This window comes from Dama dama, chromosome 11 (assembly GCF_033118175.1).
Source record: "Dama dama isolate Ldn47 chromosome 11, ASM3311817v1, whole genome shotgun sequence".
NCBI lineage: Eukaryota > Metazoa > Chordata > Mammalia > Artiodactyla > Cervidae > Dama > Dama dama.
The window spans coordinates 39,563,836-39,635,924 of NC_083691.1; the positions used below are offsets into that span (position 1 = coordinate 39,563,836).

Sequence of the window (72,089 nt, forward strand, 5' to 3'; positions counted from 1 at the left end):
CCAAACTTTTGAGAAGAGAAATAAAACAAAAGCCCAATGGCTTCTTACTCTAACATCAAATATTCAGTAAATCTTTCAATATCCTCATTAATACATCCTCCCCTCTCAGTACATACCCACAGGCGACATACCTGTGTCTCCAGCCAGAATATCGCAGCAATAGCATTTCAGTCCCACTTCATTCCTTTGCTCATTATATTCTTTCCAATGCCTTGTCTGGTTCTTGGCTTGAATTGTTCTGGTTCAAGGTCTCCCACCAGGTGGCAGTCCAGGCGTCAGCTGATGTATACTGCAGTCATCTCAAGACTTGGCTGGTGTTAAAGAATCCACTTACAAGCTCACTCACATAGCTGTTGTCTACAGTCAAGGCCTCCACTTCTCCCCACATAGGCCTCTCCATAAGCTGCTTGAGTGTCACCACTGCTGACTTCCTCCATGTTGTGAGAGGAGAAAATGGAGATAAGATAAAAGTCACAAGGATGTGAATACCAGAAGAAGTGAAGTTGCTCAGTTGTGTCCGACTCTTTGTGACCCCATGACTGTAGCCTACCAGGTTCTCCGTCCATGAGATTTTCCAGGCAAGAGTACTGGAGTGGGTTGCCATTTCCTTCTCCAGAGGATCTTCCCAACCCAGGGATCAAACCCGGGTCTCCCACATTGTGGGCAGATGCTTTACAGTCTGAGCTACCAGGGAAGTGTACCAGGAGTGAATACCAGGAGTGGCGACTATTGGGAGTCCTCTTCACTTCAGTTCAGTTCAGCCCAGTCGTGTCCGACTCTTTGCAACCCTGGACTGCAGCACGCCAGGCCTCCCTGTCCATCACCAACTCCCGGAGTTTACTCAAACTCATGTCCATTGAGTCGGTGAGTCCTTTTGGAGGCTGGCTACCCTCTAGAGCTGTCACACTTTGAAGCCCAGGCTTGTTACTGAGCCAAATTTAGGTCTGCTGATACTGGATTGTGGTGAAGGAACGTGCAGAATTAATTGCAGGTGTAAAACAAGGAGTCTGGGCTATTAATGCTCAAAAGACCTGAACTCCCTGGTGGCCTTCAGGTAAAGATTTTTAAAGATAGGGTGATGGAGAGGGTTTCAGGGTGCATGATCAGTTTGTAGATATTCTTCTGATTGGTTGGTGGTGAGGTAATCACCAATCAACATCATCAGCCTTCTGGTTCCAACTGGTCTGGAGTCTCTGTGCTTGTGGTCAGATTGCAGTTAACTTCTTCCACTTGGTAGGGGTTTCAGCATCTGAAAAACAGCTCAAAGGATGTGGCTCAGAATATCATCTCTTGAGGAGAAATTGGGGCTTCTCTGGTGGCTTAGATGACAAAGAATTTGCCTGCAATGCAGGAGACCTGGGTTCGATCACTGGGTCAGAAACATCCTTTGGAGAAAGGAATAGCTACTCACCCCAGTATTCTTGCCAGGAGAATATCATGGACAGAGGAGCCTGGTGGGCTACAGTCCTTGGGGTTGCAAAGAGTCAGACATGACTGAGCGACTAACGTGAGGAGAAACTAAAGGTCCTTGACTTTGTATAATGACTAAACCATTATTATTTTGTCTTATTGATTGTTTTCTTTTGTTTCTTTTATCACTTCTCTAATTAAATTTGTTCTTTGGAACATAGAGAAGGCCTAGGAGGCTAAACTTTTTCTACAAAGTTTAGAGGCAGGCAGAAGACATGTGGAGGTGTCTGTTCTGGGAATGTCCTGTCAGATCCTGCTCTGCACAGAGTCCCAGCTTCTCCCAGAAGTTTTCTTTAATCGCTACTCCTTTATGATTTCTCTCTTCTCAAGACACCTTTAGAGCAAGTTCTCTACCATACATGGCTCTTAATAATGCTACTTTTTGAAATTTATTTGTCACATTTTAAATAATTCTCAAAGAGTCAGACACAACTGAAGCTTAGCACACTCAGAACCAAATAATTCTCCCAGTGCAATGAAGTTTCAAGTCCAATAACTAAGACTCAATATATTTTATTTCATAATTCCCATCTCAATTATAGCAACATTGGGTTTAGTAAATATTGGGACAAGACTAATTGAGGATAACTTACTGGTTCTGAGTACTGAATGCTGATTAAAACTGCCTGAGGAGCTTTTAAAAATATTGATGCATAGGTGATAGCCCCAGAAAGATACTGGCATTTATTTAAATGCTTCTCAGGTGATTCCAATGGGCAGTCAGTGGCTTAGGGTACTTCCTGCCTCAGTCATAGATTAAGAGGAGTCTATTCTGAATTATGTTTTTTTTTGTTGTTGTTGTTCACTATCCTATAATTCCACCAAACAAAACATTTGTATTTTTGATTCAGTTCTCTTTGTTAAAAGAACTAGGACATCGATTAAGTATTCAAAACCCTATTAGTGAATATATTTCTTTCATAGATATAGTTTTCACTTCATACTCTGTCAGAAGAAGAAATAGGCATAATTACTTTTCCAGAATGTACAATTTTTGTGTGATCTAACAGAAAGATCAAATCACTAAATATAACTAATAAAAATTGCCTAAGAGTCATGAAAATCAACTGAAATGGCTACAACTACAGGCCATAAAATTACTTTCAATAGACAAAATTAAATTTGATAGTTTAAAGATCGCTATCAATACAGCTCTTTAGGATCTGTCAGGGGAAGAAGCATTATTTCATTTGAAATCTCTTCCCCTCTTTCACATTGTCCATGAGGTTTTTAAATTCCCTACCGGTTCTGCCTCAAAAAATTCCACATTCCCCACTACCCTCCCCCTTTGCCCAACCACATTTTACAATCCTGAAAAAGATGGAGTAAAAAGCCTTTCTGATATAAAAGACTTTTTTAAAGACATGGCTTCTGTGGCTTGAGATGTCACAAGGAAAAGACATTCTTTACTGCCTGGCTAGAAATATCAGCATTTTCCATTGCTTATTTCATGGCGTTAACCTTAGTTCTTTTGCCAGTTGAATTCCTGTCCCCTAATTTTGAGAAATAAGTAGTGAGCTCATTTACCTTTTAAAAATAAGACATTTCTGTGATAGCAAAGTCTCTTTTGAAAAGGTTAACTAATTCAAGTCAGTGGGTAAAGTTTAGGACAATGATTTTCAAACATGATGCACATCCTTTACAGTTCTTTCTTTTTTTTTTCTTGTAAAGTGCTTATCTGGGATTACACCAGACCTAATCAGCATCTTACAGCTTAAAATGTATACTGATGGGCACTGAAAGAGATCAAGAGAGAACTAAGCATGATGAACATCTTGGCACTCAAAGATGTTTCTGGAATTTTTCTCCATGTCCAACATAATTGAATCAGACTAACAAATAAAAAGTTCATGACCATTGAAAGTATGCTGAGGGAAGGTAAAATTAAAACATGTGAAGACAGAAATAAAAATTCTAGTTATCAAAGGTTTTCTTCATTAACAGATAGAAGGAAAGCTATGACAAACCTAGACAGCACATTAAAAAGTAGAGACACTGCTTTGCCAACAAAGGCCGATATAGTTAAAGCTATGGTTTTTCCAGTGGTCATGTATGGATGTAAGAGTTGGACCATAAAGTAGGCTGAGTGCTAAAGAATTGATGCTTTTGAATTGTGGTGTGGGAAAAGACTCTTGATAGTCCCTTAGCCTGCAAGGAGATCAAACCAGTCCATTCTAAAGGAAATCAACCCTGAATATTCATTGGAAGGACTGGTACTGAAGCTGAAGCTCCAATACTTTGGCCACCTGACGTGAAGAGCTGACTCATTGGAAAATACCTGATGCTAGGAGATATTGAAGGCAAAAGGAGAAGAGTGTGGCAGAGGATGAGATGGTTAGATAGTATCACTGACTCAATGGACATGAATTTGAGCAAATGTCGGGAGATACTGAAGGACTGGGGAACCAGGCCTGCTATAGTCCATGGGGCCACAAAGAGTCATACACAACTTAGCGACCGAATAGCAGTGCAGAATTCCTGAACAGAACCAGTGCAGAACAGAGGGCACGTAGTGCTAGTAGCAGCTCAAAGTAGAACGGACCCAGGAGCTTTTCTCCTGCCACTATATAAAAAAGAAATCTAGGAAATCTGCTCCATGCTAAAAGGCTTAAAAGCCAAATTTCTACCCAATGGCTGAAAGTGAATCAGACTTAACAACATACATTTTGTATCCTAACCTTATTCCTGGCTTCATGTCAAACTGGGTCTCATTTTCCTCTTATATTAGGCCAGATGTTTTTGGTTGCAAGTTATAGTAAGTTTAATTTTTAAAGATGGACTTTATATACTTCCTCTAAAATCATAGTTTAACAATTTCATTACTTTTCTTCCCACTAATTTATAAAATAGAACAAAATGCACTAAACTGTTTATTTAATTGTCCAAACTTTTCTGCATAAAATGACAATGCAGTCAAAACAAAACTGTATCTGGAAAGCAGGTCCAGAAAGCAGATGTTTTAATTGTCTATTGAATTGATGAATTGGAGTCTGAGTTGATAGAGTTATAGGAGTACTGATATAAAATATATGAAAGTACAGATTTTAAATCTGCACCCTCCCAAGAGGTCTTTCTGAAAAATAGCTGAAATATAACTGGCTACAATAACATAGCTACCACATTTCCTAAATTTGTCTATTATATATTTTAGGTCTAAACATCTGACTCATTAAGGAAACAATTATAACCTAACTAGTGAGAAGTCAGAGATATAACTGAGAATTTCTTAAACAGGCACAAACAAACAGAAATTCAAATGGAGTTGTGTCTGAAAACTGTTTTTTTCTGAAATATGCTTTAGTAGATTCTGTAAATTGGAATAAGTCAATGGAGATGAGCTCTATAGTATTGAATACAATGTCTCAAATGGCAGCAAAGATGAAGATGACGCTCTAATGTTAGAATTTTCCCATTTTCTTTCTGGAAATCACCTAAAGCAACTCAGAGGAATAGACATTATAACACAAACTTCTTTTTTGCAAAACATGTACTAAAACAATAATAAACTAAAAAAATAAGTATAGGGTTCCCAGAAGAAGGGAGATCAAGCAAGGATGTATGCAAAAGGAACAAGAGAAATAACATTGTAGCTTCAGATCTCAGAGTCAGAAAAACATACTTTGTAAAAAATAAGGACCACTAGCTGAGATGCAAAATCCATATGCCTTGTGTGCAACAATAGAAATAGGATGCATGTGCTGGAGGCAGAAACTCTTCTGGACCTAGATTACTTCTGAAAATCAAAAGGATGACAACAAGCCAGGAATCATAAAAATTAGCTATATTTTTCAGCAAAAGTCTTTCTCAAAGAAAATGAGAGTAGAGATTTGGCATTGTGAAAAACCTCTATATTGACTACCCTCATTGACTTAGGAAAATTAAAAACTAGACAAACTCACATACAAAATTCTGGGTCATCAAGATCATAATTCCAGCAAACCTGGAATAGTGCCATGAACCCTTCTATACACAAACTCCCAAAAATAACCGATCCTGGAGAAACTCATCTGCTTTAAAGATGAGCAGTGAAAAAGGGATGCATCACCAGAGTCACATAAATATACTACAAGGTGGGGGGGGGGAAAGAAACAAGAGGAAACAAGTTAGAATATATTAAAAACAAAGCATATTAGGTGGAAATTTTTCCTACTGTAGCAGACCAGTAGACTGAGACCACTTTTCCAACAGAAATTTAAATAGCACAATCAAGTAATACCCTTTATGAGGAAAGACTTTAAAGATATATTTAAGAACTTAAGGAAGAAATCACAAGATGAGAGGAAGAGAGAAAATGTAAGTTCATGTATGAAGTGAAAGAAAAAAATAACAAAACCATTACAAAAATAAAGGCAAAATAAGAAACACAATAAATAAAAGATTGCAGAAAACAATAAATAAATAGAAGACAGATATAAGAAAAGTAAGAAAGATAAGATTGAAATAAAAAGGTAAAAGAGAATAGAGGAAATTGACTCCAGATTGGCATAGAGTTCTAAAAGAAAAAAAAAAAATGAAAAAGAACAAATAACTTACAATATAGTTCAAGTCTATTTCTCCTAGATTAAACATTTGGATTCAAATAGTGAAAGATCCACTCTGTCAAAGAACTATGTATTCAAAATAATAAGTAAGACATATCTTAGCAAATTTACAGGATTTCAATGAAAATGAAAAATGTTTTTGGTAACCAGGCAAAAAAGTTTTAATGTACAGGGTGTGAGTGGGGGATCAAGCTGGTCTCAGACTTTTCCATAGAAAAAATCAAAGCTACAGATTGCAGAGGAATCCTGTAACACTGGTAAGGAAAGAAAGCTGTGAGGATGAAGAGGACTGTAAGAATTTTATATCTAGCTAAACTATAAAAAAAAAAAAAAAAAGGCAATGCATAAGATCTCAGGAAATACTAAAACAATGAGAACTTTAAAAATATTACTCCCCTGAGTTCATCCTAAGTAATCTACTAGAATAAGAAAAACTATAGGAAGAAAAAAAAAGATTGTTAAGCATTAATTCTATTAACATTGAAGAGTTTAAAAATATGTAGGGTTACAATTACAAAGGAGTATACATACTGCATTCCCTAGCAAAGTAAGTATAATAAAGTTAATAAAAGATGGAAAGGGCAGGAGCAAAGAGAGAAGAAATTTAAATTTTTCAATTTTTTCAAATTTTTCAATTCCCTCCTCTTTAATAGCTACAGATCAAAGCACATCACTAAAAGTTAATAAATATTTAATACAGATATAAATACACATATTTGTTGTTGTTCAGTCACTAAGGCATGTCCCACTCTTTGCAACCTCATGAACTGCAGCACGCCAGGTTTTTCTGTACTCCACTGTCTCCCAAAATTTGCTCAAATTCATGTCCATTGAGTAGGTGATGCTATCTAACCATCTCATCTTCAGCTGCCCCAGTCTTTCCCAGCATCAGGATCTTTCCCAATGAGTCAGCTCTTATCAATTGTTTTAGTTATCTACTGGTGTATACAACACACACCAAAAAATTATTGACTTAAAAACAGTTATCTCTCATGATTCTATGGGTTGATTAGGCTAGGTTAGATCCCTGGGTTGGGACGATCCCCTGGAGGAGGGCATGGCAACCCACTTCAGTTTTCTTGCCTGGAGAATCCCCATGGACAAAGGAGCCTGGCTGGCTCCAGTCCATCGGGTTGCAGAGTCGGACACAACTGAGCGACTAAGCACAGCACAGCATACTCTCTAGAGTAATTCAAAGTCTATATTTTCAATCATTTAATTAGTTAACAATTCTATTATAAGATTCTAATAGTAAATAATGTTTATTTGGAGAAACAGTTTCAATAATGGGTAAAACTTATCTATAGGTCTTTGGAGAATTTTGCTCACATGTTCCCTCTTTAGCATGGTTACCTAAAGAAGAACAATATTTATCTTGTCCTCTTTACCTAACTGATGGATATGTTTCAAACCCATGATCTCTGTGGTTAAGTTTTAGATTAACTTTTTCAGCTTGGTTCACAAAGTACTATTATGACTCACACATTTATAGTTCCTGACACAGTAGAGAAGCAGAAGCTTGATCAGGAGCCCAGCATCAGAGAAATGAAAATGGTATATAGACGGATAACCAGGGTTGACATGGCAGGAAAAATGTAGATGTTCTATGTGTAAACATTCATTGTGAATTTGGGGTCACATTTAAATATTTTCTGAATGTTACATGACACCATTTGAATTGATTATCTGTTGTCATTTAAAGCTTAACTCATGAATTTTAGACCTTTTTCCAGACACATATTATTGTTCCTATGTTATATCCCATAACTTGCTTAAAGTATTTGGCTCTCTTCGATGTGGAATATATCCAACCTGGAACCAAAAATATGAGAGTTATGTGAGATTTCAACAGTACTTTCCAAAAGTAATCCACCATTTTCATCAGCAGTATTCTGCCTTCTCTCAAATATAAATATAAAAACTACATCCAACATTTTAAAAAGAGACAAGTGTGTTTGAAACATTATATAGTTGTCAAGTGTTGAAATAACTATCTTATTTTTTGCTATCTCAGAAAACAAAGGATAGTAAGTCTACAAGGATAAACAACAGAGGGGTGGGCAAGGGTCAACTCAAGAAAAAAATTGTGTTGGTTTTTTGTCTGCACCACATTTCTCCTTTTTGGAAATCACCCTCTTGTCTGTCACATGATTCTGATAAATTTGTCAATTAAGGAGCTACTTCCCTGCCCCAAAGTTTGCATGTGACTAAACAGGGATAACCAGAGCTTCTGTTCAGTGATTGAGATGAAAATTGGGCAGGGCAGGGGGTGAGGGGAGGGGGGAGGGGCTGTCTCTTCCAAGAGGTTGAGATTAAAAGGCATGTAACAGTACAAATGTTACAATCCATTTTTCTCACTATGTAAAGAGAGCTCGGCTGAAGATGAAATCAACAGAGAGGGACACAGAAATAGAGTGACAAACAAATAGACAGACCACAGGACCTCATTTAAACGCTTGGATCAAGCTATTCCTAAAGCATGAGAAGAATAACAGAATTTACATATTAATAAGGTAAAATGGTTGATTTCATTAAACTAATATTCAGCTATTTTGGAAACAAACCTAATGCAGAATACAGCTGTAAACCTAAATTTTGTAACACCACACATCAATAGTCTTTGCACCTCTGTAGCTCAGCCAGGAAAGAATCTGTCTGCAATGCAGGAGATCCCAGTTCAATCAGGGGTTGATCAGGGGTCAGGAAGATCCCCTGGAGAAGGGGTAGGCTACCCACCCCGGTATTCTCACCTGGAGAATTCCATGGACAGAGGAGCTTGGCAGGCTACAGTCCGTGGGGTTGCAAAGTCAGACACAACAAAGCAACTTTCACTTTCACCTTATAAGTGCCTACAGTTCTGTTTTGTTAGCATCACCATACTTATAAAATGGTGTTTGTGCAGTGATTTGGATATTTTAAAATATTGTGCCCATATTTTGGAAAATTGAATAACGAATGTGATAATATTAGTGGGTTTTCCATGGAATTCTCCAGGTAAGAATACTGGAGTGGGTGCTAAGCATGCATGCTAAGTCGCTTCAGTTGTGTTCTACTCTTTGCAACACTATAGACTGTAAGAGTTGCCAGGCTTCTCTGTCTTTGGGATTCTCCTGGGAAGAATACTGGAGTGGGTTGTCATGCCCTCCTCCAGGGAAAATTTCCTGACCCAGGGATCAAACCCATATCTCTTAGGTCTCTTGCATTGCCAGATAGATTATTTAGCACTAGCACCACCTGGGAAACCAACTGGAATGCAGTAGCCATTCCCTTCTCTAGGGGGTCTTGCCCACCCAGGGATCAAACATGCTTCTCCTGCATTGCAGGCAGATTCTTTACCATCTGAGCCACCAGGGAAGTCTGTCAGTGGGTTTAGATAACTCTAAGGCCAACATCCACTGGATCATTGAAAAAGCAAGAGCATTCCAGAAAAACATCTATTTCTGCTTTATTGACTATGCCAAGCCTTCAACTGTGTGGATCACAGTAAACTGTGGAAAATTCTGAAACAAATGGGAATACCAGACCACCTGAGCTGCCTTCTGAGAAACCTGTATGCAGGTCAGGAAGCAACAGTTAGAAATGGACATGCAACAACAGACTGGTTCCAAATAGGGAAAGGAGTACGTCAAGGCTGTATATTGTTACCCTGCTTATTTAACTTATATGCAGAGTACATCATGAGAAATGCTGGGCTGGAAGAAGCACAAGCTGGAATCAAGATTGCCAGGAGAAACATCAATAACCTCAGATATGCAGATGACACCATCCTTATGGCAAAAAGTGAAGAGGAATTAAAAAGCCTCTTGATAAAGTGAAAGAGGAGAGTGAAAAAGTTGGCTTAAAGCTCAACATTCAGAAAACTAAGATCATGGCATCTGGTCCCATCACTTCATGGCAAATAGATGGGGAAACAGTGGAAACAGTGTCATACTTTATTTTTGGGCTCCAAAATCACTGCAGATGGTGATTGCAGCCATGAAATTAAAAGACGCTTACTCCTTGGAAGGAAAGTTATGACCAACCTAGATAGCATATTAAAAAGTAGAGACATTACTTTGCCAATAAAGGTCCGTCTAGTCAAGGCTATGGTGTTTCCAGTGGTCATGTATGGATGTGAGAGTTGGACGGTGAAGAGAGCTGAGCGCTGAAAAATTGATGCTTTTGAAATGTGGTGTTGGAGAAGACTCTTGAGAGTCCCTTGGACTGCAAGGAGATCCAACCAGTCCATCCTAAAGATCAGTCCTGGGTGTTCATTGAATGGACTGATGCTGAAGCTGAAACTCCAATACTTTGGCCACCTCATGCAAAGAGTTGACTCATTGGAAAAGACCCTGATGCTGGGAGGGATTGGGGGCAGGAGGAGAAGGGGATGACAGAGGATGAGATGGTTGGATGGCATCACCGACTTGATGGACATGTGTTTGAGTAAACTCTGGGAGTTGGTGATGGACAGGGAGGCCTGGTGTGCTGCAGTCCATGGGGTTGCAAAGAGCTGGACACGACTGAGCGACTGAACTGAACTGAAAGTTTGAAAACAGAACTTCTTTGCAAGTTGGTTGTTAAATTTTTTGGACTTCAACTTTCACACATATTTCCTAGATGCTTTATAAGGGAAAAAAAAAATTAAGGGTGGTGTTAAGACAATGAATATAATCCTAACAAGATTATATATACCAAATTACAAAAAAAGGACACAATAAAAATTTTTTTCTAACAGCTACAATACCCTGCTATGAATGTCTTGATACGAAAATAAGTTTTATTTACTCACTAAGAAAAAAAAAAAGAAGCCAAATTTGATAACATATTGGAGTTGCTGCGAACAACAGAAGAAGAAAAAAACCTCCGCTGTGAGATAAATAAAAATCTATATATTGAAATGGACTGAATTTGTATAAAGAAGGAATTACATTACATTGAAGCAAACCTGTGACTACTTGGTTCATATCAATAATTGTAAAATCAGTATAGAATTGAAATGAGAGAATAAGCAAATATTAATAAACTAAGCAATAATGAAATAAGTAATAATTTAATTTAAAATGTATTTAAAATGATTAACAATGTCTATATAACCTTTTAGCTTATAATAGACTGATAATGTTTTAAAATTTTAAAGTTTTTTATATATATATATGCTAATTAATTAAAATTATAAGGTACTTTATTCAACAAAAATAGTCCACTGGTCAAAACCAATAATTCTGTACAACAAAGCTTACAGGTCATTGGTATCTCAAATCATGGCAATCAATTATGTGGATATTTCTAACACAAAGCATGTATCTGTAACCAGTGTTTCTGTGGGAATTTACATTTATATCAATATAAAAGCAAAATTATCTTAACAAAAATGATCTTTAAAAGAAAATAATCAACACAATTCCTATAAATGATGGTCATCCATTATGTACTGGTAATATTATTTAATATTAATTTATATAATCTTTCCAGGAACCATCTGTTATATGAAGCTATATAATTAAAACTTTTAATTAAAACTTTGGTATTGAAGTGAATCATTATAATTTCAAAATATATTAGAAATAGTAACACATAAACATATGACCTAAAATGAACCTACTTCTTTTCGAATCATAGAACCTTGAGAGTATCTTAGATATTTAATTTAACCTCTTTTTTTCATAGTGAATAAACAGATGTCCAGAGAAATTTACTTAGGTGATTAAGTAATGACAAGATCAGCAGTATAACTTTGGTCTCCTAACTAGTTTGGATGTTAAAATAAAGATTTCTGTATCTAGATGGTTGGTGTTTTACATGGTCTTGTGATCTATGACACATTTATTATACCCAGATTGAGAGCTTCTTGTGAGCAAAATCTATACACTATCACCTTCTATTCAAAATATCTAAAGTTGGCAGTTCTTCCTCCAACACAAACATAGCTTCTAACAAACAGATCCTCTCCTTCCCCTCATGTCCATAGGTAAAACAACTAAAAACTCTGGACAAAATTAGAAGTTCAACCACCTAAAGCTTCTAAAGAGCTGAGAAAGGAAAAAAAGTAGACAGATTTAAGAGGGAACCCAAAAGTTGGAGGCAACAATCTTCAAAAGATTAATTTTCTCTATTTGAGACTTCACTCTGAGGTCATACACAGAGGTAGCACAGTGAAAAGTAGTTAAAATTCTGAGAAAAAGTCTGTCATTTTTCTGTGCAGAGGAACAAAGGGAAGGAGACAAGGCAAGAAAAGTTTCCAGAAAGAGAATATCAGAAAGGAGAGAGCCAGATAGGGAAAAGCCAAAGTTCTGTGTATAAGTTAAGTTCAGTCGCTTAGTCATGTCTGACGCTTTGTGACCCCATGAATCACAGCATGCCAGACCTCCCTGTCCATCACCAACTCCCGGAGTCCACCCAACCCATGGCCATATTGAGTGCAGCACTTTCACAGCATCATTAAACTCTGCCCAAATCTCTGGCTGTTCCTAGACCCACACAATGAACTGAGCTGATTGAAGGAGTGTAAACTGAGAAAGACCTGAGATGCAACCCAGCACAGACAGAGGTCGCTGTCTGAGCCTATCAAAACAGACGCTCTGCTAAAACAAAAACATCCTGACTATTCAAAGAAATATAACCAAATACATAACCAACACATTTTCCAGGATACAATCTAAAATTTTAGATGTATGAAGACCCAGGAAATGAAACTTAATATCCAGGGAAAAGATAATCCACAGAGGCCAATTATTAATATAAAATGGTCAGTACATTACAATAATCAACAAGGGTTTTAAAGTGGCACTTAAAACCAAGCTCAGTTATATAAATGAAAATGTGCTTACAGTGAATAAAATGATAGGAAAATTATCAGAAAATTATTAAAAAAGAAACAAGTGGGAATTTTAAAGTTAAAAAATACAATATCTGAAATTTTAAAAAGTTATACAATAGATTAAATAGCTATATGAAGATGACAGTAAAATAGTTCAGTTACCTTGAAGATAAGTCAATAAAAAATATTTAATTTGAGTAAGAGAGGAAAAAAGGTTGAAATAAAGTATAAAGGGCCTCAAGTACTTGTAGTACAGTGTCACAAGAGTGTTGGAGTTTCAGAAGAAAAAAGAAAGACAAAAAGAAGAAAAAAAATATGGAGAAGTAATGAGTAAAGCCTTTCCAATTTTGCTTAAAGATAGATTTACTATATAAGCACCTCAGAGAATCTGAAACAGGGTAAATATGAATAAAATCAAGCCTAGAGCTATCATAGTCAAACTGTTGAAGATCATTGTCAAAATACCCCAAACAGTATTTGATCACACAAAGTTTTTAATAAATGTTTGCTGATTTTAAAAATAAATAATACTGAAAATATAATTCTGGAAACTTTCATTGTCTTGAGTTTTATTATGAATTTATGAACAGTTTTAGGTATGGATAGGAAATGTCATTGAATAAAGTATGCCAATAGAATTGCTATGAAAGACTAAAGAAAACATTTTAGTCATGGGTTTACTAAAAGTAACATAATTTATTAAAATATAATATTACGGGTGAAAAGAAATTAATAAAATGTTATTTTAGATAGTGTTTAGGAACATGGACATTGTATTTTAGAATTTTGAATATAGCCAAATAATTTCTATTACTTATTGCATCTTTTAATCAAATGTATTAAAAATAGACTCTTGAACCATAAAGTTTTGGCACCTTCTTTTGTGTCCCTGGATATGTTCCAGTGTCTCCTAGTTTACAGTCTATGGGAACTTGTAGAATTTGTGTCTACTGTTGTGTGAAAATTGTGTAAATTTTAATTATGTTGAATTGGTTCACAGAGCTTTTCAGGTCTACTATATCCTCTGGAAACAACTAAAGCAACTAAGCTGCAGCAGCAGCAGCATTATCCTTATGCTTCTCTGTGTATTCATCTATTAATTTTTGAGAGTTTGATAATGAAACTCCAACTAAAAATCTTGATTTATCCACTTAAAAAAATAATTATATTATGTATTGGAACTACATGTAACCTCATTCTGTATGTTCCAAGTCTCCTGTATGTGTTACTGTATAATTTAATTTAAAAAAATAAAAATTAAAAAATTATAAAAATTTAAAAAATAATAAATTAATTTTAAAAATAATTTAAAAATTAAATTTAAAATTTTAATTAAAAAATAAAAATTTTAAAAAAATTAAAAAGTGGAAAAACAAATCTACATGAACGTTCAAAGGGGGAGTGTTAAATAATGATAATTCACTCAACGGAATATTATGTTGCAATTTAAAATGACATTTATATAGACTTTAATTTATATAGTATGAATACATAATTGTAATCTTACAGTAAATCCCAAGAAAATTTCCTAAATGTTTATTTTTAATACTTTTGATGGTTTTTTTGTGATAATGTTTTTCTATATTTTTAAAATTATCTTGAACAAGCATGAATTATCCTCTTAAAAGAGAAATATGTTCTTCAGCTAGTTTGCATAATTATTTTAAATTTTACTTAGTCTATCCTTTTTTCTATTGTCTTGTTGTATAGATTGCTTGCTGTATTTTATTCCCATCTTATTCTATGCTACATTAAAAATGCTCCATTTACTCTTTTCCTTTGCAGTTATGATAGATAGTTGTATTTAACTTTCTGAACAGTGAATAAGGTTTTTAGAAACAAAATAAAAAAGATCTATTATTTATCAATTGAAAAAAATAGATGAGCAGGTGAAGATTTGAGAATATTATAGATATGTAAGCAATTTTTAAATTTCTTAACTCTAACAGAAAAAAGGTTCAGACCAACAGCATGATCCAGAGAAGAATTAATGGGATGAGACTGAGAAAGTCTGGATTCTAGCACTGGTTCTAGATTTGAATATTACCTTCAGCTCATTTGAGTCTCAGTTTTTTCATCCGTTAAGATATGGGTATCACATACTAGTGATTAAGAGAGTGAACACATGTGCCAGACTGGTTTGTATTTTGGCTCTATCATGTATAAGCTATGTGATCTTTAACTAGCTAACCACTTTATATTTCCTTAGGTTTCTGTATTTCCTTGTCCACAAAATGCAGCGATATCTTCTTCCTTTAATTAAATGAAATAATACATGTAAAATGCATATGCAAGTGCCCAATAAGTGCTAGCAATTAGCAGTTTTAAAAAATGACCCTACAATAAAAGGTACAAATGAAAGTACTAATTAAGTGGGTAATAAATGCAATTCCCTTTGTGTATATCAGAACTCTGAGGCAGGAAAATACTAAGGATATACCTAAGAAAACCTGACCTGCCTCCTGAGAAACCTGTATGCAGTTCAGGAAGCAACAGTTAGAACTGGACATGGAACAACAGACTGGTTCCAAATAGGAAAAGTACATCAAGGCTGTATATTGTCACCCTGCTTATTTAACTTCTATGCAGAGTACATCATGAGAAACGCTGGGCTGGAAGAAGCACAAGCTGGAATCAAGATTGCTGGGGGAAATATCAATGACCTCAGATAGGCAGATGACACCACACTTATGGCAGAAGGTGAAGAAGAACTAAAGAGCCTCTTGATGAAAGTGAATGAGGAGAGTAAAAAAGTTGGCTTAAAGCTTAGTATTCAGAAAACTAAGATCATGGCATCTGGTTCCATCACTTCATGGCAAATAGATGGGAAAACAGTGGAAAGAGTGGCTGACTTTATTTTTGGGGGCTTCAAAATCACAGCAGATGGTGACTGCAGCCATGAAATTAAAAGACGCTTGCTCCTTGGAAGGAAAGTTATAACCATCCTAGACAGCATATTAAAAAGCAGAGACATTACTTTGTCAGCAAAGGTCCATCTAGTCAAGGTTATGGTTTTTCCAGTGGTCATGTATGGATGTGAGTGAAGTCGCTCAGTAGTGTCTGCCTCTTTGAAACCCCATGGACTGTAGCCTACCAGGCTCCTCCATCCATGGGATTTTCCAGGCAAGAGTACTGGAGTGGGTTGCCATTTTCTCCAATGGATATGAGAGTTAGAATATAAAGAGAGCTGAGCGCCGAAGAATTGATGCTTTTGAACTGTGGTGTTGGAGAAGACTCTTGAGAGTCCCTTGGACTGCATGGAGATCCAACCAGTCCATCCTAAAGGAGATCTGTCCTGGGTGTTCATTGGAATGACTGATGTTGAAGATGAAACACCAATACTTTGGCCTCCTGATGCAAAGAGCTGACTCATTTGAAAAGATCCTGATGCTGGGAAAGATTGAGGGCAGGAGAAGAAGGGGACAACAGAGGATGAGATGGCTAGATGGCATCACCGACTCAATGGACATGGGTTTGGGTGGACTCTGAGAGTTGCTGATGGACAGGGAGGCCTGGCGTGCTGCGGTTCATGGGGTTGCAAAGAGTCAGACATGACTGAGTGACTGAACTGAACTGAACAGAAGAAAACAGAATAGGTCAGTAATGGACGCAGATACAATATCAAATTAGATTTTGTTTCAAGTATAGATCACAATTCACAAAAATAAAATTTAACACATTAAAAAATTAGTTCATATTTTTGTCTATTTTTTATTTTAAAATACTTAATAGTCAAATAACTAATCAAGTGCTTCTACCTGAAAATTTTTTTCTCTACAAACACCGTGTTATAAATAAAAGTAAGCTATACTTGCTCAGCTTTCCACCCCTCAAAAATGTGCTATTTTCTTCCTGTGACACTGATAACACTTTCAACATCAGAAAAAGTGCAGTGGCAGAACTAAATGATGTAATGATTAACATAAACCTTTGAGTGTCTAAGTGCACTACCACACTTTGTGGACAAATATCATTGCAATTGTAATTTAAAGCAATTGTTATTTAAATTGTAATTAAAACAGCTTGATGAATTTTTGAACAAGCTCATCGGTGAAGGATATATTTATAAGTGCTGAAACTGTCTGGAGAGCCTGGAACTATGGCTCTCTTTCTGAACAACTTCTAGAAATGTCATTTCAACAGTTTTGGCAATAATTACTGTTTAGAGATGGGGAGTTTCTCTTCCCAGGAGTTTATTGCACTAGTGTCCCCAGGGCTTAAATTTCCCTCTCTATGTATTGGGATATGGAGACAATGATTTGCATGTCTCATATCTCAAACCTATAAAATGCATATTAAAATGTATATTTTCTCTAAATTTAATATACTTTACTCAAATACTTCACATATTTCACTAGGTCCCTTACTTCCTTTCCCTGAATGTGGTTTAAATACTACTTGCTGAAAACAAAAGCAATTACAATGCTAGGGAGTTAGGCAAGTAATTAGGTGGTATTTTTAAGACTAAATTTTATTTTTCAATATTCTTAAATGTCTTATCATATGAACACACCCTGTTTTAAAGTTCATAGTCATTGTTCCTTCCTTTAACTTCTTTATTTCTTGCATGTCTTTGGGAGCTAAAATTGCATTAAATCACAAAGAAACCTGAGGTAACTAAACAGTGTCAAAGAGTTTTTTCCATCTGTTTCACTGTCCTACAGGGAATATTCCCAGGCTTAGAGGTATGATAAATGGTCCAGGATATCCTTGGCACTTAAACAGTGTTGTCTATATTTGCACTTAGAAAATATTACTAAATTTTTTATACCAAAGAAAAAAACACTTTCTATTAAACATTTAAAATTTTCATCCCTTTTAATATAATAGTCCAGCTGTATTGAAAAAAAAAATAGAAGTCCTGACCAACACCATAAACAAATAACAGTGAAAGACTGGATGAATTTTAAGAGAATAATAATGGTGACTATGAAAAAAATGAAGTAGAAAACAATTACTGTGTAAAAAGCATGAGATTTGGAGTGGCCTGAATTGGTCTTAAAACTGAGTATAAAACTAAGTATAGCTCAGGAAGTAAAATTGAGCACTTATCACCTCATTTCTGACCTGGAAATAATGTCACTGTGCAACTGTGACAATTAAATGGCATTAAACTTGCAAAGCACATAGCAAGAGTACCTGAAAAATAGTAATTACTCAAATGTAGCTTACTCCTGCCAAGGCACCAAGTCTGCCTTCTGTAGCTAGTACATTGATATTTATGATATTAAGATTTATGATACCTCAACCTGGAGTGCTCCATCTGGAAAGACTTAATGTTGTGAGAGGGTTCAGGGAAGTAAAAAGGATGCAAAAATATTAGAAACCAGAACTATCTATGGGTAAAAAAACTTTTGAAGTAAGCTGCTGAATTCAGTCACTCAGTCATGTCCAACTCTTTGCAACCCCATGGACTGTAGCCTCCCTAAGCTCCTTTCGTCTGTGGGGATTCTCCAGGCAAGAATACTGGAGTGGGTTGCCATGCCTTCCTCCAGGTGATTTCCCTGACCCAGGAATTGAATCAGGGTCTCCGGGAAGACTATTTGAAGTAAGACTTCATATTAAAGAAAGGATTAGAGCTAAGGATTTAGTCAATCATCAGACAGTTTTTAAAAGCATATTCTTTGAAAGCTTTTGTATTAGCTGTTAGGAACCTCCAGGATCTCTGAGCATTCCCTTTCTCTAATTGTAGATTGAAGACAGTAGTGAGAAGAGCTAATCCTTCACTCACCATCAATCCATTTGATCCAAATATAAGCTATGTTATCAAGTAAAGAGTTCTGGAGTTCTGCCACTCAGGCTCTCATTGTATGATAAAAGATCACAGTTCAAATAAGCTGGGAATAGACAAAATTCCCCTCAAAAATGAAGTTTGGGTATGTGCTACAAAGCAGTAGACTCTGGGTCTGTAATCAAAAAGAATGAACTGAGCACAGAAGTCTCTCATATTTGAAAACATGTAACAATAACAGTAAAAAGAATAAAACCCATTAGACTTCATTAATGCTGCTACCCGACGAGAGGAAGAAAAATATATACTTAGGATTTTGCATTTTGACTGACATTCCCGTAGCTCATTTCTTACTTCTTCCTAATTTTTTTTTGTTCTTAAGTGTTCTCTTCCATTGCCAGATTTTCATTAATATTTAGGAACTACTACAACTATTTCAATTCTCCTTAAACCGTAATGGAAAAACCCCAAATTGGCCTGATATACTAAAAACCTAAAAATTGGCCTAGCAATTACTATTGCTGAAAAAAAAGTTTATTAATCCCATAGTAGCCATTCTAATGTTTGATATGCATCCTTTAATGTTTCTTTAAACCCATATTATGTGCATATATATGTTTAATGTACCCATAGTATATTATGGGCTTCCCTGGTGGCTCAGCTGGTAGAGAATCTGCCTGCAGTGTGGAAGACCTGGGTTTGATCCCTGGGTTGGGAATATCCCCTGGAGAAGGAAATGCAACCCACTGGAGTGGGTTGCCTGGAAAACCCCGTGGACGGAGGAGCCTGGTACGCTATAGTCCACGGGGTTGCAAAGAGTCGGACAAGACTGAGAGACTTCATTTTCATAGAGTATTATGTAACAGGTGTTTATCTTCTCATCCCACCTCCTAGAACCACTAATGCTTATTCCTACTGCTGAATGTAATCTGGTCTATTGCTTCTAATAATGGCATGGTATGCTCTGTAGTAATGGTTCTCAAAGTGTGGTCTTCAGATACCATGGGGTCCCCAAGAGACCTTTTCAGAGGGTCTGTGAAGTAAAAATTGTTTTCATAACAGTAGTAAGACATTATTTCCTTTTTCACTGTGTTTGCATTTACACTAGTGATTTGAAAGCAAAAGTAGATAAAACTACTAGCTCTGTAGTAATATCAAAAGAGTAAATGATATACCCATTTGAATGTAGAGTTCCAAAGAATAGCAAGGAGAGATAAGAACACCTTCCTCAGTGATCAATGCAAAGAAATAGAGGAAAACAATAGTGTGGGAAAGACTAGAAATTTCTTCAAGAAAATTAGAGGTACCAAGGGAACATTTCATGCAAAGATGGGCACAATAAAGGACAGAAATGGTAGGGACCTAACAGAAGTAGAAGCTATTAAGAAGAGGTGGAAAGAATACATAGAAGAACTATGCAAAAAAGATCTTCATGACTCAGATAACCATGATGGTGTGATCACTCACCTAGAGCCAGACATCCTGGAATGTGAAGTCAAGTGGGCCTTAGAAAGCATCACTATGAACAAAGCTAGTGGAGGTGATGGAATTTCAGTTGAGTTACTTCAAATCTTGAAAGATGATGCTATGAAAGTGCTGCACTCAATATGCCTGCAAATTTAGAAAATTCAACAGTGGTCACAGGACTGGAAAAGGTCAGTTTTCACTCCAATCCCAAAGAAAGGCAATGCCAAAGAAAGCTCAAACTAACCCACAATTGCACTTATCTCACACGCTAGTAAAATAATGCTCAAAATTCTCCAAGCCAGGCTGCAACAATACATGAACTGTGATCTTCCAGATGCTGGATTTAGAAAAGGCAGAGGAACCAGAGATCAAATTGCCAGCATCTGTTGGATCATCAAAAAAAGCAAGAGAGGTCCAGAAAAACATCTACTTCTGCTTTATTGACTATGCCAAAGACTTTGACTGTGTGGAATCACAACAAACTGTGGAAAATTCTTCAAGAGATGGGAATACCAGACCACTTGACCTGACTCCTGAGAAATATGTATGCAGGTCAAGAAGCAACAGTTAGAACTGGACAAGGAACAACAGATGCTTCCAAGTCAGGAAAGGAGTATGTCAAGGCTGTATATTGTCACCCTGCTCATTTAACTTATATGACGAGTACATCATGAGAAATGCTGGACTAGATGAAGCACAAGCTGGAATCAAGATTGCCAGGAGAAATATCAATAACCTCAGATATGCAGGTGACACCACACTTATGGCAGAAAGCAAAGAAGAACTAAAGAGCCTCTTGATGAAAGCGAAAGATGAGAGTGAAAAAGTTGGCTTAAAACTCAACATTCAGAAAACTAAGATCAATGGCATCTGGCCCCATCACTTCATGGCAAATAGATGGGGAGACAGTGGAAACAGTGGCTGACTTTATTTTTTTGGGCTCCAAAATCACTGCAGATGATGACTGCAGCCATGAAATTAAAAGATGCTTGCTCCTTGGAAGGAAAATCTCTGACCAACCTAGCAGCATATTAAAAAGCAGAGACATTACTTTGCCAAAGGTCCATCTAGTTAAAGCTATGGTTTTTCCAGTAGTCATGTATGGATGTGAGAGTTGGACTATAAAGAAAGCTGAGGGCTGAAGAATTGATGCTTTTGAACTGTGGTGTTGGAGAAGACTCTTGAGAGTCCCTTGGACTGCAAGGAGATCCAACCAGTTCATCCTAAAGGAAATTAGTCCTGAATATTCATTGGAAGGACTGATGCTGAAGCTGGAACTCCAATATTTTGGCCACCTGATGCAAAGAACTGACTCATTTGAAAAGACTCTGATGCTGGGAAAGATTGAAGGTGGAAGGAAGGGGACGACAGAGGATGAGATGGTGGGATGACATCACCAACTCGATGGACATGAGTTTGAGCAATCTCTGGGAGTTGGTGATGGACATGGAAGCCCAGCGTGCTGCAGTCAATGGGGTCACAAAGAGTTGGACACAACTGAGCTACTGAACTGAACTGAGCACCAAAATATACCAGTACTCATCTTATTTGTCACTGCCATTCATTTGCAATTAAAAACAAAACAGAAAACATTTCACTAAATGCCTGTAAAAATGAAAGTGAAAGTGAAGTAGTGAAATCGCTCAGTCATGTCCAACTCTTTTCGACCCCATGGACTGTAGCCCACTAGGCTCCTCCATTCATTGAATATTCCAGGCAAGAGTACTGGAGTGGGTTGCCATTTCCTTCTCCAGGGGATTTTCCTGACCCAGGGATCAAACCCGGGTCTTCTGCATTGCAGGCAGACGCTTTTACCATCTGAGCCACCAGATCTTATTAATTGTATCAAATTTCAACTGGAGTGTATGTCTTCTTTATTCTGTGGGACCAAATGGGAAGTATACAAGAAGTAGTGTGACTGCATATCTATGTGTAACATTTCCTCCACCAGTGATATGAGCTGAATAAGTTTCTTTTTTACAAGGAATACCATTTTCACTTGGACAAATGACAAAGTATGTTTATTCGGACAAAAGTATTTAGCAGACACTGTCTCAAAAAAGAACAAAGGTAGCTCATTACTTCGAGGAAAACAATGGTCATTATTTTTGTTGTCAGTGATAAAATTCAATCTTCTAAACAAAATTTAGAATCTTGGAAAACTGGTATCAGCCACCATGAGTTCGGCAGCTTTTTGACACATGGAAGACATTTCTTGAGATTAGTGGCAATAGTACAGAAAAGTGTTTATGTAATGATGTGCCAGCATTTTGAACATCTGCATAACTCAGTGAACCAGTGTTTTCCAAGTGACCATTCCATGATGATATACTGATTTGAATGCAGAGTTCCAAAGAATAGCAAGGAGAGATAAGAAAGCCTTCCTCGGCGATCAATGCAAAGAAATAGAGGAAAACAACAGAATGGGAAAGACTAGAGATCTCTTCAAGAAAATTAGAGATACCAAGGGAACATCTCATGCAAAGATGGGCTCGATAAAGGACAGAAATGGTAGGGACCTAACAAAAGCAGAAGATATTAAGAAGAGGTGGCACAGAAGGACTGCACAAAAAAGATCTTTACGACTGAGATAATAATGATGGTGTGATCACTCACCTAGAGCCAGACATCCTGGAATGTGAAGTCAAGTGGGTCTTAGGAAGCATCACTACGAACAAAGCTAGTGGAGGTGGTGGAATTCCAGCTGAGCTATTTCAAATCCTAAAAGATAATGCTGTGAAAGTGTTGAACTCAATATGCCAGCAAACTTGGAAAACTCAGCAGTGGGCCCAGGACTAGAAAAGGTCAGTTTTCATTCCAATCCCAAAGAAAGGCAATGTCAAAGAATGCTCAAACTACCGCACAATTGTACTCATCTCACACGCTAGTAAAGTGATGCTTAAAATTCTCCAAGCCAGGCTTCAGCAATACGTGAACTGTGAACTTCCAGATGTTCAAGCTGGTTTCAGAAAAGGCAGAGGAACCAGAGATCAAATTGCCAACATCCAATGGAAAAAGCAAGAGAGTTCCAGAAAAACATCTATTTCTGCTTTATTGACTATGTCAAAGCCTTTGACTGTGTGGATCACAATAAACTATGGAAAATTCTGAAAGAGACGGGAATACCAGACCACCTAACCTGCCCCTTGAGAAACCTGTATGCAGGTCAGAAAGCAACAGTTAGAACTGGACATGCAACAACAGACTGGTTCCAAATAGGAAAAGGAGTACGTCAAGGCTGTATGTTGTCACCCTGCTTATTTAACTTATATGCAGTGTACATCATGAGAAACGCTGGGCTGGAAGAAGCACAAGCTGGAATCAAGATTGCTGGGGGAAATATCAACCTCAGATATGGAGATGATACCACCCTTATGGCAGAAAGCAAAGAAGAACTAAAGAGCCTCTTGATGAAAGTGAAAGAGGAGAGTGAAAAAGTTGGCTTAAAGCTCAATATTCAGAAAACTAAGATCATGGCATCTGGTCCCATCATTTCATGGCAAATAGATGGGGAAACATTGGAAACAGTGGCTGACTATTTTTCTGGGCTCCAAAATCACTGCAGATGGTGATTGCAGCCATGAAATTAAAAGACGCTTATTCCTTGGAAGGAAAGTTATGACCAACCTAGACAGCATATTGAAAGGCAGAGACATTACTTCATCAACAAACGTCCATCTAGTCAAGGCTACGGTTTTTCCAGTGGTCATGTACGGATGTGAGTGTTGGACTATAAGGAAAACTGAGCGCCGAAGAATTGATGCTTTTGAACTGTGGTGTTGGAGAAGACTCTTGAGAGTCCCTTGGACTGCAAGGAGATTCAACCAGTCCATCATAAGGGAAATCAGTCCTGAATATTCATTGGAGGGACTGATGTTGTAGCTGAAACTCCAATACTTTGGCCACCTGATGCAAAGAGCGGACTCCTTTGAAAAGACCCTGATGCTGGGAAAGATTGAGGGCAGGAAGAGAGGGTGTCAACAGAGGATGAGATGGTCGGATGGCATCACCGACTCAATGGACATGGGTTTGGGTGGACTCTGGGAGTTGGTGATGGACAGGGAAGCCTGGCGTACTGCGGTTCATGGTGTCACAAAGAGTCGGACATGACTGAGCGATTGAACTGAACTGATACTACACATAAACTGATACTACACATACTATAAAAGATCTGTTTAAAGTACAATATAAAACAATTGATTTAATATACTACAGATATTTCACTAATTTGGCTTCAGATTCTACATTGCAACTCATTTTATTTACTTAACTTTCATATTTTAAGTTATGTAAATTACACATAACTAAACCATTTTAAGAGGTAAGTTTCATGGTATAAAATGCAGTTGTAATGTTGCACAGTGAATTAAATATATGCAGATTATGACTTGCTGAATGAGGAGGCACAGGTACACAGGGGAAGTAAAAACCCCAGGATCCTTTGGTGGAAGGCATGGTTTCAACATACTCACACAAAGGAGGTGAGGTCACAAGATTTTTTACTTGCAAATCCCAGAAATGAGGGCAGAGTGCAAGGAGCTGTGGGGAGGGGAATCCTCTGACCCCCATCATGACGAGCAAGAGACAGAGAGCAAGCACCATTACTGTAAGGTGGCTGTGGTGAAGGTCAGTTTTGCTGGACCAACACTTAGTGGTTATATTAAAAGGTGTCCAGGGGAAAGCAAACCAGGAACTTGTGAGAATTTTAAGCTCAGATCCTTATCTAACTATCCACACTTTGGATGTGAGCAGAATTATCATACTGTTAAATGCCTAGGCAATGACTGAAAATACTGTAGCTGTTTTCTCACCAAAAACAACCATCAATTTCCAGGACGCTTATTATCTTATAAAACTGCAACCCTAAACCCATTAAACAATAACTACCTACTCTCTCCTAGTTCCAGTCCTTGGCAACCACCTTTCAACTTTGTTTCCATGATTTTGTTAAAAAGGGAGGGAGGTGGGAGGGGGGTTCAGGATGGGGAACACATGTAAATCCATGGCTGATTCATGTCAATGTATGGCAAACCACTAAAATATTGTAAAGTAATTAGCTTCCAACTAATAAAAATAAATGAAAAAAATAAATAAAAGCAGAAAAAAAAGAAAAAAAAATTAAAATACAGTTGAAGTACAGTATTAGTTTCAAGTATACTATATAATGATTTAACATCTGCATGTTATGAAATTGATCACAATGATAAATCTAGTGACCATGTATCCCCATACAAAGTTATCACAATATTATTGATCATGCTCCTCATGCTGTATACCACATCCCCATGACTTATTTATTATGTAACTGAAGGTTTGCATCTCTGAATCCCCTTTACCTATTTCACCCACTCCCTCACCCCTCTCTTTTGGCAACCACTTGTTTTCTGTATCTATGTGTCCATTTTTATTTTGTTTTGGTTTTTAGATTGGATGCATAATCATATGTGAGTGAAAGTTCAATATTTTTTTCTAATTTATTTTACTAGCTAATGTACAAATGGCAAGATTTTGATTTCTTGGCAAGATTTTAGTTTTATGGACTGAGTAACATTCTATTCCATACAATGGAATATTATATGTCTATATAATATTCTGTATCTATAGATATACCACCTCTTATTTTCTATTCATCTGTTGATAGGAACTTAGGTTGCTCCTATATCTTGGTTATTGTAAATTATGCTGCAGTGAACACTGGAGTGCATATATCTTTTTGAATTATAGGGTTTTCATTTTCTCCAGATACACACCCAGGAGTGAAATAGCCAAATTGGCTGGTAGTTGTATTTTTAATTTTTTGAGGTCTCTCTCCATACTGTTCTCTATAGTGGCTGCACCAATTTACATTCCCACCAACAGTGCAAGATTTCCTATTCTCCACATTCCAGCCAACATTTGTCATCTGTGCTCTTTTTGTCTGCCATTCTGACAGGTGTGAGATGGTATCTCACTGTGGTTTTGATTTTCATTTCTCCGATTAGCAGTGTTGAGCATCTTGTGTCTCTTGGCTTTCTATGTCTTCTTTGGGAAAAGATTATTCAGGTCCTCCACCCATTTTTAAAATCGGGTCTCTTTTTTGGATGTTGAATTTTACGAGTTCTTTGTATATTTTGGATATTAACTCTTTATCAGATATAGTGATTACAAGTATATTCTAGCTTTTAGAAGGATGACTTTTCATTACGTTGACCGTTTCCTTCATCGTGCAAAAGCTTTTTAATTTGATGTCTCATTTGTTTCCTCTTCCTTTTGTTTGCAGAGACATATTCAAAAAATATTATTGCTAAGACTGATGTCAAAGAGTGTACTGCCTATGTTTTAAGAATTCTATCATTTCAAGTCTTATCAATACATCAGTCTTTAATCTATTTTGAGTTTGTTTTTGTGTATAGTGTGAGGATTTCCCTAGTGGCTCAGATGGTAATGTCTGCCTACAATGCGGGAGACCCAGGTTCAATCCCTGGGTCGGAAAGATCTCCTGGAGAAGGAAATGGCAACCCACTCCAGGATTCTTACCTGGAAAATCCCATGGACGGAGGAGCCTGGTAGGCTACAGTCCATGGGGTTGCAAAGAGTTGTACTCAGCTTAGCGACTTCACTTTCACTTTCATAGTGTGAGGAAGTAGTTTGATCCTTTTGCACGTAGCCATCCAGTTTTTCTAATACCATTTATTAAAGAGATGGCCTTTTCCCTGTTGTATATTCTTGCCTCCTTTGTTGTAGATTAATTGACCATGTAAGTGTGGGTTTATTTGGGGGCTCTAAATTCTATTCCAATGATGTGTCTGTTTTTGTGGCAGTATCATAGTTTTTTGATTACTGTAACTTCTTATAATAATATAGTTTACAATAATCAGGACTGCCTCTATGATTTTGACTAAACTATTTCACAATTAGAAATACTTTCATGTAAGTAGAACCATACAGTATTTGTCTTTTTGCAACTTGCTTGTTTCACTTAGCACAATGTCCTTCACGATCATTCATGTTGAAGGAAATATGTCAGAATTTCCTTCCTTTTTGAGGCTGAATAATATTCCATCAGTGGACATTTGTGTTACTTCCATGTTTCAGTTATTGTGAATATCCAATTACCAATAATTTTATTTTTAATAAGGCAGTTTTGAGGTAAAATTGACTTATACACATTTATATAATGTTTTGAAGTATATATAGTCATGAAAATGTCATCAAAATCAAACAGTAAACATATCCATCATCTCAAAAAATTCTTTTCATCCATTCTTCTTGATCTTCCCTCCTCAAGCAGTTACCGATTTGCTTTCTGCCACAAATCAGTAGTTTTACTAGTGTTAGTCTCTCAGTTGTATGGACTGTAGCACCCCAGGCTCCTCTGTCCATAGAATTTTCCAGGCAAGAATACTGGAGTAAATGACTATTCAGTTCTCCCAGGGGATTCTTCTGACTCAGGGATCCAACGTCGGTCTCCTGCAATGCAGGCAAATTCTTCACCGTCTGAGGCACCAGGGAAACCCCTTTTCTTTACTAGTTTCATATGAATCATAAAATTGTTTTCTCAATGGTTTTTCGATCAGTTTACATTGCTCTCAGCAGCATGTGAGAGTTCTAATCTCTCCAGGTGTTACTAACACTTGACATAGTCTTTTTAAACATTCTGATATGTATATGGTGGTACCTCACTGTAGTTTCAATTTTCATTTCCTAATGATCTTTTCATGTGCTTACATGGTATCTGTATATATTGATGAATTCTGTCTTCAAATCTTTGCTCTCTCCTCTTTTTTATTGAGTTGTTCCCTGTTTTAGGGTTGAGTTTTAAGAGTAATTTATGTATTCTGAATAGGGCTTCCCTGGTGGCTCAGTGGAAAAGAATCTGCCTGCCAATGCAGGAGATCCAGGATCAATCCCTCAGTCAGAAGATCCCCTGGAGAAGGAAATGGCAACCCCCATTCCAGTATTCTTGCTGGGAAATCCCATAGACAGTCATGTGATCAGAGGTGGACACAACTTGGCAACTTAACAGCAACAGCAGCAGCTGGATACTTGAAGCTGTTCTAGAATTCCTTCCTGCTTTTATTCCCCCTCCTCCATTCTGAGTAGTTCCTGTTAATATGTCATTTACTAATCTTTTCTTCTGCAATGCCTAATGCACCATTCATCCCATCTAGTGTATTTTTCAACTTGGAAATTATAGTTTTCACCTCTGTAAGCTTGATTTTGGCCTTAATACCCTACATGTTTCTAAATTTTTTGAGCATGTTAACAGTTTTACCTTTCTAATACCCTTACCTGCTAATTCTAAAATCTGTGTAAGGCCTAGGTTGGTTTCAATTGATTATTGTTTCTTATGGGTCATGTTTTCTTGCTTCTTTGCATGCCTACTGATCTTTACTTGATGACAGCCATTGTTAATTTCATCTCATAGATGTTGAGAATTTTTTTGATTTTCATAAACTTTTGAGCTTTGTTCTGGGACAGTTACTTGAGAATGGGTTGATCCTTTTCACTCTCACATTTGATTTATTGGGTGGAGCCAGAGCAGTACTAATAGGGTAATTATCCCCTATTAAGAGTCAAGGGCTACCCATTCAACCGTGGTTGCTGAGAATGGGCAGTTACCAGACCCACACGAGTCCTCCAATCCTTTCAAATGCCTTTCTCGTTTGCTTCCTCACATACTTATGCTGATCAGGACTGTGTTTAATTCTCAAAGTGACCATTTATAGGTATCTGGAGTTCTGTGTTGTCTCCTGGCTGGTCCTCTGCCTCATGAAATCTATCTTGGTCTTCCTAAGACACTTAGCTCCCTTTCCTTAACTCAGGGAGCCTACCTGGCTCTTCCTCTGTTCCCCTTCCTTGTTTCATGACTTGGAAGTTCCCTCAAATCAGTAAGCTGGGAAAATTGTAGGGTTCTATTTGTTTGTTTCCCAATTTTCCTCAGTCTGAGGCCTAAGGTCTTGAAGTCCACTTCTGCATGTAGTCTATTTTTTTATTTGAATCTTCCAGCAGGAACAAGCAGTCCTTGTTTTCCATCACAGCTAGGAACAGAAATTACAGCTAACTTTTAACAAAATACCACTTCTCGAGTTTTTTGAATAACATCAGAAGAGAGTATCTACAATTATATGAAAGATTTCAGTGTTGCTTTGTCTAACTATATATCTGTGAGACATGAGACTCTTCACATATTGGCTTGGCCAAAAAGTTTGTTTGGGTTTTCCTCTAACAGCATACAGAAAAACCTGAACAAACTTTCTGGTCAACCCAGTATTTCAACCATAACAATGTATTACAACAAATTAAATGCAGAATACCACTATTCTATACAGTGGGCATCTAACCAGAAACCTTTACTACTTGGATCAAAGTTTTATTAGAAAGCTGGAGTATGCCATTACATCTTAGATTAAGCAATTAACTTTTCCCCAGTAAATTTAAAATTAGAACACCCAGAAATTACTAAAATAGTGAAGTAAAATGAAGATATTTAAAATAGCTATACATTTTATGAATTTCTCTAATAGTTGCACGAAAAAAGTGTATTCATGTACATATATATGTATTCATATAATCAATACCAACTCACCTCTCACATACACACAAAGTACAGGAGTCATCTGTAACAGCAATTGAGACTGGAAGAAAATTCTCCTGAGCTATATAATTAAGCTATAGAATTCTAGTGAGTGTTTTGGCACATATGCTTGAAATGTTACAATTCTTTCCTATACATTCAGGTAATTTCCATAAACCACTGGTTTTTATGAAGTTGCCATGAATGACAGTATATTCAGTGGTTAATTTCATAATATTTGGAATTACACTGCTTGAGTTCAAACTCCAGCTCCAACATCCAACTGTATGACCTTGAGAAAGTCACTTATGCTTATTTCAGTTTCCCTATTTGTAAAATGGCCTTTAAATGTAAATTTCTTAAAAGCATTCATGGTAAATAAAACATTTAGCAACTGTTATATCAATTTAGTAATTATGCCTTCAGTCAATGGACTTTAAAAGCAAACATAAAAATCTACCCCTAATGTACTCATTTATGAAGTCTAAAGGAAGGCATAAAGACTAAGTTTGTTGCTTTGTTTTTGAGTCTCACAAGTAATTACGATCACTACATCGGAGCAAGAACTGAAAACTACAATCATACTCCAGATAAATTATCACTTATATGAATCAATGTTAGGCTAAATTTAAACTGTTTCTAGAAACATATTCCAGTTCTGAAGTTCGAGGAATCAGAGCCAAAATGCTCTACGTGTGGCAAGACAGAATCTCTGCCATCAGAATCCATTTAAATTCATTCAACATTTAATAAATACCACTGAGTATCAGCCACTAATTATTGGATAGACAGAGATAAATAAGATGCCTCTGTCCTTAAGAACTTTAAACTTAGTGATAATAGAGTATAACCATATAGGTAGTGTTTCCCAAGGTGTGGTACATGCATGCGTAACAATGTATGTAAGAAGCAATCCAAGTTTTCCTCGGAACAGAGTTGACTACAGCAAGAATGAATTAATGACAGACAGGCTCTCTTCGTAGATTTTCCTGCAATAATGGCATTCTCAGCATCGGTTTTTCTGCAGCCAACCTGAGATGCAAAAATAGCAGCAGAGCTCGAGATGGACTAGAACCGCCAGGCCTACCAGCTGCCCCTTCCTTGTGTGAAAACAGACCCCTACAGACTGGAAAAAGCCAAGCTAGAGACACTATCTAAACAGTCCTTCATATGCTCAGTAACGGGTGCCTCAACTTCTACCATTTCCAACAATAGCTAAAGAGGAATCAGTATGATAGAAAAGGAGAGGGTGAAGAGCATTCTCAGGCTTGGATTTGGTGAGCCACTCTTACAACTCCATAAGTACTCTAAGTTTGCCTTTAAAGAGAAAAGTGGTCACTTTAAAGAAACTGTTAAGTAAACAGTAGCATAGGCTATATTGAGAACATAAGATTATGGAAGAGATGCAAACTAAGAAGTTTTAGAAATATTACTAGAATGCATATAGAATTGTTCTACAAAAGATATAAGAAATAAGTACCACAATGAACCGAGAAATCAATTCCAGTAAGGATGAAAGTGAAGTCGCTCAGTCATGTCTGAATCTTTGAGATACTATGGACTATACAGTCCATGGAATTCTCTAGGCCAGAATACTGGAGTGGGTAGCCTTTCCCTTCTCTAGGGATCTTCCCAAACCAGGGATTAAATCCAGGTGGATTTAATCCAAGAATTGCAGGTGGATTCTTTACCAGCCAAGCCACAAGGGAAATAAAGATGGTAGGGTACAAGTGTCAAAGAAACGGAAACTTACTGGGCTGAGTTTTCACAACTGGACAGAATAGGCTAAAGGCATTCTAGAGAAATCAAGTGGTGGGTGGGAGGATCGTAAATAAACAAAAGCAGAGATAGATACCAAAGGATAGTAAGAACACAGTGAAGTTATTTTAGAAAAAGGTAAGATTCTCAGCTCTTCATTCTCTTACATAGAATAATTACCTGTATTTATGTTCTTTCTAATAAGAGTCTTAGACAAAAAATACACATTACATAGAATGTGTTATATATGAAAATACAACTTAAAAAATGAAGTATCTCTGTACAGGTCAAAATAATGGTGAACACCCTCACAGGTATGTCACATCTGTAACTTTCGTCACGTCTCCTAAAGCCATTTGGGATAAACAAAGCATTCTTACCATCCTTATGCCCTCATCTTAGACTGTTTTTACTTCTGGCTTAGAAAATCTCAGACAAAAACAGGTAATAGAGGAGAATAAGCAAAGTCAGTGAATTAATCAAGGGAAAATGACGTAGTTATAGGAAAATTGAAGAGATTTTTATATCCCGATCCTTTAATATAAGAAACAATCAGCATTATCGGTCTCTTAATATATTTTACTTTTAGTTTTATACTACAACTAATGCTCCCACAAACAAGGTATTTTATGTACTAATTAATACTTTGAAGCAAATGATACCATTTGACTAAGTATTCATTAGAATGAAACCTTTTTATTTTTTTAATTTTTTTTAGAATGAAACCTTTTTAATCCAAGCATGAACTTGCCTGTGACTTTCAGAATAAGAGTATTCATCTCTCACTTATACAATGAAAGTAGACCAGGTGATCTCTAAAGTTTCTGACAGTTCTAAATGTTAATGATGCTACACTACTTATATAGCCAATCCACATTCTTTTTTCTAAAGTTCTTAAATCAGGATCTTCCCTAAAAATGGTGCGAAGTTTCCAAAATGCATTACATTTTAGAAAATTTTAAATTCACATCTATTACAGACTAGGAATTGAAAAGAGTAATTTCTTACAAATAAAGTGAAGTCCTTTATTTCCTACCATCCATGTTCCTAAGAATATGAAAGTACTAATTAAAATTCAGAAATGTATAAAAACTTTAAGGAATAGTTACTGAAAACAACAACAAAAAACTCTATTAACTTAGTAGGCTTAAGTTTTGTATTAGGAAAACACTTATTAACAATAAAAAATTAAGGAGTTTTGGGATGACTCTCTGTAATCACAGTATTTAAAAATAAAACTACTTTCCTCTGCATAATTCTACTACATAACTGCTAACTTTCCTGAACTTCCAAAACTTATAAGCAATTAACTTCAATATACATCTCCAAGGAAAGGTTTCATCGACCACGTAAACACTGATTTATTAAATACAGTAGAAGTCCATGCTTTATAACTCAGCATTAAATTTCTCATGGAGAAATCAAGAAAAACATTTCCTATCATAGATAGTTATCAACTGTCTTTGTTATCTCCCAAGTAACATTTCATTAAAGAAATCAAGTTAAGTGGGAGCTGTCTTTCTTTACAGATGATGCCTGCACTTTGGCCATTCTTCGAACCAGCGCTGCTTGTCTTTTTCTCTGAATTTCTTCCGGAGAACACTTTCTATTTTTCTCTTCTTCTTCTACAAATGAAACCAAATACAGACATTAGTTTTAAAGACTATAAAATCATTCTGAATGAGTTTTAATTTCTACTGTCTTATTACCCAGATCTGCCAAACTGGTCTTGTTACTGGCCTCCCTGGTGACTCAGATGGTCAAGAATCTGTCTTTGGTTTTGTTACTCAACCACGTTGCTGCCGTTTAGTTGCTAAGTCCTGTGGGACTCTTGTGACCCCATGGACTGTAGCCTGTCAGGCTCTGTCTATGGGGTTTCCCAGGCAAGAATACTGGAGTGGGTTGCTATTTACTTCTCCAGGGGATCTTCCTGACCCAGGGACTGAGCCTGCATCTCTTGTGTCTCTAGCATTGGCAGGATTCTTTACCACATAGCCATCAGGGGGGCCCATCCTAAGCTATTAAGTATAAGACGACAAATGCAGATGCAGTACAAGGCTCCAGGTCAAAATGAAATCAAGAACTGATCAATCTGTTTGATGTACTCTTCTCACAGGGTGATAAAATTGATTAAAAACTCTACATTTTGACTACCCAGCAAATAATTCTTATGAATGACACCTAACTCATATAACCAATAAATGAATATATTTTAAAAACAAATTGGAATTTTAAATGTTATATAGATAATAGAAAAGTAGTCAAAATAAAATGAATTAGATATTAATAATACTTCAAATAGTATATTTTTACTGTAAGATAACTGATGTTAATATTCCTACTCCTACATTTTTTTCCTCTATAGATCTCCAAGATTTTTATTTCAGCTATTTAGGAAAAATACTTTGGAGTAATAGAGTGAAACCTATCATGTCAATAAACATAAAATTCACTGTCAAATATTGCACAAGATGGAAGATATATTTTCTATAAACATTGGAAAATTATTTCAAGGAGCAGGACTGTCTAAATAAAATTTTCAATATGAAATCTTTTTACAAAATGTGAAGCATTCTGATATATTTTTATGTAACATACTTTAGTGTATACTTCAGATAAACATATTATGAAATGAACAATGTGTCTTAAATTTAACACAACCAATTCTGCCTCTATCAAAATTCTGAGTTCTAATAAAATGAATTCCACAGTTAAGTCACTCTGAGCTAAAATATTAGATTATCTATGTAATGCTACTAAGAATCAGACTTCAAAATTTTAGCCAACATTTTTTCATTTAATGTTCTAAAATCAAGACCATCATCCAAATACATATTTAAGTGACTGTGTATTGGTAAAATTGTGTATGTTGTAAAATTTACCCTCTAAAGAAGTAAATAAGAATCAGTAGTACTGTTAACAAGAGAAATAATATCTACAATGACATCTACAGAGATTCAGAATATAGCTGCTATAAGACATTTCTCTTGTTAATCAAGGTAGATATTTACCCAAAGTATATCATCACTCTCTCCTTCCATCCCTAGTACAATCAGAAATGCTAGAGGGTGCTCAGAGTAAAAGATACATATCTCAAACTTCCCAGGTGCTTCTGTTGCCTTTTGCTCTCTGAATCAATTATCTTACAGAATGCAGCTATTTTTTCTTATAGAATGATACAACATACTTTTAAATTAGTTTGACTAATTTATTAGTCTGAAAGCTGAGAAACACAAGAAATTCAGAACACACACACAATTTACATTCAGTTGACTATAAATTTAGAAGGAAAATAGGTTAACAATCCATGGCAGAATAGAACATAGCTCCCTAAAACTGGCACCTCAGTTGGTTATGTGGTATTCTACCAATTAATTTCAAAAGATACAATAAAGTCACATAGGGAAAATTTGATTTTGGAAGAGTCATTCATTTCTTCAACAAAAATACATAGTAAGGGGCTCCAACTATTGTCAAGGAACAAAACAAAAATGGCTCTTTCAAATCTTAATCCTGAAGCAGGGGTCAAACACTTTTTTCCCCCCAGTTGCTGTCTAGTCACTAAGCCGAGTCTGACTCTTGCAACACTGTGGACTATAATCTTCCAGGATCCTCTATTCACGGGATTTCCCAGGCAAGAATACTGGAGTGTGTTGCCAGTTCCTTCTTCAGGGGATCTTCCCAACCCAAGGATCCAACCTATGTCTCCTGCATTGGCAGGCAGATTCTTTATCACTGAGCCACCAGAGAAGTACTTTTTTTCAGTAAAAGACCCAAAAAATATGTTAACCTTTAAGAGGCATAGGATCTCCTGTGGCAACTATTCAGCTTTGTCACTGCAGCATGAAAACAGCCATAGACAATACATGTAAATAAATGATGTGGCTGTGTTCAAATAAAACTTTGTTTATGGACAATGAAACATGAATTCCACATAGTTTTCAAAAGGTATTAAGTATTATTGTTCTTTTGATTTTTTTCAACCATATAAAAAGTGAAAATCACCTTAATATGCTGGCTGTACAAAAAACAGGCTATACAGGCTGGATTTGGATAGGCCACAATTAGCCAAATCTAGCTTAAAACAATGAGGTAGTCAGAAGCTCCCCCACTGCCCCAAAGGTATTTGCTGCAGAGCAGCTTCATACACCAAAGTAAAAGGAAATGAAAACAACAGAAAAGGTCAACAAGGTTAATGTTAATTAGAATATTAGGTACTATCAATAAACTTAACAGAAAAACTATAAAGTAAACTGAAAGACTCTACCCATTAAAAAAAAATGCTGATAAGATAGTAGACAAGAGTTTTGGAGAAACTCACATATTCTAGACAGACTAGTCTTTAATGGAATTACAACTATAATTAAGTAAATTCACACTGGAAGAATGACTCAATTAACTGTACTTACTTAAATATAAACTTAAATATTTGAAACTACTATAAACTGACAACAATTTTAAAGTTTCAAAATATCTAGTTTGGGTGATAATGTAGCATATTCATTGTCAGTATTGATAAAAGTATAAACTGATGTAATTAGGGGTAAGATTTAAAAATCTCCATCAACATTTAAAATATTCTGAATCTTGTATCAATTTTCAAACAGATACAATCTCATGAGCATGTGCAAATTTATGCAGAATATTCACTGGCAGACTGGACTGCTTGTAATGCAAAAAACTGCAATCAAACTAAACCTCCATCAATAGAGAAACAGATAAATTATGGTATCATTCACACAACTACATACTATGCAGAGATTCAAAGGACTAAAGCCAATCTCTATGGACTATCAGGAAAAAAACAGTTACATTAAATGAAAGCAAAATCAAGCTGCCAAATAGTCTTTGCTATATTTATATCTATTTAAAGAAATGTAGAGATAGACACACACCACCCTTCACCCCTACCTTTATATACTTGCAGAAAATGCTATTAACAGGGGCTTTCCCTGAAAAATCTTTGGAGAAAAGGAGAAATAGAGGACTTACCTTTTTATGTCAAATTAACCTATACTCTTTATTTTTAAACAATTACCTATTACTGCTGCAAATTTTTTAAAAGTGAGGAATCACTTAACAGGAAAGTTGTAGTGATAATGCCAACAAAAGCATCATTTAGAACTAAACAGAAAACAATCTAATATTAAAAGAAACTAAAAACTCCATTACCATATTAACATTGATCTACAAAATAGGTAAAATTCCTAATGTTAGCCTCAAGTGAGGGAGACTGATTAAAAAAATCAATAATTACAAGCCAGCATAGTAAATGGTGTAAAACAAGTTAGCACGGGCTACTGGCAAAACTGAGAAAGTGAACCAAAATCATTCTGAGTAGTTAGAAATACACTGTGTTTAAGAGATAAATGGAAACCAGCTAGTAGATCCGGTATATGCATGTGGGGGTACAAGGTTTCTGCTGAAAAGTACTGGGCATTAAGAAACACAGACAATTATGCCAAAAATATTCCCTTTTAAAAATTATTACAGTGTCAGTGAATGACAGACTTTTCAGATTATATTGTATAATGTTCACTCAAATATTTACTAAACATCTTCTACATTGCAGCTGCTACGGTAGGCCTAGGTTCACTGATGAGACAGATGGTAATCAATATCTGATTGCAAACTGTGACAAAAGAAATTAAGGAAATAAAAGAGAGATGACTGAAAACAACAGGAAAGCACTTATAGACTGTTGAAGGCAGCAGGGTTAGCTGGGAATAGCAAAGTTCCTGAACTAGAGAAGAATCTCTTCTGTTTGAGGAACTCAAATACAGCTGGTGTAGCTGAAGTCTAGTAGGTAAGGCAAGAAAAAAAGAGAACAGGCAGGTTAAAGAGACAGTCCAGGCTTGCAGATCAGGGTGTAAATTAAGATTTTATTTGAAGTATGGTGAGCAGTGCCTGAAGGTTGTCTTCAAGCAGAGGAATGCCAAATATGCCTACTTGCTTTTTATTTTTTTTTACCTTGTTTTAAAAGATGATTCTGCTGTTTGGAGACTGAAATGGGAGGGAACAGGTAGAACTGCAGCAGTCCAGTCAGGAAATGTTGGCTTGCATAAGGGTGGTACAGCAAAGAGTGAGAAAAATGGACAGTTTTGAGATACATCTTTTGAAGTAAAAACAATGGAACTTGAGAGATAGAAAGGAGAATTGGGGGAAAGGAAAACTGGAAAGAATCAAAGATGACAAGATGTACTAAATAAGTAAATAACAACTCTAACCATCATAACTAACAGCTTTATATCAGATAGTATTCCAGCAAAGGCATTTAATTAGAATGCTCTAAATCTTCACATATTGTTCTGCTAAAAATAGACAATTACTCAAATTTTAAAACAGTGAGGTATTTCAGTGAACACAAGGAATCTCATACAGTAATACATATATGCATAAGTAAAATTTTCCAGGAAATAATTCAGAAAAGACTCAATACATACTTATTGATTGGCAACTATAATAGTCACTGTATTACACGTTGGCAAAGAATTCAATGCAGTCTTTTAAAATCACAAACCACCCAGTGTTTGTATATTCCAGCATCATTATTTGTAAGAATCACTTTAAGACTTCTAGTTAATCATCACAGAATAGTCTTTAACATATGTCATGCAAACTCAATACAACAAAGAACTAGTCTGGCTATTTTTCAAAGAACACTATTTCATACATACCTTTTGAAGGTTGTCTCAAAGGTTCAGAAAATTTCACTGAAGACTGCTGTTGAACAGCCTTCCCAGGTAATGGGTTGACAGCTTTATTTTTCTCCAAACCCTGTGTGATGCTGGTATCAGAAGTACTTCTTGTTACAGAACTGTTATTATACGGGGAAAGCATCGGACAATTTTTCATCCTTTCAAACACGTACTTAGACAATCTAGCTGCTCTGTTAAAGTTTCTCTGAGCTTCACCTGTTATGGTGCTACTGGACAGATGTAGGGTACTCAATCTCTTCTTAGAAGCAGCAATTTCTGTACTCATATGATGTGAACTCACATTCAAACCTGAACTTTCTGTAAGAACCGATTTAGAACTATTCACTTGTTTTGGTACATCAGTGTTGTTCCAAGAGACATGCAGATTACTGATCTGACAGTCTGAGTTCTTAGAGTATATACTCAAATTTGTCGTGGCACCTAAAAAACCTGGAGAATTTCCATACATTTCCCCTCTCTCCATCTTCAGTGATTTATTTAATTGTAAGCTATTTGTCAATGAAGATGTCTGTGCTGAAATGCTGTTCAGATTCAGGAGCTCTGACTGCATCAATTGACTTCCTTGTTTAGGTGTAGTAAACACGTTTTTGGCTCCATGTTTAGAACTATTATTGATCCCAAGTACACTTTCTGATGTCTTGCTGTCGACTCTAATATCTTGCTCCTGAGTTAGTCTTTCAATATCATCACATGCCTGGTATAATATATCATCATCTACATCATCTGCTTCCCAGCTACTCTCTAACTGATAACACGCTTTAACAATTTCACTGGTAAATGATGGATCATTCCAATCATCAAAGAAAGAACCTAACTTTGATCCATTAGTCTGATTTGGGCTCCAAACACTGGTTGTATTGCCCAAAGTTGCTGAGCTGAAAGGCTGGACATTAGCAGGCACTTTCAAAGACTGATTAAAAATGGACTTATTAGAACATCCTGGTTTCAAAGCAGATTTCTTTTCAGAAGCATTCACTTTAGAATTAAATTTAGTATGAGTATTTTCATTTACTTTTGTCAGATTAGATGCAACTGCACAGTCTTGAATTTTGTCTTGATCAACTATATTCAAAGATTTCTCCAATTTCATTTTATTTCCAGTGGCTGATAATTTATTTGGTTTATCATTTGGCTTTGGTGAAAATCTGTATTTTTCAGCATCTGTTAATTCACTGTTCCATGTATTTGAAGGAAGACCTTGTAAAATTTTTGAATCTCTTAACTTGGCATCTAGACTTGTATTCACTCCTGACTTACTTTTACCCTCTTTACTGTTAAAGGAACAAATTTCCTTTTGATCAGCAATTTGGACTGTTTCAGGAGCAGGGAACAGCTCAGACATTTCAATATTCTGCATAACAAAAGGTTCATTACTTAGTAACTTTTCCCAATCATCTTCAAAATCACTGGTAGTAAAAGTATCAATGTGCTTATTAAAAGTTCCTGGTTCCTTAGTACAGAAAGTCACATATGATTTTGTCATTCCAGGATTATCGACTTGATGAGAAAGTGATCCTAGGGTTTTACTTGGCAGATTTTCAGTGACCACAGTTTCATTAGTAATGATTTTCTCCTCTTTCAAAGTGTTTTTCTTTCCAAAGGTAGTATTACTGGTTTTCAAGAAAGCATCTGACAAATGTTGGCTTAACTGTCCACTACATTTCTGAGTAGAACCATCAAACATGGCAATAAAGGCTGCTTCAGCATTTTGGTCAAATGGCTTCTGACTGCTGGTTTGATCATTTACCACAGATATCTTGGTGTTCTCTTTCACTGGCTTCTTTATTATAGCCTTATCTATTTCAGGAACTATATCACACAGTAACTGCATCTGTATACCATCTCTGTAATTATGTGAAGTCTCTGCTTCTGAAATCATCTGGATAAGATCATGATTTCTCTTGTCTTGCTCTTGAATCACATCCAGCTCTTCCATATTTTTATCAAATTGCTTAGCTAATTTCATAAGTTCTTCCTCTTGATTTTGTGATTTTAACCTATTAAAACAAATATTTCAAAAATTATGTAGATATTCTAAAAGTCATACACAACTATTATTTAACATTATTTTAAAACTCACAAATTTTAACACATCCTGACATTATAAATAAGTTCAAAACTTTACATGTCAAAGTTAAGGATACTAACTTATAACCATTTTGACATACACAAAGCCAAATACTAAAATACACACAAAATACAAATACACACAAAACAAAATACTAAAAATATTTACTTCATTGAATGTCAGAAAAACTGAAAAGTTTAAACTTACTTTGTGCAGCTGAGTTTTGCTCTTGATTTTCCTTTTGCTACACTAGGAGTGCAAGGAATAGCACTGTCACCAATCCACATGCCCAGCATGGAGTCTGTTGTTGGTTTCTCATCCTTCGGCAGAAGGGCAAAAAAAAAAAAAAGAGAGATGTGAAAGTACAAAAACAACTAACCAAAACAAAACTCACTTTAATTATGTAGAATTATTTTATTAAAGGAATAAATTCTGGTAAGGTGAAAGCAACTAAACAAACTTCAAAACAATGAAAAGCTGGAGGATGGCAATAACAAGTTGCAAGAAGTGATCTACACTTGCTTTAGGGAATGAAAACACTCAAAAAAAAAGTTTTTAAGAATTTAATTAGATATGCACGTTAGTTGCTCAGTCATGTCTGACTCTTTGCGACCCCATGGACTGTAGCCTGCCACACTCCTCTGTCCATGGATTTTCCAGGCAAAAACACTGGAGTGGATAGCCATTCCTTTCTCCAGGGGACCTTCCTGATCCAGGGATCAAACCCAGATCTCCTGCATTGATTGCGGGCAGATTCTTTACCATCTGAGCCACTGTGGAAGCCATTGCAGAACAGAAATACATATTCAATAATAAAAGTACATATTTTTATCACAAGAAAACTGATCAACTTATTTCAGTTGTCATAAGATATTGATAAAAATAAACATTAGTACTAGAAACAAACTGTGCAGCAGGAATTATTAGAATTAGGAATAAGAGAGATAAATATGGAGTTCTTTCTGTATTACCTCAACCTCCAAATTTTCCCTATTGCCATTATAATGTTTATCTAAGATGGACAATCCATGTTGACGTGAATTGACAACACTTAGATAGAACTAAGAAAATTTAACATTAAGTCAGGACCAAGTTAGAGATAATGGCAAGATTAGAATTAGAATTCACAGCAAGATGCTGTGAATGAGGTAGGGAGAAAAACAAAATTAAGTAGAGAAAGTGGGTAAAGAAGTTTTAACCAGTATTAAGGCTAGAAAAAAGCCATTTTAGTCCTACATGTTTCTTTTATACCTTTTAGTCACTTGATTATGAACAAAATTAGAGAATGAATTTATGTATTAGTTACAAACCAAACCAACAAATTAAAAAGTTAATCATTTTCTACTCTGTTTTTATAGTACCTGGAATGAATATAAACAAGCAACTGTCACACAAATAATCACTAGATTACAGATTACTTGAAGGCAAGGACAGCTCCTATGATGACTAAGCATCTAGCAAAGTGCTGAGCATAAAGATGTCAATTCATGTTTATACACTAGAAAGTTAGGTGATAAGTTGCCTACAACTTGGTACTTCAAAATCATCAATCAATCAAAAAGTAGCTTCCTTAGATGTCCAATTGAATCTAGCAGTTTTCAGCTTTGCAGATACTCAAGAAAAGCAATAATTTTGATTTCAGACTCAATACATAGCTTCCCTTTTGTTTCAACAATCTTGAATTTGGGAAGATAACATTCTTAATGATTTAATTATGGATTTTTTTGGGTCCATCTACCAAGTGATTTTAAATTCACTCCATTTTTAGAGATTAAAACAAGGGTGCCCACTCTCACCACTACTATTCAACATAGTTTTGGAAGTTTTGGCCACAGCAATCAGAGCAGAAAAAGAAGTAAAACGAATCCAGATAGGAAAAGAAGAAATGAAACTCGCTGTTTTCAGATGACATGATCCTCTACATAGAAAACCCTAAAGACTCTACCAGAAAATTACTAGAGCTAATCAATGAATATAGTAAAGTCGCAGGATATAAAATTAACACACAGAAATCCCTTGCATTCCTATATACTAACAATGAGAAAACAGAAAGAGAAATTAAGGAAACAATACCATTCACCATTGCAACAAAAAGAATAAAATACTTAGGAATATATCTACCTAAAGAAACAAAAGATCTATACATAGAAAACTATAAAACACTGATGAAAGAAATCAAAGAGGACACAAACAGATGGAGAAACATACCATGTTCATGGATTGGAAGAATCAATATTGTCAAAAAGGCTATACTACCCAAAGCAATCTATAGATTCAATGCAATCCCTACTAAGCTACCAACGGTATTTTTCACAGAACTAGAACAAATAATTTCACAATTTGTATGGAAATACAAAAAACCTCGAATAGCCAAAGTAATCTCGAGAAAGAAGAATGGGACTGGAGGAATCAACCTGCCTGACTTCAGACCCTACTACAAAGCCACAGTCATCAAGACAGTATGGTACTGGCACAAAGACAGAAATATAGATCAATGGAACAGAATAGAAAGCCCAGAGATAAATCCACGAACCTATGGACACCTTATCTTCAACAAAGGAGGCAAGGATATACAATGGAAAAAAGACAACCTCTTTAACAAGTGGTGCTGGGAAAACTGGTCAACCACTTGTAAAAGAATGAAACTAGAACACTTTCTAACAACATACACAAAAATAAACTCAAAATGGATTAAAGATCTAAATGTAAGACCAGAAACTATAAAACTCCTAGAGGAAAACATAGGCAAAACACTCTCCGACATAAATCACAGCAGGATCCTCTATGACCCACCTCCCAGAATACTGGAAATAAAAACAAACAAATGGGACCTAATGAAACTTAAAAGCTTTTGCACGCAACTCCTGCAGCTCAATTCCAGAAAAATAAATGACCCAATCAAAAAATGGGCCAAAGAACTAAACAGACATTTCTCCAAAGACATACAGATGGCTAACAAACACATGAAAAGATGCTCAACATCACTCATCATCAGAGAAATGCAAATCAAAACCACAACGAGGTACCATTACACACCAGTCAGGATGGCTGCTATCCAAAAGTCTACAAGCAATAAATGCTGGAGAGGATGTGGAGAAAAGGGAACCCTCTTACACTGTTGGTGGGAATGCAAACTAGTACAGCCACTATGGAGAACAGTGTGGAGATTTCTTAAAGAACTGGAAATAGAACTGCCACATGACCCAGCAATCCCACTTCTGGGCACACACACTGAGGAAACCAGATCTGAAAGAGACACGTGCACCCCAATGTTCATCGCAGCACTGTTTATAACAGCCAGGACATGGAAGCAACCTAGATGCCCATCAGCAGATGAATGGATAAGGAAGCTGTGGTACATATACACCATGGAATATTACTCAGCCATTAAAAAGAATTCATTTGAATCAGTTCTAATGAAATGGATGAAACTGGAGCCCATTATACAGAGTGAAGTAAGCCAGAAAGATAAAGAACATTACAGCATACTAACACATATATATGGAATTTAGAAAGATGGTAATGATAACCCTATGTGCAAAACAGAAAAAGAGACATAGATGTACAGAACAGACTTTTGGACTCTGTGGGAGAAGGCGAGGGTGACACGTTTCGAGAGAACAGCATCGAAACATGTATATTATCTATGGTGAAACAGATCACCAGCCCAGGTTGGATGCATGAGACAAGTGCTTGGGCCTGGTGCACTAGGAAGACGCAGAGGGAGCGGGTAGAGAGGGAGGTGGGAGGGGGGATTGGGATGGGGAATACATGTAAATCCATGGCTGATTCATGTCAATGTATGACAAAACCCACTACAATACTGTAAAGTAATTAGCCTCCAACTAATAAAAATAAATGGAAAAATAAAAGTATAATAACTTTACATATCCAGTTATATAAATAGATGGGTCCTATATATGGTTTTTATATTATTTGTAAATGTTACATTTTAAAAAATTCCTCATTAATAATTACACAGTACAATCCAGTGCTGTAAAATGCATCTAAGCACATTAGTTCATTTAATTCTAGAGTATACTGTGCAGAGTTGTATAAAAATGATGGAAAAATATATAACATCTTCAAACAAACAACACTGTGTGAAAAGTATCCCTGAAGAAAGTAAAATGACTGATCAATTAGAATAAAAATGCAAATTTTAACAAATGTCATCTCTGGAATTATTGCTGTTTGTTTTTTAGTCCCCAAGTCGTGTCCAGCTCTTTGTGACTCAATGGACTGCAGCCCACCTGGCTCCCCTGTCCATGGGATTTCCCAGGCAAGGAAACTGGAGTTGGTTGCCATTTCCTACTCCACAGGATGTTCCCAACCCAGGGACTGAATCCATGTCTCCTGAATTGGCAGGCGGATTCTTTACCACTGAGCCACCAGGAGCCCCATCAATTAAAATAAAAGTAAAAATTTTAAAATATATCTCCGGAACTATCAAGGTGATTTAAATAATTATTTAAAGAGGGTAACTCACCTATGCCATTCTGGAACATGAAAAGTTCCTAAACAGACCTTGATATTACTAAAGGTTTATATGCTTCAAAAGTGCTCACTTGAAAGGGGTAACATTTCAAAGCAACTAGTTTAACTGTATTTTTTCTTATACACAAGTTATCACTTGCATACTGCTGCCATTTCTTTATGTGAGCAATTATTTCCAGCCCACTTAAGTAAAGAGTCCAATAATTTACTTACCTTTTTATCACTATTTAGCCTGACCAGCCCAAACACATTTTATTATGCTTATTTCATGTAAAATCAACAATTTAATGAAGATCTATTGTTAACTTATGTAGCAAGTAATATATGGTATAAATGCTATTTAATTAATGAACTCTATGTAAAATGTATTTCTATGACATGCCAAAGATGGAAAGTAGACCTAGTAGTAACAGAGCTCTTTTGACTGTGGTAGTTGAAATTTTGGATGTTTTATAGCCACTAAGAAAAACTTTATTTCCTGTCTCCTCCACCTGTATGATGGTGATCCCTGTAACCAGTTTGGGCCAGTGCCATGTATTGTTTATGGTCAACATACAGTCACTATCTGAGGCCACATCAAGGAAAATACCACACTTCCTGTGAAGACACTAAACAAAATTTGAATGTTTTCTGGATTTAAATGTTGCTAAATAAGAAAAAAAAAGAAAGAGATCCAGAGCAGAGAGTGACCTATTACTCAAGCATCACAAGAGCTGAAATAAAGAAGAAACTTTTGAACACAGTTCTTTTACAGCAAATAGTTTATCATACGTAATTTTAATATACCTAGTATTTGTAGTAGTCTATAGTTTACAAACAATTTTAATCTAATTCAATCATCACAATAATACAAAAAAGAGAGTAAGACAAGTAATAATTCTATTTTAACAACTAAATGAACTAAAGTTCGGATAGTTTAAATGACTTGCTTGTATATGTGTGTATGCTCAGTCAAGTCCAACTCTTTGAGACCTCATGGACAGTAGCCACCAGGCTCCTATGTCCGTGGAATTTTCAAGGCAAAAATATAGGAGGGGGTTGTCATTTCCCACTCCAAGGGATCTTCCTGACCCAGGGACTGAACCCATGTCTCCTGCGTCTCTTGCACAGGCAAACAGTTTCTTTACCACTGTGCAAGTGACTTGCTTAGGGGTTGCTACAGAAGGCAGACTTAGTACTAAATCCAAATCCAGTTTTTTTCCTGGAGTAACAGGCAAATTTGGCCTTGGGAGTACAGAATGAAGCAGGACAAAGGCTAATAGAGTTTTGCCAAGAGAATGCACTGGTCATAGCAAACACACTCTTCCAACAACACAAGAGAAGACTCTACACATGGACATCACCAGATGGCCAACACCGAAATCAGACTGATTATATTCTTTGCAGCCAAAGATGGAGAAGCTCTATACAGTCAGCAAAAACAAGACTGGGAGCTGACTGCGGCTCAGATCATGAACTCCTTATTGCCAAATTCAGACTTAAAATTGAAGAAAGTAGGGAAAACCACTAGACCATTCAGGTATGATCTAAATCAAATCCCTTATGATTATACAGTGGGAGTGACAAATAGATTTAAGGGACTAGATCTGACAGACAGAGTGCCTGATGAACTATGGATGGAGGTTTGTGACACTGTACAGGAGAGAGAGATCAAGACCATCCCTAAGAAAAAGAAATGCAAAAAAGCAAAATGGTTGTCTGAGGAGGCCTTACAAATAGCTGTGAAAAGAAGTGAAAAGCAAAGGAGAAAAGGAAAGATATTCCCATTTGAATGCAGAGTTCCAAAGAATAGCAAGGACAGTTAAGAAAGCCTTCCTCAGCGATCAATGCAAAGAAATGGAGGAAAACAACAGAATGGGAAAGACTAGAGATCTCTTCAAGAAAATGAGATACCAAGGGAACATTTCATGTAAAGATGGATTCGATAAAGGACAGAAATGGTATGGACCTAAGAGAAGCAGAAGATATTAATAAGAAGAGGTGGCAAGAATACACAGAAGAACTGTATAAAAAAGATCTTCACTACCCAGATAATCACGATGGTGTTCTCACTCACCTAGATCCAGACATCCTGGAATCTGAAGTCCAGTGGGCCTTAGAAAGCATCACTACAAACAAAGCTAGTGGAGGTGATGGAATTCTCGTTGAGCTATTTCAAATCCTGAAAGATGATGCTGTGAAAGTGCTGCACTCAATAAGCCAACAAATTTGGAAAACTCAGCAGTGGCCACAGGACTGGAAAAGGTCAGTTTTTCATTCCAATCCCTAAGAAAGGCAATGCCAAAGAATGCTCAAACTACTGCACAATTGCACTCATCTCACATGCTAGTAAAGTAATGCTCAAAATACACCAAGCCAGGTTTTAGCAATACGTGAACTGTGAACTTCTAGATGTTCAAGCTGGTTTTAGAAAAAGCAGAGGAACCAGAGATCAAATTGCCAACATCTGCTGGATCATCGAAAAAGAGAGTTCCAGAAAAACATCTATTCCTGCTTTACTGACTATGCCAAAGCCTTTGACTGTGTGGATCACAATAAACTATGGAAAATTCTAAAAGAGATGGGAATACCAGACCACCTCACCTGCCTCTTGAGAATCCTATATGCATGTCAGGAAGCAACAGTTAGAACTGGACATGGAACAACAGACTGGTTCCAAATAGGAAAAGGAAGACGTCAAGGCTGTATATTGTCACCCTGCTTATTTAACTTACATGCAGAATACATCATGAGAAACGCTGGGCTGGAAGAAGCACAAGCTGGAATCAAGATTGCTGGGAGAAATATCAATAACCTCAGATATGCAGATGACACCATCCTTATGGCAAGAAGTGAAGAGGAATTAAAGAGCCTCTTGATGAAAGTGAAAGAGGAGAGTGAAAAAGTTGGCTTAAAGCTTAGTATTCAGAGAACTAAGATCATGGCATCTGGTCCCATCACTTCATGGCAAATAGATGGGGAAACAGTGGAAACAGTGGTTGACCATTTTTCTGGGCTCCAAAATCACTGCAGATGGTGACTGCAGCCATGAAATTAAAAGACGCTTACTCCTTGGAAGGAAAGTTATGACCAACTTAGATAGCATATTAAAAACCAGAGACGTTACTTTGTCAACAAAGGTCCGTCTAGTCAAGGCTACCGTTTTTCCAGTGGTCATGTATGGATGTGAGAGTTGGACTATAAAGAAAGCTGAGTGCCTAAGAATTGATGCTTTTGAACTGTGGTGTTAGAGAAAACTCTTGAGTGTCCCTTGGACTGCAGGAAGATCCAACCAGTCCATTAAAGGAGATGAGTCCTGGGTGTTCATTGGAAGGACTGATGCTGAAGTTGAAATTCCAACTTTTGCCACCTCATACGAAGAGTTGACTGATTGGAAAAGACCTTGATGCTGGGAGGGACTCGGGGCAGGAGGAGAAGGGATCGACAGAGGATGAGATGGCTGGATGGCATCACCAACTCGATGGACATGAGTTTGAGTAAACTCCGGGAGTTGGTAATGGACAGAGGCCTGGCGTGCTGCGATTCATGGGGTCCAAAGAGTCGGACACGACTGAGTGACTGAACTGAACTGAACTGAATGTTTCCTGATGATATTTTAAGTTAACAAGTGTTAAGAAAGGGAGTTTCAACTGGGAAAAGACTACTACAGACAGTTAATAATAATAAAAGATTTTGAATTTCAAATTTTTATTGTCTAATTGTATTCTCTTATTAACATGAAAAATAATAACCACATATTATTAAATAACATTAAAATCAAAATAAAAACAAGGCTCTAGTTAAAAATCATTTCTAAAAAATAATATATATGCTAGGAAAATATATGTTTGCAACTTTACATTATGTTCCTTTTTTCAAAACTGCATTTCAGTGGTAGAAAAGGTAAAAGTAATGTGTTGCTCTGTTTTTGGAGAAGAGAATTAAATAAGACAAGATATTTTTCACATAAATGAACTATAAACAAAACTTACTGCCATACATTTCACTGTTCTGTAATACACTATAAAATTACTCATATTTACCTGTGGAGCAATACGATTAACAATATGTGAGATCTCATCACTATCTGTGGTGTAAAGCTGCTTTTTTCTTCCTTTACCTATAGAAACAAAGAAATTCATATAAATTATAAACAAAAATGTAATTTGTAAAAATATCAGTCACTTCTTAGAAAACAATTAGCATGGCTTAAATCACTAAGCACTCTGACATAACATGCCTATCACAGCAACAAAATCACTTAGGATTTTGGAAAAACATCAGCTGTATAAAAGTTCCTGATGTGAACACCTGACTGAAATTCTAAGGTTAAATCCTAATCATTAATCAAATATTCACCCAGATAAAACTGCTAATGACAAATTACCTAGCTGTTTTGTCATTGGAGAATTTTGATCCCAAAAGATATCATTCTGTCCATCTGGATCATTAGGAGAACTGAAGGCAGATGACAATATATCCATTTGCAGCATTCTCTTTGGTGTCTCATATCTTTCTATATAAAATAAGATCAAAATAACGATTATTGCATTCTAAAGGATTACTTGACTTCATAACACCCCAATGTTAAATACCTCAGCTAAATTACATTTTATGTTCCAATTATAAAATTTTCTCCCAGTGATGACTGTACTACTTTATCCACAACTGAAACATTTGTTTCACATAAAAATCCCAGTAGTACTTTACAAACTTGACATTGTAAATAGTAAGTACAATCTAATAGTTCTAATAGTTCTATAAATGGATAGGACAATACTGTATAAGCTAGCCACTCCACTGGAAGTCACAGTCTTTTGGAACCACCTGTAATTTACAAATACATTTCAAAAATGAACAACGTTTCAACAGAAATTTCAGAAAAATACATTTCAAAAATCAAAAACGCTTCAACAGAAACTTCAGAAAAAGTCTGTGTTTAGCCTCCTTTGGCCAACCATACCCAACCAATTACTTCAAAAAACTATAGTGAGCCATTTCTTAGTTAAGTTCTGTCAAGTACCACTTTTTGTTTATTCTGCAATTGTTTTGTCAAAGTAAACTACAAACAAGGTAAAAAGCTCTATTTAAGAACATGCTCTAGAAAACAGCTCTTAGGAATTTCAATTCCTACCAGGATTCATCAGAAATCTTTTTAAAAAATGAAACACCAAAAAGTGATCAGAATGATATACTTAGGGGCCCAGAGTTTCCTACTTTGAGGAACTTTATACAAAGGAACTTCCGGTTTATTCACAAGGTAAAGCATCACCAAGATCTTGAGAATACAGATAACTGTATTTCATATGTCCCCTTCACTAAAATCTGGTCAGGGCAAACAGTTTAAGGTGAAATCATCCCTCTTGGCATAACCTGAAGGCAAAAGGTATTATTTCTCCTCGCTCTGCCACTGCTGATGCTTGGAGAAGCAGCCTAGAAATCAGCGTTCCTCCCTGAGGTAAACCCCACAACTTAATTCCTGTGGCAGGGGTGATAAGTGGTGGTCAAGCCTAACCGGGCAGTGCTCATACTCGGGGATGAAAGTCGCGGGGGAGTATAGTCTGGTTAATTTTGAACTCTTGAGCGAGAAGCCCAGGGAAAGAAAACACGATTTCAGAGTCCACCCCCACCCCGGGGCTCTGAAGCTTAGGTGCTGAGGCGCTGAGGCCCAGGGAGGCCCCCACTGCCCATGTCTCACCCTCGGGATTACTTTTACTGCACGAAGCGGCTACTGGAGGCTGCTCTTGCTGCGGCAAGGGCCGGGGAGGCCTTTCTCCTGGCCCTTGAGGCCCCGAGCCGCGGGCCGCCCTCAGCCTCCTCTTTCCCGATTCGACCACCGAACGGCATTCTTCAGTCGCCATCCCTTTGCGCGGCATTTGCTTCAGGCCAGGGCTGTCCCCGTGTTTCCGTCGCCGACTCATGGCCCAGAACCCCCTCCACCGGCAGCGTTTCCTTTCACATTTTGCAACGGGAGCAGTAGAGCAATGGAACTAAAAGCGGGACGCCAAGCCAACGGCCGCCACCATTTTGGTCTGAGGAACGCTCGTAAGAGGAGGGCGCTGATTGGCTGCGTCGGGACGAGGGGCGGGGCTACCAGGGTGCGGAGGCGCGCTTCCGCAGCCCGCGTCCGAGCTTGCTAGGTTCTGCTCGGATTCGTCCGCATTGGAAATGATTTAAGGGGTATTGGTCTGGCCACAGAGGCGCAGAGCAAGAGCATGCGAGGTGGAAAGAATCCTTTGGCACTTTTTTATTGAGTTTACAACTAGAATAACACATTACTCGGGTTCAGATTATTATGGGTTTTAATTTCTGGAAAAAGAGGAAATACCGGAATAGATTAGGAAGGAAGACAAAACTTTTTCCATAGATGAATGTGCATAGAAAATCAAAACACGTAGGAAAAGTTATTAAATTCATAAATTAACAGAGTTGCTGATATAAAGTCAATATTCGAGGATCAATTGTGTTCCAATAGATTAGTAATAAATGTTAACAAAACGTTTTAAAGAAAGATGATTCATAGTAGCATACAAGATACCAGTTAATTAGGAATAAATTTAACCAGATGTTAACACTCCTACACAGAGAATTATGAGATATTTTAAAAAGAAATTGAAGACCTAAATAAATGGAGAAATACTGCATTCATAGATTGCAAGACTCAATATTGGTAGATCTTTTTTTTTTTTTTTTTTTTGGAAAGTCATTCAGTGGTGTCTAACTCCAAATTTGGAACCCGGTGGACTGGGGCCTGAGAGGCCCCTCTGTCCATGGAATTCTGGTGTGGATAGCTGTTCCCTTCCCCAGGGCATCTTCCCAACCCAGGGATCAAAACAGGTCTCCCGCATTGCAGATGGATTCTGTTACCAGCTGAGCCACCAGGGAAACCCAGGTATACTGGAGTGGATAGCCTATCCCTTCTCCAGCAGAGCTTCCTGACCCAGGAATTGAACCGGGGTCTCCTGCATTGCAGGCAGATTCTTTACCAGCTGAGCTACAAGGGAGATTACCACAAATCAAGTGCTATTTGATTATATATTGAATTGTAAAACGTAAAATAGCATTCTATAAGATAATATATATTGTCTTCATTACATGAAGTGAGTTTTAAATGGAACAAAAAGGTCACCAACTGTAAAGAAAATAATTAAAAATATGGCTACATTAAATGCATAACTGAGGACTTCTGCCTAACCAAAGACAACATTAAAGACAATGAAAAACAAGTCACAGATTGGGAAAAGATATTCAGTTCAGTTCAGTCGCTCAGTAGTGTCCGACTCTTTGCAACCCCATGAACTGCAGCACGCCAGGCCTCCCTGTCCATCACCAACTCCTGGAGTTTACTCAGACTCATGTCCATCGAGTTGGTGCTGCCATCCAGCCATCACATCCTCTGTCATCCCCTTCTCCTCTGCCCCCAATCCCTCCCAGCATCAGGGTCTTTTCCAACGAGTCAACACTTAGCATGAGGTGGCAAAAGTATTGGAGTTTCAACTGCAGCGTCAGTCCATTCAATGAACACCCAGGACTGATCTCCTTTAGGATGGACTGGTTGGATCTTCTTCCAGTCCAAGGGACTCTCAGGAGTCTTCTCCAACACCACAGTTCAAAAGCATCAATTTTTTGGCACTCAGCTTTCTTCACCATCCAACTGTCATATCCATACATGACCACTGGAAAAACCATAGCCTTGACTAGACAGACCTTTGTTGGCAGAGTAGTGTCTTTGCTTTTAAATATGGTATCCAGGTTGGTTATAACTTTCCAGTTAAGTAATGCTCAAAATTCTCCAAGCCAGGCTTCAGCAATATGTGAACCGTGAACTCCTAGATGTTCAAGCTGGTTTTAGAAAAGTCAGAACCAGAGATCAAATTGCCAATATCCGCTGGATCATCAAAAAAGCAAGAGAGTTCCAGAAAAACATCTATTTCTGCTTTACTGACTATGCCAAAGCCTTTGACTGTGTGGATCACAATAAACTGTGGAAAATTCTGAAAGAGATGGGAATACCAGACCACCTGAGCTGTCTCTTGAGAAACCTGTATGCAGGTCAGGAAGCAACAGTTAGAACTGGACATGGAACAACAGACTGGTTCCAAATAGGAAAAGGAGTACGTCAAGGCTGTATGTTGTCACCCTGCTTATTTAACTTCTATGCAGAGTACATCATGAGAAACACTGGGCTGGAAGAAGCACAAGCTGAAATCAAGATTGCCGGGAGAAATATCAATAACCTCAGATATGCAGATGACACCACCCTTATGGCAGAAAGTGAAGAAGAACTAAAGAGCCTCGTGGTGAAAGTGAAAGAGGAGAGTGAAAAAGTTGGCTTAAAGCTCAACATTCAGAAAACTAAGATCATGGCATCTGGTCCCATCACTTCATGGGAAATAGATGGCTACAGTTCATGGGGTCACAAGCAGTTGGACACCACTAAAGCTACTGAGCATGCATGCACATGATATTCTTCTACACCCATCAGAATTGCTAAAATTAAAAAGAGTGACAATGGAGGTAACAAGGAAGTAACTGATGAGACCATAGCCACTACCTTGGTTGCATCATGTGAGAGAATGGAGAGCCAGAGACCCCAGCCAATGGAAACTGTCACAGTACTGCTGGTGATGGCATAACTTGGTTTAGCAACTTGGAAAACAGTTTTTGATCTAGCAATCCCACTCCACATACTTGTGCATCAAGATACATTTTATAAGAATGCTTTTAGCAATTAAATTCAAAATTACCCTAAGCTGGAAGCCAACCAAATACCCTTCAACAGTAGAGTGGGTAAATATATTGATCTATATTTACTCAACAGAATGCTGCATAGTAATGAAAATGAAAAACTATAGCTCCTTGTAACAAGAAAAACATATCTCATAAACTTCAGCAAAAGAAGCCAGACTCCCCACTCCTTCCTCCCCAAGAATACTATGTAACTCTATTTACATAAATTCCAACAGGCAAAATTAAACCATATTGTATAGAGATGTAAGCTTAAGTGATAAAATTTTAAAGAACAATCAAGGAAGTGATGACCATAATAGTCAGAATAATGTTACTTTGGGGAGGAGAAAAGGGGCAATGATTAGAAGCCAAGATGGAAGGAGAGTATCCAATACTTTTGTTCATTGTCTTGTTCTAGTAGATGATTTTGTGATAATTCATTGAGCTGAACATGTCATTTTATGTACTTTTCTGAATACATATTTATCAATAAAAATGTTTTAAAATTTTAATGTAATGCAAAAATCTTTATTTCTACTGAAGAAATGGTTTATATATATATTTTTTTTGTAATTTACTATTTTTGTTCTTCAATTTGGCTGACAGGAATCCTAGAACTAAATCTAAGGTACTATCAATTATGTAAAACATTGTGGCGAAATAGTTCTTTTCTTTTTCCTCAGTACTTTACTTTCTACTAATATTTCTATTGCCATTTTTGCAGGGAAAGAGGGAGCCAGAGAACAGTCACATTCCTGGTCTCGTCCCAGGTCTGGAGCACGTTCCTGATATGGGCCAGTAAGTGAGTGTCCTTGACTTGGAGCAGGAAAGAATTCAAGAGCCAAAGTATTAATAAAGTGAAAGCAGGTTTATTTAGAGTTACACATTTCACTGGCAGAAACCAGATCTTCTCAGCTAGATAATTTCATAGGTTAATGAGTGGGAGGAGTATTCTAACTATTTGAGGGAGCAGGAGTGGATTTCCAGGAGTTGGGCCACCACTCACTTTTTGGCCTTTTATGGTCAGCCTGGGAATTATCATGGCACTTGTCATGGCATTGGTGTCCTTTAGCTTGCCCGTGTATTACAATGAGTCTGTAATGAGGTTCAAGATCAACTGGAAGTCAGATCTTTCACCAGTTTTTGTAGTATTCTATGTCATTCTTTGACAGTTCTGCCCCACTCCCTTCCTTCCTGTCTCACCACAATTATTTGTAATCTACATATTTTAAAACCATTATTTAGTTTTATATTATTTATTTATATATAACTGGATATGACTGCTTGGAAGGTCACATCTCTTAAAATTCAAATTAATTTCCTGAACCTCTAATTGTTTAAAGTAATAGGACTATTTCAATTATTTTCTGGAGTCTCTCTTACCTTTCAACTGACCAAGAATTCCAGAAGCAAAATTTTAAAAACTCAAATGTCCATTATAATACTTTCTTAAATAAATGGCATCTTAGCTCTCTAAGACTAAATTTATCCTAAAAATACCTAACTCATACTGAGAAAATAGTTGAAGGTATTTGAAGAATTTAATAATGCCTATTGGAGCAATAACTATGTGGTAATTCTTTAAAGCATATTAATACTGAAAATAAAATAGCAATGAATAATTTCCCATAACTGTCCAAATTCTATAATGCCCAAGTAACTCTTATAAAAAGGAACAACTCAAGCTCAAAAAACAGACATATGTTCTTACCTTAGTAGCCCCAGGATGGCTATAATCTATAATCATTATGTGGTAGGAAACTATCATAAGTTTTAGTTTTAAAGTTACTTAATTCACACAATCTGTTCCAGTTCTAAATGTAGTTCAAAATAAATGCGTTTCCTGAATATAGCTCCAAGTGAATTATAGTACAACTAACTTCTGGATAAAATATTTTAATAAAAGGTAAATCTTGTAGACATCTGAATGTAATGTGATCCAAAAGGCCAAAATAGCATTTCTAGGCATTTGAATAACATGTACATATAAGTGCGTTTTAGTGCAACTAAAAACTGTTTTAATAAATCAGAGTTAAACTCTGATTTATTTTACCTGCATACATTATCCATAAGTTTAACAGTGATTATTAAGCAAAAATTTGAGGCATTGAGAGTCTGTTGTTAAGAAGCTTTTTTATAGTGAAGTGATTGCCTTGTCACTTACATTACAGTGATATTGTCAGGATCAATGGCCAATTGTGGAAGGTCTTTGTTTGAAGCAAAAAATAATAGGAACTTCGTTGAGCATCCAGTGGTTAGAATCTTGCCTTCCTATGTAGGGAGTAGGGGTTCAATCTCTGGTTAGGGGGCTAAGATCCCATGTGCTTCCTGCTAAAAAACCCAAGAAACATAAAACAGAAGCATTATTGTAACAAATCCAATAAAGACTTTAATAATAATAGTAAAAATCATAATGTGCTATTATGTAGCACAGTATGTGTACAGAGCTCTGCCCCAGCTCCAAATCTATCATAATACAGTTGACAGAATCTGAACAGGCAACAGAATGACTAGAGAATTTTTTAAATAGTGTTGTTACTGTATTTCTTAAATATACCCCAAAATGCACCTGGATAAGTTCTGGGTGTTTGGTTTTTTTTTAATTAATTAACTAGTTAATTTTTTTCATTGAAGTATAGTTGATTTACAATGTTGTGTTAGTTTCAATTTTTAGATTCTTTTCCATTATACATTATTACAAGATATTGAGTATAGTTCCCTGTGCTGTACAGTAGGTCCTTGTTGGCAACTGTAATTAAAGTCACATCCACACCTATCCCTCTTCTGAGGGACCTGCTCCACGGAGAGCCCAGGTGATCTGCTGCACAGGTGATCCCTTATTCGAGTAGAGATGGGTTCTTGACTTTGGGAACCAACCCATAGATTGACTCTCCACTTCTGACTGTCACAAGAAGATACATTGAGATAATCATATTTCCTCTTGGAGATTTAAAGAATTTACTAGCAGGCCCAGTGCAAAACCATGGGAGGATGGTTGGTGGGAGGGGAAGAGTGTAGAAACTCTGAAGAAGTCTTCTAATGGTAGTGATTTAGTTGCTAGCTCATGTCCAAATCTTGGGACCCCGTGGACCATAGCATGCCAGCATGGGATTCTCCAGGCAAGAATACTGGAGTAAGTAGCCATTTCCTTCTCCCAGGGATCCTCCCAATCCAGGAATTGAACCCAGGTCTCCTGCATTGCAGGCAGGTTCTTTACTGATTGAGCTAAGAAGGAAGCCCAGTCTTTTAATAGTGGAACCGAAATAAGTGATGTTACCTGACAAGATCATTGGATGAATATTTTAGATTTTAATTGCTGGAAACCGAACAACCATTTAGTTCCAGGATCCCTAAGGCCAGGTCCCATTGTAATTCTAATCCTGGCCTTTTCTTTTTCAGTGTTAGCCCTCACAGCAAACTTCCTTTCCTTGAGCTAGCTAATGCCAGTAAATTTGTATTCCTTATAGCCACAAATACTAAACTAAAGCAAAGCTTGGGATTTAAGATTATGGCCTAATTGTTTCTCAGTTTTTATTAGGAGGCACAAATCAGGAACAAAGAAATACTTGCTACAGAATGCTTTTAACTGCTGTTAAAAGCATGATCCCAAAATCATTCTTAAGCACAAGATGGTTGCTGTAAACTTTGTAAAATCATGCTTAATTATAAATTATTTGAGCAATTTTTTTTCAAAAATAATAAGTTAAAGAAATATTATTTCAAAAAGTTCAAAATAGAATGTAGCAGAATCCATTTAAAGATGGACTTGAGAGCTAAAACATTTTAGTGATTCATTTGAACCTGAGACAAATTATAGTGGGCACTGTCGTTTGAAATCATTTTTTAAAACTTTTCTTGGCTCACTATTTTATAAATACCCAAAAGTTTAGAAAATATGGACCATATTTGTTGTCTTTCCTGCCCATAATCCAGGATCACCTCTGTTTTTACCTGTTTCCTCAATTTCCTTACCTCTCAACTGGTCAGTACATTTTCCTTGCTGGACTCAAATTTTGGATCAACCATGCACTAGCTGTCTTAGCTTCTACCTCTGAATTATTATGTTGGAGAGGTTCCCAAGTGTGCCATGAAGAATCTGTAGTCATCAGGAGCTTTGAATGTCACATGATAAAGTGACAAATCTCATTGAGTAGGAGAACTCATGCTTTTGTTCTCCAAAATAGAGATTCCAAAGTTCTATCACTTTCTAGAACAGAAGAGAATATAAAGAAAATAAAGAATATAAAGAAAATTAAGAGAAATGATGAGTTTAATTACTAAGAATGGGCTTATGATAAATCTTACCTAAAATTTTATAATGGAATAAATAAGATATAAATGTTTCAGCAATCACTCTATAGTACTCAACGTGCTTCCTGAAATCTTCCCCACAATGAAGATAATAAATACAGCCATCACCCCGAAAAGATTCCTGTCCTCCTTTGTATTACTTTTGTTTGTAATACATAAGTTTAGATATTGATAATTCACCTGTGATTAATGGTTGAGTTTAATAATCAGCTCACAAGGTTCCTGAAAACTTAATATTTAACTCTTGAGAGCTCCTCTGAGTTGGTTAGAGCATACCACTGATTTCCTTATGTCTTGTGCTCCTTTTTCCACTTTAGGTAACCTTCCTTATCTTGCCTATTTTTTCAAACTTTTCATCAGTTTTAAGTCTCTCAATTCAGTGATTGCTCTCAGAAGTGGACTCAGAGGGTTTTATACATAGGTTAAAGGCTTAAAAATTGAAACCAAGCTGTTTAAATGTTGTAGGAAAAGAAAGCCTGGGGCAACTTACTAGGGCTAAGAAATTAGAAAGATGCTGTGTAAGGGAGCTCAACCTGAGGAGGAGACCCTTTCTGAGTGACCAGTATGGAGGTCAGTCTGGGGAAACTGGTAGAAGAAAGCAGAGCAAGTTACTCAGATACTGGAGTGGGCCATATATTTGTACACGGTGCTTTCTGCAGGTACCACTTAGCAGAACCACTCACTGAATTCAACCCATCCATTACTGCAGGTACCAGCCCCCCACTGGGTCTGTATCTACCCAGGAATAATGTCTGTGGGTGTCATAGAGGTAATTTTAAAAGATTTTTTTTTCTCTATTTCTTTAAGAGAAACCTTAGGGGGGAAAATCTGAACTGCCCCCAAATGTCTTATTCTGGGTTAATAACGTTCTTTTCTCCTGGCTGTAATGAAATTTAGTTGCCATCCATGTGTTTTCACACTTTTGGGTACCAGGAGGATGGCCTGATTTTGAAGACTGCCCTTCATTCTTCTTCAAGCATCAGGATCTGCATCATTCACTCTGACACCATAAATTTAAAACACTCCTAAACTGTATCTGAGACTATTACAAAATTCTTTATTTCACAATGAAAAATAAAGTCTTAATATTTTTACTACTGTTAACACTGTTTAAGTTAGTCTGGCCAAGTGCATGCTTAGAGATACTTGCAATGTCCTAGATGCAAATGTTTCTTTTGGTGAATGGTTATTTATACAGAATCTTCTGGTTAGAGCTGAAAATGGCTTTTGATTGTGCAGGGATGGAATTACAGTATTGAAAATGTATTAAAATTTTAAATAACTTTTAGATTAGTTTGAATGTGAAAGGATAGACAAGAAGGTAGTTAAATTGCAAAGTCTATATTACAAAACTAACTCTACTGATGTTGATTCATTTCCCAGTTTAAGAAAATTTTTCTTTCAACAGGGTTTTTCCTGTCTTTCAGACTACTGGAAAAAAATGATTGGCATATTTCATATGAATGTAGCTTTGGTCTAGTATCAATAATCTGGGTAACAGTGTTAGAGGAAAGTGAACCCTGGGGGTTGTCATCTCATAGGCAAGAAACTTACGGAAAACACAGGTACATTTATTCTGCTGTTGAACTATTTTTCTAAGCCTGTTACCATGGCTTCTAAGTACATCAACAGGCAGGCCCCTTTACCTGCTATTCTCGGCTTTTCCAAACCCTTGCTGACCTCAAAGCGCACATTATTTAAAATATAAGGTGTGGAAGAGCAACCAGGTATCACCAGGGAGCTTGTTAGAAATGTAGAACCTGTCCCCAGACCTGCTGAATCAGAATCTGCATGTTGACAAGATCCCCAGGTCATTCATGATCACAGTTAAGTTTCAGAGGTGATTATCTGTAGGGAATTTGCCTACTAATTTTGATCCACAATGATGAATGTCTTCTCTCTGAATTTCCCATTTACCTTTCAGTCTATTCTATATAATTTATGTTTCTCAGTAATTATTGGACATATGTGAATCCCATTTCCCTCACAAATTTGTGACCTTCTAGACCAGAGAAAATCCTGTAAAAGGCCACATGGTAAATATTTTAGGCTTTGGCAGGCCATATACTATCTTAGTTGTATGTTCTTTGGGGACTTGTTTACTCTTTGAAAACCTTTCTAGGTAGAGAACCATACAGAAACAGGTCCCAGGCTACATTTGGTCGATGGGTAGTGATTTGCCCACCCCTGTCCTAGATGGCAGGGCCAGAATTACATGCTGGGCTTCCCTGGTGGCTCAGACGGTAAAGAATCTGCCTTCAGAGCAGGACACCCAGGTTCAATCCCAGTGTCAGGAAGATCTCCTGGAGAAGGAAATGGCAACCTGCTCTAGTATTCTTACCTGGACAATCCCATGGACAGAGGAGCCTGGTAGGCCACATGGGGTTGCAAAGAGTTGGACACGACTGAGTGACTAACACTTCCACTTCTTGGTACAGTGCTAACAGTTATGGAAGGTTACAATCGATATTATTCAGTGATCTGTTAAAGTCATTTCATATTCCCTTCTGCCTCATGTTCTAAAATATTTTGAGGTATAGTTTTAGGAAAAGTTATGAAAAATTATCTGAATATTATTTATAACAATATTTTTTCATACTTTAGAAATAAACTTTAATAAGAATAGGAGATTTCAAATAATCTTATATAAAGTTTTTCTTTACTGTTGATGTCAAGATGTAAAAGTAAACCACAAGTCCTCACTCGGCAAAATAATATAATCCATAATTTTTCATTAAGACCATACTGGTAAAGAAATGTTGCATTTATTACAACCCAATGCAAATAACAATTGATAGCAAAAAAGAAATATGCCATAGTAGGTAGTTTAAATATTTTTTGGCAATATCTATTTTGTTACTTGACCATAGTTGTATTCTTTAGTCTCTTTAAGTGTTAGATTGCAACTTCAAATCATTGTGAACCATCCCCTGTGTTTAAGGTATAATCCATAAGGATTAGTTCCTTGATTTCATTAATATTTAATAATTGAAACAATATTAGCAAGAAAGGAATGAAAAAACCTTCCAGGAAAATCCACAGCATAACATATATCACACACACACACACACACACACACACACACACACACACACACACACACACACACAAGTATGTTTACCTGGGTTACTGCTCCAGGCAATGTTGGGAAAGAAATGGGTTTTCTATTTAGGCTGATATTTTCTGGAGGGTTTATTTATTTATTTTTTGTGTGATCCTTATAAGAAAAATCAGTACTAAGTAATTTTAAAACCAGAAAAATGTAGTTTTCCTGATGGTAAAGGCCAAAAAACTTTACTGTTATATAGCGTATAGATTGTTTCTTTCATTTAAATCAAAAGAACTAGCCTATGTTTGAAGATCTTAATTTAATTGATTATACAGAACATATTTAAAATTGTGAAAACATGTGTTATTAATTTGATAAATAATTTTTCTTAAGATACTCTTCATCTACAGAGAAAGAGATTGTATAATATTCAAGATTTAAAAGTGGATTTTTGGGGCTTCCCTGCTGGCTCAGAGGTAAAGAATACACCTGCCAATGCAGGAAACACAGGTTCAATCCCTGGCCTGAGAAGATACCACATGCCTCGGAGCAACTAAGCCCATAGACCACAAGGACCGAGCTTGCTCTCTAGAACGCGGCAGCCGTAACTACTGAAGCCCGTAGGCTCCAGGGCGTGTGCTCTGCATCAAGAGAAGCCGCTGCAACGAGAAACTTGCGCGGTAACTAGAAAACAGCCCCTGTTCACCACAACTAGGGAGAGGCTGAACACTCGGCACAGCCAAAAGGAAATAAATGAATAAATTAAAAAAAATTTTAAGTGGATTATTTGTGTTCATATCTTTTTAAGCTTAGGGCTCACTTGATACATTCACAAAACGAAAGTCTTCAGCTTACACATGCTTTAACTATAGTTAACAGCTAATCTACAAATAATCAATTAAAATACCTTTATTTTTGCCTGGTTCTCCACAATGTTTTTTTTATGTTTCCATGGAAAGTTTTCCAAATTTTACTTCATCTTTTGTCCTTGGGGGAGTCATCTTTAATAATCTAAGAACACTGTCGTAAACTGAACATGAAAGTGAAAGTAGCTGAGTCGTGTCCAACTCTTTGCAACGCCATGGACTATACAGTCCATGGAATTCTCCAGGCCAGAATACTGGAATGGGTAGCATTTCCCTTCTCCAGGGGATCTTCCCAACCTGGGGACTGAACCCAGGTCTCCTGCATTGCAGGTGGATTCTTTTACCAGCTGAGCCACGAGGGAAGCCCAAGCTGAGTATGGTGGACTTCATATCTCAGAAGCATTAGGTAATCTTGTTCCTTTTGAGGGATTGCCCCTTTTCCAGGTATCCACTGAGTTTCCTAAGAGTGAAAACGTGTGTTTTTCAAGCATGACATGGAGAAAAGTTGCTCTGAAATACATCTGTGACTGTCAGAACTAGGTTTCCATAGGAAGTCAACTGGGGTGAGGGGAAGTGCTCATTCAATTTGATGATGTAGTTTTAGGATGATATAGTTGTAGGTAGTGGGATTCAGTGAAGGTAATCTCAGAGGTCAAAGGGCACAACCACACATTCTAATTACTGAAATTGTATTTGGAAAATTTGATTTTTCCTCTTTATACATGCACATGAAAGTGTAGGGCCCTTGGAGAGGTGGCTCTGCAGACTCAATTTGGTAAGGTGGAAAAGAAAAGAACTGAGGCAGGTTTTGTGCTGCTGCCATCTTGGGTCCACTGGAATCAGGGCAGAGATACAACCTCTGTTCCTACTAGTACACAGAACATGTTCTTCTGTATATATAGAGACATATAAATTAACCCCCAAGTTAGGACATCCCTGTCAGTGGAAATGGATGCTATTAACAATATCAGCTGAAAACAAGAATATACTAAGTATATCTGATTAATGGATTAATGAGGAATGTTGAAGAATGAATGAACAGTGTCCGCATTGTTATTAATGGGTCTCAAAAGCCCTGGATCTCCAGACTGAGGATTTGGTTTGTGTGTTATCAGACACAAATTTGCGTCTGACTCTTTGCAACCCCATGGACTGTAGCCCACCAGGCTCCTCTGCCCATGGGATTTCCCAGGCAAGAATACTGGAGTGGGCTGCCATTTCCTTTTCCAGGGATCTTCCTGATTCCAGAGATTGAACCTGCATCTCCTGCATTGCAGGTGGATTCTTTACCTGGAATGCCACCAGGGAAGCCCAAGGAGGTAGTTTAGCAAAGCATTGGCTTTGGAGGTACACAGCTGGTTCACATCCTAGTTTATCACTTGTCTGGGTGATCCTGGGACAAATTCTTTAATTGCTCTGTCTCTCAGGTTTCTGGCTGTAAGTGGGAATAATAATCCTTACCACCCAAGGTTGTTTTAAGGGTTATAAAGATGATGTATATATAGCATTTAGCATGATATTTAGGACACAACAAATACTCACTAAATAATTATTATTCTTTGCTATTGTCCCTACTTGACCAGAATCTAGTTCTATGTGTAAGAATAATAGTACAGACACAGTCAAAGTGGGAAGAAGTCTTTTTGGCTTCTTATTCCACACACCCACCAGGCTTCTAAGATAACTCTGCCTGAAGTTCAGCAACCCTTCAATAAACTCCTGCCATGGACGCCCTTCATGAACACTGGCCTCTTCCAAGTGTGCAGGCTGAAAATGAGGGCCAAAGCCTGAGCTTCTCAAATAAGCCTGCTGCTTGAACAGATTTGGGCCTATGCTACCAATGATCCAAATTTCTAAGATGCTTCCCTGATGTGCTGCAGTATTTGTCTTCTTCTTGGATGAACATATTAGCAAGATGGAAGATATGCAGGCTACTATTGAATGTATATGTTTCTCAATATTTTTTATGGATGTACAAATAATGCTGAAAAACACTTTTCTGGGGAGATGCAGGGGAAATGGAGCCAGTGGTTTGCTCATGAAAATAACATTTCAGGAATTTTGAAAGCCATGATTAAAAAGTAATTTATGTAAACATCTATTAAATTATAGTAAAAACAAAGTTAATAAATAGTCAGAACTCACCATTGATAATTATTTAATCTGTGCTTTTGAGTTTGTTTGTGCCCACTGTGTCTATATAGTGGAAATGCGATGCCCTGATCTGCTACCATCATTATTTCTTTCTTTTCGACTCTACATTCAGTGATGTCACCTTGTCAACTTGAAACCAGCCATGATAGAAAAGCTCACCCCAAAGAAACTGATAATCAAACTGCAAATTGAAACTTGATTTACTGTTTGTTGATCATCTAGACCTTAGAAAGTAATGGACAAAATATAGATTGCATTTCAAAGAATGCTTTCACTGTGACCAATAATGTATGATTAGCACAAAAATTGAGGGAATATTTTCCCAGAATTAAAAAAAATTCTCTGATGGAGCAAATAAATCACTCAGATCATTGGGAAACTATTGAAGTTCCTACATAGATCTTTATTGTTCTACTTTCTCATTAATGTAAAGGAATATATCAACCAACATTCAGGTCAGACCTATCCTCTTGCTCCTCAACCAAAATCTTATGCTGGCTTGGATACAAGAGTTTAACAGAATTATGACATGAAATATCCTTCATATCATTAGAAATCTATGATAAATGTAGTGTGTGCCTTCTGGCCATATCTATCAGAAGGAGCTGGTTGTTAACCATTAACCAGAACACCACTTGCACAGAAGGTTTAGGGCTTGATCCCTGCTACTCTGTTGGGCTAGGGAAAAGCCAAATCAGAAGAGATTAAAGCTAGAGAGGTGAAGCTTGAAGACTGAAAGAAAAGAGAGTAAATGGTGACCTAAACTGGAGATGCCCACTTGAAAAAGGACAGAGAATAAGGCAGGATGGGAAACTCAACAGCCAAAGAGAATGAGATGGTTTCTGAATTCACTTAGTAAAGGAGTACCGTTTATGTGAGGCCCCGGACTATTTATTATTCTGGATACATTTCTAAAGGCACAAAGCCACACAACATAGGAGGAGCCTATGAGTTTAGAAGCCTTGGTGAGGTCCAGAGTGGAATTTGGTTGGTTAAACTTCCAACTTAAGGAAATTGGGGAGAAACAATAGCCATTTCATCGAGCAGTTTTTTTAAGTACAGTAATTATTGAAAACATCACAAATGTCTTATTCTGTTGTATAATTTTATGTAAGATGCCTTGGGGGCCCATTCTTAACAATTAGACCCTTTAGTCCTAACATGCTATCTATTCTTATGCTTATTATTCTCTTTCATGACATATAATGCTCTATACATTTTTTTCTGATTTTATATAATCTCAAATCTATGAGAAATTCAATTTTGTGTACCAAGTGAATATTTAATTTTTTTTCCTGGGAGATTAGTGAATTTTCTCAGCATACTCATCAGCAGAATGTATTTTTAGTTGGAATTGCATTTTAATTTAAGAGAGCCATCAAAGACAGTGGCTCAAATCCCCTAGAGGGGTTGTTAAAACTTAGTGTTGGGCATCTCCTCCAGAGTTTTTGATTCAATAGGTCTGGGGTAGTGTCCAAGAATTCAGATTTCTAACAAGTTCACAGGTGATACTGATGCTGCTGGTCTAGAGATCACACCCAGAATGACTGGTTTAAATGAGTAAGGGCTTGATGAATATCAATGAATAAGGAACTGAAAGTCTGTCTAGAGCTAAGCCACCTAGGCCTGGAAGCTTGGTTGCAAAATATCTTGGGAAACTGGCTCTTTGACTTTTGTGTGTACTTTGTGATTTCAGTGGCAATGTTTCTAGTGTTCTATCATTAAGAAGCTGTTGGCTTTATTATATTCAGTTCAGTCACTCAGTCGCGTCCGACTCTTTGTGACCCCATGAATCGCAGCACGCCAGGCTTCCCTGTCCATCACCAACTCCTGGAGTTTTCTCAAACTCATGTCCATCGAGTCGGTGATGCCATCCAGCCATCTCATCCTCTGTTGCCCCTTCTCCTCCTACCCCCAATCCCTTCCAGCATCAGGGTCTTTTCCAATGAGTCAACTCTTTGCATGAGGTGGCCAAAGTACTGGAGTTTCAGCTTCAGCATCAGTCTTTCCAATGAACACCCAGGACTGATCTCCTTTAATGGACTGGTTGGATCTCCTTGCAGTCCAAGGGACTTTCAAGAGGCTTCTCCAACACCATAGTTCAAAAGCATCAATTTTTTGACACTCAGCTTTCTTCACAGTTCAACTCTAACATCCATACATGACCACTGGAAAAACCATAGCCTTGACTAGATGGACCTTCGTTGGCAAAGTAATGTCTCTGCTTTTTAATATGCTATCTAGGTTGGTCATAACTTTCCTTCCAAGGAGTGTCTTTTAATTTCATGGCTACAATCACCATCTGCAGTGATTTTGGAGCCCAAAAAAATAAAGTCTCTCACTGTTTCCACTGTTGCCCCATCTATTTCCCATGAAGTGATGGGACCAGATGCCATGATCTTAGTTTTCTGAATGTTGAGCTTTAAGCCAACTTTTTCACTCTTCTTTTTCACTTTCATCAAGAGGTTTTTTAGTTCCTCTTCACTTTGTGCCATAAGGGTGGTGTCATCTGCATATCTGAGGTTATTGATATTTCTCCCGGCAATCTTGATTCTAGCTTGTGCTTCATCCAGCCCACAGTTTCTCATGATGTACTCTGCATAGAAGTTAAATAAGCAGGGTGACAATATACAGCCTTGATGTACTCCTTTTCCTATTTGGAACCACTCTGTTTTTCCATGTCCAGTTCTAACTGTTACTTCCTGACCTGCAGGTTTCTCAAGAGACAGTTCAGGTGGTCTGGTATTCCCATCTCTTTCAGAATTTTCCACAGTTTATTGTGATCCACACAGTCAAAGGCTTTGGCATAGTCAGTAAAGCAGGAATAGATGTTTTTTCTGGAACTCCCTTGCTTTTTTGATGATCCAGCAGATGTTGGCAATTTGATTTCTGGTTCCTCTGCCTTCTAAAACCAGCTTGAACATCTGGAAGTTCACAGTTCATGTATTGCTGAAGCCTAGCTTGGAGAATTTTGACCATTACTTTACTAGCATGTGAGATGAGTGCAATTGTGAGGTAGTTTGAGCATTCTTTGGGATCGCCTTTCTTTGGCATTGGAATGAACACTGACCTTTTCCAGTCCTGTGGCCACTGCTGAGTTTTCCAAATTTGTTGGAATATTGAGTGCAGCACTTTCACAGCATCATCTTTTAGGATTTGAAATAGCTCAACTGGAATTCCATCACCTCCACTAGCTTTGTTCATAGTGATGCTTTCTAAGGCCCACTTGACTTCACATTCCAGGATGTCTGGCTCTAGGTGAGTGATCACACCATCATGACTATCTGGGTTGTGAAGATCTTTTTTGTACAGTTCTTCTGTGTATTCTTGCCACCTCTTCTTAATATCTTCTGCTTCTGTCAGTCCATACCATTTCTGTCCTTTATCAAACCCATCTTTGTATGAAATACCCATCTTGGTATCTCTAATTTTCTTGAAGAGATCTGGAGTCTTTCCCATTCTGTTGTTTTCCTCTATTTCTTTGCACTGATCCTTGAGGAAGGCTTTCTTATCTCTCCTTGCTGTTCTTTGGAACTCTGCATTCAAAGGGGAATACCTTTCCTTTTCTTCTTTGCTTTTTGCTTCTCTTCTTTTCACAGCTGTTTGTAAGCCCTCCTCAGACAGCCATTTTGCCTTTTTGCATTTCTTTTCCATGGAGATGGTCTTGATCCCTGTCTCCTGTACAATGTCATGAACCTTGGTCCATAGTTCATCAGGCACTCTGTCTGTCAGATCTAGTCCCTTAAATCTATTTGTCACTTCCACTGTATAATCATAAGGGATTTGATTTACGTGATACCTGAATGGTCTAGTGGTTTTCCCTACTTTCTTCAATTTAAGTCTGAATTTGGCAATAAGGAGTTCATGGTCTGAGCCACAGTCAGCTCCCGGTCTTGTTTTTGCTGACTGTATAAAACTTCTGCATCTTTGGCTGCAAACAATATAATCAATCTGATTTCAGTGTTGACCATCTGGTGATGTCCATGTGTAGAGTCTTCTCTTGTGTTGTTGGAAGAGTGTGTTTGCTATGACCAGTGCATTCTCTTGGCAAAACTCTATTAGCCTTTGCCCTGCTTCATTCCATACTCCAAGGCCAAATGTGCCTGCTACTCCAGGTGTTTCTTGACTTCCTACTTTTGCATTCCAGTCCCCTATAATGAAAAGGACATCTTTTTTGGGTGTTAGTTCTAAGAGGTCTTGTAGGTCTTCATAGCACTGTTCAACTTCAGCTTCTTCAGCGTTACTGGTTGGGGTATAGGCTTGGATTACCGTGTTATTGAATGGTTTGCCTTGGAAATGATCAGAGATCATTCTGTCATTTTGAGATTGCATCCAAGTACTGCATTTCAGACTCTTTTGTTGACCATGATGGCTACTTCATTTCTTCTGAGGGATTCCTGCCCGCAGTAGTAGATATAATGATCATCTGATTTCACTTCACCCATTCCAGTCCATTTTAGTTCGCTGATTCCTAGAATGTCGACATTCACTCTTGCCATCTCCTGTTTGACCACTTCCAATTTGCCTTGATTCATGGGCCTAACATTCCAGGTTCCTATGCAATATTGCTCTTTATAGCATCGGACCTTACTTCTATCACCAGTCACATCCACAACTGAGTACTGTTTTTGCTTTGGCGCCATCCCTTCATTCTTTCTGGAGTTATTTCTCCACTGATCTCCAGTAGCATATTGGGCACCTACCTAACTGGGGAGTTCCTCTTTCAGTATCCTATCATTTTGCCTTTTCATACTGTTCATGGGGTTCTCAAGGCAAGAATACTGAAGTGGTTTTCCATTCCCTTCTCCAGTGGACCACATTCTGTCAGACCTCTCCACCATGACCCATCCGTCTTGGGTGGCTCCACATGGCATGGCTTAGTTTCATTGAGTTAGACAAGGCTGTGGTCCATGTTGATCAGATTGGGTAGTTTCCTGTGATTATGGTTTTAGTGTGTCTGCCCTCTGATACCCTCTTGCAACACCTACCATCTTACTTTTCAGTTTTTGACAAAATCTCTTGAAAAAGTAGTAAATTTATCCCTAACATGGATAAAATGACTCTCATCTGAAAAGACAGTCTTCATATAGGATGTATATAGCCCCTTGGTGCCAGTTCATCCAATGGAGCTCATAATGCGCCTCAGTACTGTGTGTACAAATTCCATCTTCACTGTAGATGTAAAAAGAAATGTGTTGTTAATCATTGCAGGCACTCCATCTGCATCTTAGTAGCCCAGGTAGTCCATCCAATTGAAGTTTTGTTCAGCAAATAAACGTTTTTACCATTTCAAAGCTGCTGGTAGCTGTTAGTTTTCAGGGGTGTTCATAAACTTGGAATTTTTCTTGAGTGACATCATTGTGGATGTTCACAGTAAAAACCAGGAGATGGTTACTGAGTGATTTCAGGATCAAATTGCATCCTGAATATAAAGAGAATAACTGTCAATTCATCCTTGTCCTCCTTGGATACAGGAGAAGCAATTCTGAAGCATTCACAAGTAATTCTGGAGTGGATAAGATTATTTGCCAATGGCACTTCCTCATCCTTTTCCCCTTTCTCCAAGACACAATCAGTCCCATCATTTTCAGGGCATACGGCTTTACTGTGGCCTCCATAGCTGTGAGAATCATCTTTTCTTTTGATGGGATTTGAGTGAAGCAAATTTGGAAGATGCTGCTGACCAACAATATGTGTTAGGACTAATCTAAGTTTTGGTAAAGTTCTAGTCTTTGTATATTGGAATTCCATTTTAGGCAAGATTCTATACTGATGTGTTGTTAAGATGGAAATTTTTTTTTTTTTTTGCTTCTATTAATATCTTTTAATCCTCATGTTTCTCTAATGAGAATGTAATGTGTTTCTTTGCTTTGGTCTTGAAATCACCTTGAGGCCAGAATAAGCAAAAATTTTTTTTATACAAAAGAATGTAACTTTAATTTTAAAGATCACTGGCAAAAAAAAAAAAAAAAAAAAAGACTCTATTTCTGGGTCTTTTTCTCCTTTCTCCTCACTCTATTTTCACTAACAGTTAGGCTATTTATTTCAAATTGAATTGCCCTCTTAGCTAAACAACAACAAAAATTCCTCCCAACTAAACAACAGTCTGAGGGAGTATAGCTTAAATCAGTGTTACTACAGAAGCAAGCATGTTGAGGAGTTGCATCACTATTCTTTATAAAAGAGTAATATTTTTAACAGAAAAAAAAAGAAAAGAAAAGAAAAGAAAACACTCTGTGGGAAGTTGTGCTCCACCAAAGCAAGAGAATAAACCAAAAAAGAGAAAACCTTAACATTCTGACAGACTTTTAATTCTGTTTAGATAGATAAACTAAATCAGGAGATGAGTAAAAGGAATCCCTAAGATAATTAAAAAGTGATATTAATGGTGCAGTTGTTTACTCTAGATGAAATTAGAATGAAAATTTTCAGAATGGAGGTTTCCAAAAATAAAAGATCAAAAGGGGAGATTTTTTTCTGGTGAAAGGTTTCTGATTATTGGCCGTGTATGGACAATTAACAATACATATAGGGAAAAACTAAATAAGTGAAAAAGAACATATATCTGGGATGCCAGGTGGTCTGGGCAAGAATTTCCAATTATGGGAAAGTAATAAGGCTGGGGGTCGGACACGACTGAGGGACTGAACTAAACTGAACTGAATAAGGCTGGTAAATCCTATCTTCCTCAAAACAACTATGCTGTTTAGTTGCGTCTGACTTTGTGTGACCCTACGGACTGCAGCCTGCCAGGCTTCTCTGTCCATGGGATTCTCTAGGCAAGAGTACTAGAGTGGCTTGCCATGCCCTTCTCCAAGGAATCTTCCTGACCCGGGGATCGAACCCAGGTCTTACTGCTGAGCCACCGGGGAAGCCCTCAAACTTCCTCAAACTGTAAAACTATAAAACTCATCAATTTTTTTTCCAAAGAAATTTGAGGGTTCTGAAAATCAAAGGCAAACAACAAATTGAGAATTATTTATTACTAAAAAAAATTGTTGAATTTCAGGTAAGAGCAATGGAAGTCTGTTCCATTCTTGCCTGGAACTATTCCCATCCCATCCTTTAGTTCATTTGGCATGGTGTTTGTACCAGGTTGACTTCTGTGGTGGCTCAGATAGTAAAGCGTCTGCCTACAATGTGGGAGACCTGGGTTCAATCCCTGGGTTGGGAAGATCCTCTGGAGAAGGAATTGGCAACCCACTCCAGTACTCTTGCCTGGAAAATTCCATGGACAGAGAGCCTGGTAGGTTACAGTCCATGGGGTCACAACGAGTTGGACATGACTGAGCGACTTCACTTTACTTCACGTTGTACCAGGTTGGGCAAGCCATCAGGGCAGAAGCTTTCCTGTTGAAGGGCTGACTTGAATTGGAGGGAAGGGCAAAACAACTCATACACAATAAAGTTATGCCACTGATAGTAGTAACCTGGATAGGAAGAAAATGATCTAGGCCAGAACCTTGTAATCCAAGCCTGAGGTTGTGATCCTGGTTGGAGTGAGTGGCAGACCTACAAACTAACCAGAAATTTAGCAGCAGATTCCAAAAAAATCAGACAGTTCTGGAAGAGCTAACAAAGGTCCTCAGACATCACTGGCTGACCAGGAGGGCATGCATTTACACGGAGAATACTTGAAAGAGCATGACCAAGTGTAAAGGTAACATCAAAGATGCCAAATGATTGAAATCTGGGTTTACTCCTAACCCACAAACAGGTCACTGAGCAGGGTGTCAGCCCGACTGACTCTAGGTGTTTGAATGAAATAATGGGCCAATCATCAACTCACTACTAAGCCATATATACTATATTGACTCCTGATCTAGTTTAACCAAGATAAAGAAAGATGACACAAATTAAAAGAATTGTAAGGATACACTGTCAACAGTATTATGTCAAAAGAATTAGAAAACTTAGATAAAGCAGAAAATTTCCCAGAAAGACACAAACTACTAAGACAAACTAAAGAAGCTGTAGAAGATCTGAACAGAATGACAGGCAAAGAAATTGAGTTAGTAATTTAAAATCCTCGAAGAAAAGTCTAGGCCTAGATACCTTCTCTAGTGAACTCTGTTAAATTTTTAAATTCTAATTAAAAAAAAAATATATATATGCAACAAGCAGCAAAAGTTTACTGTAGAGCCCAGGGAACTATAGTCAATATCTTGTACTAACCTATAATGGAAAATAATCTGAAAAATAACATATGTGAAAAAGAATATAATCTGAAAAATCATATATTGAATCACCTTGCTGTGCACCTGAAACATTGTAAGTCAACTATACTTCAATAAAATATGTGCTAAAAATAAATAAAAGCTCAAAAAAAGAAATAATATAAACACTTTACAAATTCTGCCAGAAAAATAGATATTCAGAAAATAGAGGAAAAGG

The 72,089-nt window shown here is 37.1% G+C and overlaps 1 protein-coding gene across 1 annotated transcript; it reads right to left on the minus strand.

Annotated features, from left to right (window-relative positions):
• Positions 1–31,998: 31,998 nt before the first annotated feature.
• Positions 31,999–50,623, minus strand: ETAA1 (ETAA1 activator of ATR kinase). Its single transcript, XM_061155175.1, has 6 exons — positions 50,284–50,623; positions 48,973–49,101; positions 48,629–48,705; positions 40,317–40,429; positions 38,000–40,038; positions 31,999–32,947 (listed from the first exon to the last, which is right to left on the minus strand). Exons 1-6 carry the CDS (start codon positions 50,504–50,506, stop codon positions 32,820–32,822), a joined length of 2,709 nt encoding a protein of 902 aa, XP_061011158.1. The 5' UTR covers positions 50,507–50,623; the 3' UTR covers positions 31,999–32,819.
• Between the last annotated feature and the right edge of the window lie 21,466 nt (positions 50,624–72,089).

Excerpts from the sequence above, each read along its gene's own strand:
- ETAA1 (XM_061155175.1), bottom strand. The coding sequence starts at position 50,506 with ATGAGTCGGCGACGGAAACACGGGGACAGCCCTGGCCTGAAGCAAATG. Across the intron at positions 48,706-48,972 it reads TCCAATGACAAAACAGCTAG|GTAAAGGAAGAAAAAAGCAG; the intron begins GTAATTTGTCAT and ends TTGTTTCTATAG. Across the intron at positions 40,430-48,628 it reads TTAATCGTATTGCTCCACAG|GATGAGAAACCAACAACAGA; the intron begins GTAAATATGAGT and ends CTTCTGCCGAAG.